At 31.7% G+C, this 60,380-nt stretch overlaps 6 protein-coding genes across 9 annotated transcripts; 2 read left to right on the forward strand and 4 right to left on the reverse strand.

Annotated features, from left to right (window-relative positions):
- Nucleotides 1-10,447: 10,447 nt before the first annotated feature.
- LOC139086516 (uncharacterized) lies at nucleotides 10,448-12,706 on the forward strand. The gene has a single exon (XM_070634981.1). The coding sequence runs from the start codon at nucleotides 10,448-10,450 to the stop codon at nucleotides 12,704-12,706; it is 2,259 nt and encodes a 752-aa protein (XP_070491082.1).
- A 1,787-nt stretch (nucleotides 12,707-14,493) lies between these two features.
- ect (ectodermal) lies at nucleotides 14,494-19,973 on the reverse strand. Of its 3 annotated transcripts, XM_070634199.1 has the most exons (11): nucleotides 19,621-19,973; nucleotides 18,179-18,407; nucleotides 18,066-18,119; nucleotides 17,922-18,005; nucleotides 17,802-17,864; nucleotides 17,447-17,743; nucleotides 17,306-17,353; nucleotides 17,177-17,194; nucleotides 17,013-17,060; nucleotides 15,361-15,544; nucleotides 14,494-15,296 (listed from the first exon to the last, which is right to left on the reverse strand). In XM_070634199.1, exons 2-11 carry the CDS (start codon nucleotides 18,375-18,377, stop codon nucleotides 14,675-14,677), a joined length of 1,617 nt encoding a protein of 538 aa, XP_070490300.1. In that variant the 5' UTR covers nucleotides 18,378-18,407; nucleotides 19,621-19,973; the 3' UTR covers nucleotides 14,494-14,674. The 3 variants fall into 3 exon arrangements, with proteins under 3 accessions (XP_070490300.1, XP_070490302.1, XP_070490301.1); XM_070634201.1 differs by lacking the exon at nucleotides 17,177-17,194 and having other exon boundaries at nucleotides 19,621-19,972; XM_070634200.1 differs by lacking the exon at nucleotides 19,621-19,973 and having other exon boundaries at nucleotides 18,179-19,134.
- Nucleotides 19,974-20,209: 236 nt separating this feature from the next.
- On the reverse strand, nucleotides 20,210-21,844 carry LOC139085963 (endoplasmic reticulum-Golgi intermediate compartment protein 2). Its single transcript, XM_070634203.1, has 5 exons — nucleotides 21,651-21,844; nucleotides 21,246-21,575; nucleotides 20,886-21,185; nucleotides 20,717-20,827; nucleotides 20,210-20,660 (listed from the first exon to the last, which is right to left on the reverse strand). Exons 1-5 carry the CDS (start codon nucleotides 21,760-21,762, stop codon nucleotides 20,266-20,268), a joined length of 1,248 nt encoding a protein of 415 aa, XP_070490304.1. The 5' UTR covers nucleotides 21,763-21,844; the 3' UTR covers nucleotides 20,210-20,265.
- A 137-nt stretch (nucleotides 21,845-21,981) lies between these two features.
- Nucleotides 21,982-23,191, reverse strand: PQBP1 (poly-glutamine tract binding protein 1). The gene is made up of 3 exons (XM_070634212.1): nucleotides 23,052-23,191; nucleotides 22,828-22,990; nucleotides 21,982-22,761 (listed from the first exon to the last, which is right to left on the reverse strand). The coding sequence occupies exons 1-3, from the start codon at nucleotides 23,116-23,118 to the stop codon at nucleotides 22,038-22,040; spliced, it is 954 nt and encodes a 317-aa protein (XP_070490313.1). The 5' UTR covers nucleotides 23,119-23,191; the 3' UTR covers nucleotides 21,982-22,037.
- Nucleotides 23,192-26,026: 2,835 nt separating this feature from the next.
- Nucleotides 26,027-28,091, forward strand: LOC139085960 (uncharacterized). The gene is made up of 2 exons (XM_070634198.1): nucleotides 26,027-26,136; nucleotides 26,205-28,091. Exons 1-2 carry the CDS (start codon nucleotides 26,123-26,125, stop codon nucleotides 27,829-27,831), a joined length of 1,641 nt encoding a protein of 546 aa, XP_070490299.1. The 5' UTR covers nucleotides 26,027-26,122; the 3' UTR covers nucleotides 27,832-28,091.
- Nucleotides 28,092-38,410: 10,319 nt separating this feature from the next.
- dmrt99B (doublesex-Mab related 99B) lies at nucleotides 38,411-43,207 on the reverse strand. Of its 2 annotated transcripts, none has more exons than XM_070634205.1 (7): nucleotides 42,858-43,207; nucleotides 42,083-42,184; nucleotides 41,825-42,017; nucleotides 41,686-41,766; nucleotides 39,478-39,817; nucleotides 38,928-39,044; nucleotides 38,411-38,863 (listed from the first exon to the last, which is right to left on the reverse strand). In XM_070634205.1, the coding sequence occupies exons 1-7, from the start codon at nucleotides 43,020-43,022 to the stop codon at nucleotides 38,662-38,664; spliced, it is 1,200 nt and encodes a 399-aa protein (XP_070490306.1). In that variant the 5' UTR covers nucleotides 43,023-43,207; the 3' UTR covers nucleotides 38,411-38,661. The 2 variants fall into 2 exon arrangements, with proteins under 2 accessions (XP_070490306.1, XP_070490307.1); XM_070634206.1 differs by having other exon boundaries at nucleotides 42,083-42,179; nucleotides 42,858-42,889.
- Between the last annotated feature and the right edge of the window lie 17,173 nt (nucleotides 43,208-60,380).

Raw genomic sequence — 60,380 nt, forward strand, 5'->3', positions numbered from 1 at the left:
CATGATATAGTGAGCTTATCGGGTTGGGTGTCTGTGATGCGAGCAGTTTGAGCGAATTAATAGATTGAGAATGAATTGTTGCTAATCAATCAACGTGGTCATCGCAATATTGATTATGATTTATTAATATTTCTCATGATTTGTTTTTTCTGCTGTCTGGATCTTTAAATTCACTTACTGGATCTTCCAACTGCAATTCTATTGATTAGTTTTGTCCTTGTGGAAGCTTAATCAATCAAATTTACAAATTTTAATGATCACAATGTTTACTATTCGAAATTCAATGCAAGACTGAAAATTTGTTCAAAAAGGGTCAGCAACTATGAATTAATAAATATTATTCAAAAATCATATGACCGTTACGAACATTCAAGTGGTTTCGACGTTATTTTCAGAATAATACACAAAAATACAGTCAAATCAATCATCTTAAGCTGCAATGACAATAATTCCACTTTAATTAACTGCAATCAATTTCCCATCACTAAAAAAGCGCCTTCATCACCTCAACAACATCATCAATCCATCTAAACGAGTTTATTATGGTAAATAGATAACACAGCACAGTGAAAGAAAAGAAAAAAATGTGCAGATTGCCATTAATAGTCAGCGACGAAAATGATGAATTGAGCTTTTCCTCGATCATCAAGTTTTTATTCGATTAATCCGTTGTTGATTTTTCCCCATTAATGCTTACACTGCTGGATGAAATTGTTTAACAATAAATTGTGCGTATAATTTCTAAAAGAATAATAAATTGAGATCGATCACTACTCAAATTTTGACTGTGGCGTTGGACAGGAATTTTCGATTTTGTTATTTTCATCTCCGCTTAATAAGATAAGTAGTAAGTTTATTTATTAAGTATGCTGAAGACAAGAGTTTGACAGCATTTCTTAAACATTTGAAAGTGTCGCGTAGATAGTTTCATTAATTATTGATTGTTCCGCGTGTGGCACGTGAGACGACAGAAAGGTATAACGAAATCAACAGGGATATAAAGGAATTATAATTGGTGCAAAAGAAAAGGTGACTTAAATTATTGAATAGACACAAAACTTGTTAGTGTCTTTCATTTTCTTAGCTGTGTAATTGTTGGATTAGTGCTGGATGTTAGTCAGTTTGGTCTGTTGACTGTCTTTATGGGAGGAGTTGATGATTCTATAGTTTATAGGTTCTGATTGTTCATGCTAGATAGATCCAGCGATAGTTAACATAGATTCGTCAACATTACAAAGATCCAGCTCAAGTTTTCTGCATTACAATCAACTGAAAGCTGTGCCAATCAGTCTACAACAAATGTGTCTAAGCAGGCAACAAAAAAAGCTTTAACAGCCACTTATCAACCAGTATAAATAGCAATTACTTATATATAATATAAAAAGTATTCGCTAAATCTGACGACAAATCTTTATCGATTAAATCACACGAGAAATGAAAGGTCTTTGTGGAAGAGAAAGATCTTTTTTTTTGGAATGCAATGTCTATAGACATTAAACATGGGAAATTTTCATCTTTTAGTTGTGGAACAAGTTGATTGTTGATTTTTTGTTGCCTTCAATTTTATATATTGCATTTTTCTTCGCATATGCAGGCTTTTGTCACTCTCTTAATAATGTTGTGTGTACACGGTAATGGACAGCAATATTCAAGGAAGTTCGAATGACAAACTTGTAAGAGTCTCTCCAAAGGAATGCACAAGCTTCAGGTTGGAGATATTTTTCCTTATTGCATGCTCATTTAAATTAATTTTTAGTGCAAGTTTCTGGTGGGTGGATGCTGATGTAGTTTGCTGGTTTGTCAGACTGTCTGTATTTAAGGATGGAAAATTGTCTTTCAAGTCTATGTGGACTTGCATTGGTGGTAAGATGTTGCTTTCTTTGTACAAGTTGGAAATTGTCGGTTGTAATCCTTACAATGCCTACTCTGATTGTAAGTGTGCCACCCTTCAGACGAGCTGGTTTGGATAGACAGATTATATCCTTTAACGTCCTTATCATGGCACATAACTCGGATGCCGACATTCGGTTAGCTTCGAAGTCAGACTTCGACTTCTCCAAGTCCTCATTGAGGGTAAGATAAGTAATTGAGATTCTTAGCTTAAATTGGGATTCGAACCTCTATCTTGACAAACATCACTGCCTATACCTTCCATATCTAAGCCCATAGCATCAAACCAACCATGCCATCGAGTGACTTCAACTCAATTGACAAGCTACCAATTTATAAAATTTGCAGATTACTCTCTATACCTAAAATGCGCTCTAACCAGTCACAAGCAACCAAGTCAACCCAAGATCTCATCATGTCCAATCTAATGTGCTATATTAATATTAAATTGAAATCAATTTTCTTTAAAATATTTAATTTTATGATAGTTAAGTATGCCAATTTATCAAAGTCTGTGTACCTCATATGCTAATTCATCATTTTTATCGATGATGATGAATCTCCTCATATACAAAACAGAAGCTCACGATTAGCATTGAATGTTGTACGAAAAATAAAATGTGCATTAATTACAATACAATCGCAGCAATCATAAACAAATGTTTTTTTAAAAAAAAAGTTCAAGGTTATTAAAATATTCAAAGATATGCAGTAGCGCCTCCTTAGTCCCGCACGTATATATAAAAATAATTTTTCAATGACATATCTCGAAAAAGTGTTGTATAACTCTCGAGAGTGAGAGAGAAAGAAGAAGAAATTCATAACGAAATGTTTTAGCAAACTTTCTTTTCATTAACGAAATATGCTGTTTTGCCATGCATGCACATGTGAGTGTGTATATGTGCGTGTCGGCAATTTTTATCAAAAAATGGTATAAGACACATGAAATATATAAGAAGAAGTAATGTTCATTGTATTATTTTCATTTTAAAGACTGCACACAAACACAATAAATGTTAAACAGATGAAAATAACTATTGTGAGCTGATCGCGAAAGCTTTTTTTTATTATATACACATATTTCGGGGAGTAGGAAAAATTATGCTGCGATTTTTTTTTCTGCTATTGAGAGCTCGCGACGTCAGTGCTTATTTGAAAGCGATTATTGCAAGACGGCTTTTTTTTCGGGTGCAGTGAATATTTTGTGTATTAGAATTGTTCAATAAAAAATGTAAAGTATTGTTATTGAGTATTAGGGGAAGTGCTCGCGATTGTGGCTTTTCTCGGAATAATCTACAGTTTATTGTTATAAAGAGATGAAGGTTATGTGATATTTTGGAATTTTTGAATGATTATTTTGGATGTTTTTAACAGTTTTGAGTGGAACTGTATGATTGCTTAGCTATTCTTGGAGCCATTACTATCTAATTGATAACATCCAGTAATTATTAAACATCCAGATAACTATTAAATGACTAAACAAATCATCATCACATTAGAGGTAGTGCATGTGTTGATTACCAATCAAAACGTGAAACAGAACGAACAAAAACGCGATAATCCAATCAAAAGAAAAAATATAAATCCAAAAATTACTATTTTTGAGAGATTTGTGCAAATAATCTTAAGCAAGCTGACAAGCAAACAGCAAACATAAAAGGTGCAAATCGCTGGCATGAAAAGAAAAAAAAATAATATAATATGAAAAAATAAAAGGTTGTACAGCAGGCACGAAAAATGAAAACGAAAAGTGACTAAGACAGTAAATACTTTTACTTTCATTCCATGATGCTAACATTCTATCCAATATAATGCAATAGTTGAGGCTGATTCAGGTTAAGATTATTCGCGGAAGTTAAGTCGTGACTTTATGTCTATTACCGCATCTAGTTACCTATTCAAGTTGAATGCTTCATATTTTTTCATGCAATTGGAAATGCTGAATATGGACAATGAAATTGAAAATAAGCAATTTAAATGCAAGAAAGAGAGATTTTTTTTACTTCTTCTTCTTCAGTTTCTTTAGTTTTAAGACAATAATTGTCTTTTGTTGCTCTTCATCTGATTCATACTGCATCAAATGCCGTGATCAACAAATAAATTTCACTGTGTTTAATTGCTGTTTAATCGTCGCATCTTAACAGAAACAACATTTAAATATCCAAGCGTAAAGAGATTTTACTATGACTTAACAGGTGTTTAATGGATGAGCTTGAGATGATCTTGCAGTTTGGGTTGTTCTGGAATGTACTTTCTGTGACTAGAAATAGAAATCTGTGTATAAATGGCTGTAGAGTAGTGTATTGAGGAAATGGGTTTAAACAAAGGAGTCTTGGTGCTTCTCAATGTTGTCCAAACTGTGAGCCGCAATCCACTAGCGTGCCATTGAACTTTTTTGGAAATTCCACTAACAGCATGTCAAGTGCTATTTCAGTCGTGGCTTGCCAACAAGGTGTGCCGTTACACAAAACAGTTTGAACAACAATTGTGTAACTGAATGGATAAATATGACAAAAACAATTGACAGTGGATTAGTATATTGGTATTATGAGAGGTGAAAAGCAGCAGATCATCCATTTTAAGGGCTCTAGCTTATTTTCGGAACTATATTGGCTAAGGTCGAGGCAGATTTCCTTTCCTAAGCTATGACAATCATACCGGCGCATATAGAAGATAGTTTCTGTTCAAACCTAAACCCGAACAGCATAAAGTGTTGTATAGGGATTCGCTACTTCGCTGTTTTAACAGTAAGACGCAAAGTTGTTCTGATGTCTGATTTTGACCGTTCGTCTTGTTGAGAATTCAATTTTAAGGCAAAAGAAAATAACGGTCATACAGAATTCAAAAAGTAACAATTGTTCAAAATTCAAAAGTGAAGTTCAAAATTGACTTACAGTTTACAACACGTCTTATTTTGTTGCTCGAGAAACCTTCAAGTCATTGTAAATTTGGAACTAATCTCATACCGGCACATATGAATACCCATCAAAAACTGCGCTCAATCCACTCACGTGACTAAACCACCTCAAAACTCATTCTTCAGAAGATGAATCATAGATATCATCTGTCTGTGTGTATAGACATTGAAATTTGAATCATTTCAGTTTTAATATTCATTAATGTATTCATGCTTTACTGTATGCGCTCAAACACGAGAAAATTATTTGATGCCGAAAAAAAAGTTTCACCATGAAAAATGTCTATCTGCATTTATTACACCACATATATTAAATTTGTTACTCACTCCTCATAATTTTCTACTTCTTCTGCTTCTTCATCCATTTTTCCATCATCCACAGACTACTTCTTGTCTATGATTTTTTTCTTATTTCGTAAAGAAAGTGAATTTTATGTTTTAAATGGCCAAGATTGTTACTTTGCTCTTTAATGAACATTTTTTTCTTTTATATAATACTTGCTTACTTACACCGGAATTGTGAAATCTCAGGCCGATTATAGAAATTTATTTTTTTTCTCTCTTTCCTTTCTTCTTCTTTACTGTCTTTTATAATATGTAATAATATAGAGACATTTTTATTATAGAAATTTGCATCAAAATGTTGTGACAACCGCATTTTTTTGTTATATCCAACAAACATTCGATACGTGTGGATAATAAAGACAGTCAATAACTGCATAATATTTTTTTGTGCATCTTTTCACTCTCACAACATAATTTCTATTCAGTTATTTTTCAATTCCGTAGGTCGGAAATATTTTATATATGGACATTTAAATGTTCATTCATAAATGTGATCTGTGGATATCAAGATCAAGTTGAATGTCAAGCATAGATGCAGTGTAGATGACTGATGCTAATGCTACATATTATACGCGCATTTACTTGATCATTAATCAACTAAGAGTGCTTTTGAAGTTCAAATCACGAAGTCAGAGGAATTTAGTGTCGTAGTTGTATGCCCTTCATGTGCATAGATTTCACAATTTTAAGATATTGCATCTTTTATAGGCTAGATTAGAGATTTTAATACAAAATCTATGACGACTTTGAGCTCAGGCCTAGATTAGTATTAGATTCATGCTTTTGCAGAGAATAGGGAATTTAATAGCTAAACTTTAGATAATTTGGTTCAAATATGCAAAGAATTAAGTAAACATCAATATGTAAACAAAGTTGACTTAGTTGCATACCCCTTGAAATTCAAAATTCAATTTCATTTCGAATAAAAACAATAGATTTCAATGCTAGCTAAGATTTTAAGATAGCAAATCAATAGATTCGGATAAGTTGTTGATCGACAATCACTTCCAGTTGCTGTATCTCAATAAGAAAGTGACAATTTCCAATATTTTTTTCAATTTTAATTAAATCTGCAAACATCAAAACAGTATATTAAGTCCATAAACTATTCAGACGGATGATCATACAGACAAACGGATGGACATCCATCCAGTTAGACAAGAGCAACTTTTACCATCAATTAAATGCATCGTCTTTTTTGTCTACATACTCTAATTTATTTATCAACGTGAAATTTTTCCATCAACACAGACTCGCATGAAATGATTGAATGTTGTGTGCCTTAAAATGCTTCAGTTTTCGTTAAACGAAAAAATTAGAAAATCAGAGCACCTACACGTGAAGGCATGCTGAATTCATCTTCTTAAAAGCATGTTGATTAAGTTTTCTAAAGTAATCAGCAATGTGGAAACAGCATATAATATTCATAGGAAGCAAACAGTGACTTTCTTATGAGACATAATGATGTCTTATGTAGGAAATGATTGTTAGGAAGTAACAATACTCATTTTTTGTTTGTAGATTAAAATCTACTTAACAGAATTGTGCATGTTAAATTGGTTGCAAAATGCTTTTTATGTAGTTTGATGAAGAATGGCATGTTTGTTCTGTCAAATCAACAAAATAAAGTCATTATACTTATTCATGACACTGTTTGATGCATGGTCGGTTCCTATTGGGAATTTTGAATTGTATTTCATGAAATTCATGATTTGTAACTTTATAATACAAGCAAATTACTATCATTGATTTAAATGGATTAATGGATCATGATTTTAAATCAGACATAAGACTATAGGCATGAAGACAACCTATTGTGCTGTATCATTATTAGTTTTTTTGCCTAAGGAGACTTTGGAATCTTAATGGAAATCAGAAGGCTTATGTAAAATTTATTATGGTTGGATATCTATGGCGCATATTAGCATGGAATGTATTTGCGATATCAGCAAAATATTCAAATTTGAGCATTAAAAATAGTGGAATTTTAAGAGATCGAAATCACGATTAGCTGAATTCTGGAATCTTGGGTCGATTTCTCCAGAGGTGGTACGGTACGGCTCGGTATACAGTCCCGTCCTAATAATGCATCGATGGTATCACGGTACCTTACCAGTAGTGTGCCTATACCTTACCGACTTAGAGAAATCAGCACCTGCCGGGTCATTTGTCAGTCGATGTAAATTCATTTATTTCTGCCTTAAACTTCCAATTGAAGTAAAAGGACATCATTTACCATTAACAGAATGATCACATCACTAACCTCCATATTTTGCCAAAAAGATGACTCAAATATTACAAAATATCTCGCCGATTACTTAATAATCTCAAGCTCACAGAGATGACTCAAAAGTAAATAATATGGAAATTTTTTCGGAAATCCTCTCGTCGTTTTACAATATTGTGCAAATCAGTCCATTTTTTTTGCGGTCTGATGTAAATTTATTTCATAAAGACATGGTTATATATGTAGATTATCTTACTTTCTTCTTCCATATTGTTATGTATGTCGAGACATCCTAAGTGGAGAGGATTAAACTTGCTAATTTGGAGTTGAAATTGAGATCATTTTGTGGTTTTGTGGGAAAAATTGAGATTTGTTGAAGTTTTCTTGATCTTGAGAACCTTAATTGGCAAAGAGCATGTATTAATGGCATACAAAGACCTCTACGGTACCTAAAAGCACTCTCTTTGCCTGTCAGGGGAATGAATCAAGAACGAGGTAGAATAGCACAAGTCGGTAAATCCGAAGAGCACAATGCCGGCGTGACTTTGGGATGATGCAGCATTTAAATCGAGTTCGGAACAAAGCCAGAGCCACGCCTGCCTTGGAAGAGACTTCTTAATTAAGATACAGATAGTCAAGATGAAGAAATTGCAATAAAACACAGTCAAAACTTCTAAAGTCCTCTTCAAAAGTCCAGTCTTTATTAAAGATAGAATTCGAAACAATCAGACAAACTCAGTCCAATAAAAGCATGTTTAGAGACTAATCAGGAAATACTCCATGCATCACTTCTCTCTAATTTTCACCAATCTAGATCCAAGATTCATAATTAATACTCGATTAATAATCCAAACAACTTGATAGTCAATCAACTGAAATATTCAGCCTGATTGTTCACAAATCATAAATTTCAGCAACAGATAGTCTCAATTTGTAGATGTATTTAGCTGCAGCAAGACAAACAACTTCAAATGCCTGATATTCATCCTGAATACTTGGCAAATTCCATAATCTGAATCTAAGCTACAAAGAGTGAATAACCTCAATTAAATGTAGGCATATCCGACATATGGATAATTTGATTACAATAGGCTCATTTTCTCTTAAAATAGAGATTCATTAAAATGTCAAAAAGTCAATATTTTTGTATCATTTTAAATCACTATGCTAACAATTCCAACATCGACTATTAATCATACATTCAAATCACATCAATTAATAAATAAAATAACCGCTGATAATTTCAAATGCGTTCGTTGAGTTCCAGGAAGATAAAAATCGAAAAAAAGTAGTTTATCATATATTCAGACTCACTCTCGTTACTGGATATACCCTTCATAATTGCTCAATTAAGCATAATAAAAGATAAGTGAATTTTGTATTTATTCAAATTTTTTTCATTGTTGCTGTTGCCTTTATTGCTCCAAAATTATGAATATCTATATATTAATTTTCGGACAGCATGTGTAGAGTGTCTGTCAGTGAGAAAGACTGCAAAGAGAAAGAAATATCCGAAAAAAAAATCGTGAAATGAATTACGCGAAAGTGTGCTGTTTGTTGAAGTCTTGCTCTTAACTTTGGATGCGTCATAAACACGAAACAGAAAAGAAGGTGATGGAAGCGATAACGAATAAAAAAAGAAAGAAATGATGCCCGAATAAATAATAAAAAAAAATCTGTTAATTAGTGAAATATAAACTAATCAAGTTTTGCACCTACCTACCTACCATCATCGAGAAGAGAAAAGCCACGAGCGTGTTGCGTGAAAATAAAATTTTGTTAGCTCTTCTGTAGATTATAACAAGCATTAAACACCCAAAGCGGAAAATAGTTGAAAATTCATTTATTTTTACTTTATTTTCTTCTCTCTTTTTCAATAATTCGGAAGAAAAGTTATCAGAGCTGAAAAGAAATAGTTTTCGTCGAGGAGAACAGCATACAGCATTATCAACAAAGAAATGAAGACAAAAACGCAATAGCAATAGTGAAATTCAAGAGAAAAATGCGATAATTGCAAGGGAAATCCAATTTTTTTAACAATAAAAATTGCAACGTGAAAAACAATTTGTTTTTGTGGTGTAATAAGCTTAAGCGTGTGCGAAAGAACTACAAGAAAAAGAAAAGATTAATACTTTATTTTGGGGTTTTGTGCCTCAAGCAACCAGAAAGGAAAATTTGAAACTTTTTAAAGCAAATTTATTGGAAGGCGGAAAAGGAACAAAATTAAAGGTTTGTAGTTATTTATTATGTTTAATGGCACCAATTCGTGTCGGGCACAATGACTTTTAAGATTGCTGTGTTAAGTGATTCGAAATTGAGTTGAATTTAAAATCGATTTGCGAATTTTACAAAAATAATTTGAATTTTCTTCATTGAATGCTTCGTAGAATGTTTCGTCAAACTTTCATTGTTTCAAAACAATCAAATTCAATATTTAGAAAGAAACAAAATTTTAACGGGCAAAAATAATTTGAATTATCTTCGTTCAATGTTTAACGAATGTTTCGTCAAAATTTCAAAACAATCAAAAGTGTGAAATAAGAAAAGTGTTTAAAAAGCTGAATTAAACTAAATTAAGATAGCAAATCAAGATATTGAAGAATTTCATAGACAATTTCAACTTTATCTTCGATCAGTGCTTCAAAGAATTCACTCAATTAGTCCAAATTAAAATTCTTTCAATAAATAATTCAAGTCAATAATCTGTGCAAAAATATCTCACGTATCCAACAATTTCATAACTTTTAATAACTTCACATCCATATACAGAGATTAAGAGTCGACACAATGTCTGAGAAAAAAATTTCTCAAAGTCTTAATGTGAAAATAAAGTAATATCTGGCAGATATTATGTGATACCTCATTTACTATAAAAGTTTACATGATTACAGACTCTCGATTTTATTTTAAAATTGCGATTTGTATGTCTGTGACGATTATTTCCACTTTCTTTATTCGCAATCTATTATATGTGTAATAAATTATATGAAAAAAAAAATATCACTATTAGGTGGAAGTAAATGGTAACTTAGCTTATAATATGATGCCTTCTCTTATTTCAGATGATGATGAATAAAAGTCATTTTACTGTCAGCCTAGTGCTATTGGCTATAGTTCAATCATATGCTGAATCAGTGAGCGGAACGGGATCATTTACAGTAATATCGCCTGAGAGTGAAACAAATACTGCCAAGCCGAAGACGATTTATAAACCGACTATAACACGAACAGAATTAAAAGTATCCAGAAGCTTAAATCCAGACAGCATGCAGACACTTAATGTCCGAACGAATGACGGAGGGATAGCAACAATTCTGGTTAAAAAGCGTGATGGTAAAACAACAACTAATAATGAACCACGACCAGCCTACTACGATGTCAGTAATCCATACTCCCGAGGCGAAATTAAACGCGGTTTCTTTGGACCCGTTCAAGTGCTTGAAAGAGTCGAAGATTCAGAGTTAAAGAAAATGCATCAACAACAAAAACAATTTGAAACTGGACAGGTTTACAACAAAGTTGTAATGCAGCCTGTCACAACATTACAACAGCAATCAAATATGAGAAGTCCGTATCGATTTGCAGCACCAAATGACGAAAAGTCAGCAAATATCATAAATTCATTTATGAAGCATGTTCAGCAAGTAGAAAGTACACGATCAGCTCGATCACCATCCGATGGCATACCAAATGATCGTGCATCAGTACATACCAAAATACCAGAACCAGTGACAATTAATTCTGATTCAGTTTATGTTAAAGATAATCAAAATTCAAAACGCGGTAGATCGCTGATGGAAATTGATTCGGATGGCATTCCATTAATTAATGGTATACGTGTTCCTGATGATGAAAATGATAAACGCCAAACATGGAGAAATGCACGTGTTATTAATGGAATATTAACACCATATGAAAATGGATATGTTCCGCCTCGTACTGTCGAATATGGTCAGTTAATTTATCCTGTAAAGAAAGAAGACAATGAGAGAATACAAAGTAGACAAAAAAGTATCGGTCCTTTCACAACAGCTGATAACTTCTCTGAAGAATCGCGTGAAAGTGAAAATGCAAGTAAAGGAATCGGACCGTTCAGTGTCAGAGATATGTTTTCATCACGTAGTAATACACAAAGTACTGGAATTGGACCTTTCTCTGTTGCTGATAATTCGAGGTCGTCAAATGCTAAACTTATTGATTACATAAAGAGAATTAATGATCAGGAACATCGGAAGGATTATTTTGCTGGTCGTGTACCAAAAGATATTGGAGGTACACAACAAATTCAAAGACGAATGTTGATTAATCCAGGCAATACATACTTCCCGCCATCATCACTTTATTCAGTTGAGAAGGGTAAGCAAGGTGAAGCTGTCTCAACAGCACCAATATTACAGTATGCTCATCCAGAATTTGGTCTACAATCTGTTGGATCATCACAAGAGGAACCAAAAAGCAACTTCAAGTCACAAATCAGATCAGAATATTATACAAATCCAAGTCCATATCAACAGAAGCAGTCATCGCCAAATGCACCAGTTTATCAAATTGAACCAGCATTAAATACTCGTGAGTATTACAGTTACCAAAAAATGCCACCTCCTCCACCACCACCAATGTATAGTAGCCAAAATCCACATTATAATCCAAATTATTCCTACATTCGTCGAGTTAAACCTGAACAGCCTTTTTGGATGAAAATATCTGAGCAATTCAGAGACACGTTTCAGAATGGCTTTCAACAAGTACAAGATATAGCCAAACCTGTTATGGATCCAATTTATGAAGCCGGTGAAAAAATTTCATATAATTTAGGATTTTCATCACAACAATCGCCAGGTCATTTACATGCACAAGAAAAAGTTGGAGTTGTGCCACATAGCGGTTCACAGTCATCATACATTATACCAGCATTAGGTGTGTTAGCTGGTGGTGCTGCATTAGGTCTCGGTGCTGCTGCCATGGGAAGAATTTTCGATATAAGTAGCTTACTACAGATGAGATCGAGTGGAGAGCAGGAACAATTAGACTTAGATCAACGAAGAGCACTCGATGCAATTCGACGATATCCAACAACAACACTTTATTTAGTAGACGATAATAAAAGTAATAATAGTGACGAAAGTCGAAATGCAAAGAGTAGCGAGGAAGTTCCTTCAACATATGCAACATCACAAGCACAACCAAAATCATCAAATTTTTATGAAGTCATTGCCATACCATACGAGAAACAACAGACAAATTCAAATGATTCAAGTATTGATCCAATATCAAGAGCATCATCAGCAGAACTAATTGGTCATCAACGTCGGAAGCGAAATAAATAAATAAAAAGGAAGCTTAGATTATTGCTTATTTAAAAATTATTTAATTTATAAGATACTTAAATGCATTAGGATCATAGATGAATTAATTTTATTTCCAAGATATTTAATTACAATGAACTGATTTTGTTGTTAGCAAAAAAATGAATTAAACTAAATGAATATTAAGGGTTATCTTAGTTTTACTTAATTAAATGATCTTAAGACAAGATAAGACGAGAAAACTTTTTGTAAAAGAGAAAAAGGAAGGAAAAATTTGAAGAAAAATAAAAGAAACTTTTGTAAAGAAAATTGTTTGGTATTTTATTGATCAGCTGGTTCCTGTTTTGATTTGGAGATCCAGGAAGATTCCAGAGCTCGAAGTCGACTCGGATATTGTATAGAGTTGAGTCTACTTGAGTCGATTTTCTAAACAAAATCCTAGTTGACTTCGAGATCTGGAAGATGAATCTCAAATCTAAGTAGAACTACCAAATGTTGTTCGGAATTGCCTCTAATAGATGACGAACAAAGCTTATTCCATCTCTGACTTCCGTCTGCCAATTTCCAATACTTTCAATTCAACAATATTTCGACTTGAAGACTAGATTACTCCAAAGGCTTCTCAGAAAAGTGTCGCCTGAAGCTGGATCTATCGCTGGCTTCCACTTGCCAATTTCCAACTTTAGATTAAGCTCAATTTAAATCCAAGCCTTCTCTGTTCAAAATTTATAATCCAACAACCTTGAAGCTTCAAAAGTTTTTCCAAGCTTTTGTTCAAAAAAGCTCCAACAAACTTTTAAATAAGCTTTCTAAAAAATTCCAATGAAGCTTAATTTAATGTTCCAAAAAAGCTTCCCAATAAAGCTTACCTTCTATCACTTGATCATCATACAATTTGATACATTAACAGCAATAGCAATATCAATTTGTTTATATGATACGATAAAACTAGTGAAAGTTGTCAAGTTTGCAATAAGAAGATTTTATACTTAAAAAAAATTTCACTATTAACAGTAAGCAATAATTTTTCTGGGAATTATAGTGATGAGACACAACTCAATATGTCATAAGCTAGAAAAATTTCTCTTTCTAAAGTGCTCAATGTACAGGCTTTATGTGTGAATGGGATTAATTTAATAGACATGGAGTCTAATAGACTCATCACTTACTAATCTGTGTAAGCATGTGATGATGAATATGCTATGACACATTTTACAACAGAGTTGCAAATAACAGGTGACTGCTGCAGGCAAAGACCGTACAATTTATTGGTAATTTGTATGGTTTTGTAAGAAAACAAAGGAATTGTACGGTTCTGGCCTGTTACAGATGCTTGTTCGCCACTCTAGTTCACAAGCTTATATACATACTTCTCTGGATGTCCAGATCAATTGTGATTCAAGGCATCACTCAGTTTTAGATCTGAAGCTGGATCTAGTGAAAAATAACCCGGAATTTGATTAGATTTTCCCTGGGATCGAACCCGGGTCGTTAGAGTCGGTTGTCCGACGCTCTAAAAACACTACGCCACTGCTGCGTTTTAATTGCTTAATTTTCATAAGCAATCAGCTGTAAAAGTCCTGGAAGGAAGCTGCCGATAAAGACAGTACTGCATTTAGAATTGGCAATTAACAGGCGGAAGCCGGCGATAGAACCAGCTTTAGTCGTCATCTGAAGGAGGCCATGGATCACAGTAAGTAAGTAATCAGCTGTAAACTTGAGAATTAAGGAACAAAAGAAGCTTTAAAATTCATCTGTTGATTTTTATTCAAAAAGAATTTTCTTAACAAAAAAGAAAAGACGTTCCAAAAAAGTAATAAATTAAATAAATAAATAAATAAATAACTTAAATTAAGTTTTTTGTAAGTTTTCTGCAATTCCTTTCAGAAGTTATTCCTTTTTCATTTGCAGGCACTTGTCACAAAAGAATGTTTTTGAGTCTAAAAATTCCAGAAAATTGAAATTTTTTAAACTTATTGAAAATACTTTTTATGCTGCATGCGCGAGTGATGTCTTGGCTGCAGATCTAAGTTTCTTTGATACAATGCGTGCAATGTTGGCGCTTCTCTTACCAACAATTTGACGTAATGATGGCTTATTTTCATCGGCATCAACTTTAAGTTGCTTTGGTTGTTGAACTTTGATTGAGTGAAGTGATGCCTGTCCATTGACTACTCGTAAATTAATTCTACCATAAATTTCATGTGTTGTTGCTGTTGCCATTTTGATATCACGTTTCTCTTCGGTTTGTTTCTCAACTTTAAGCATCAATGGACCTAAGACGAAATTACTTTTTACAGTTGTAAAATCAGCACTTGGGACAACTTTGACATTTCCGACTCTCTTTAATGATGCGAGTCCATAAAGTGTAGCTTTAGCTTGCTTTTGTTCAGTTTGCTTCTTTTGTGCAGTTTCAGTTGTTGGTTGCTTCTTTGTGCTGGATTTGCGTTTGTTGCTTTTCTTATGTGCTGGTTTTGGTGCCTTTTGTTTCTCAACTACTGGCTTTACTGGTGTTGGCACTTCTTCTTCAGCAATGGCACGAGCTTTTACTTCTGGCTTTGTTTCAACTACTGGCTTCTTCTTGTTCTTCTTTGTCTTCGGTTTGTTACTTCTGTAAAGGAATTAATTAATTAGAAATTTTGATTCCATTGTCTCATTAGTGGCTCATTAATTACTTTTTCTGTGACTTTTTGTTGGATGACGTTTTTACTTCAGCTGCTTCCATTGACAATTTAACATTAACTGGATCATAGCTCTTCTTTAAGATTGTATTAATTCTTTCATAGATTCCATCAACAAATGTATTGTATTTGGTGACAAACATGTCAGACATTTGTGCATTTCCATCATCCAAAGCGCCTGTTAAAGCAAATATTAAAAATGTTTTATTTTTATTTTTATTTTCTTTAAAATTAAGTGCAAAATGCCAATTAACATATAAACGATCTTGCGGTGACTCTCACTAACGTGCTACGTGCTAACGGTAATTTGAACTCAAAAAAAAGCAAGAAACGTACAGAAAATGCTTAATGAAATACGAAAGAAAAAAAAACGACGAGAATTTATCGTAAAACAATGTCGCAAATTCCATGTCTAATTAGTTGCATCGGAAATCCTTTAAAAGGTAAACTAGAGTAGTAGCATAAGTAATTAGCTTAAGTGGAGTGAAGTGACTTAAATGAGATGTCTTCGGCATACTAATAGACACATTTATTTGATGTGAGAAAAAGTAGAAAGATAATAAAATGTGCAATAAAGCTACGATGTGAGAAAATGTGTGATAATATGATGAACATGCTTAGTTTAATTGATTTATGATGTTTTATCTTTAAAATGGAAATTAACGGTCAAAATAAATTTGAATTTTCTTGGTTCAATTTTCAACGAATGTTTTTGTTAAATTTGGCGCAAAATCTAGTGAGTTGTGAAAAATTAATTAAAATCAAATTACAGATCAAGGAACTGAAATAAACAACTGTAATTTCATTTCCAAGAATGGATGAAACATGGGGAAAATGTCAATATTCAAAATCTGATGACAAATAAAGGTAAAATTGATTAAATAATTCTCATAGCATCTTTCACAACATCTCCAAAAGTTTACATCACTGGATCTCAATAAACGTCAATATAAATTTACAATCCAACTAAATTTATGCAGATATTCAAATCACAATCTCATGAAATTCAAATATCCAGAACTCATTCGAGTCACACCAAAAAACAACTGAGAGAAAATGAAAATCAAGCGGTCAATGGACTCATAATATAGTCACAAATAATTTATACACGAAATTATCAATCAGCAAGCAGTTGTAATTCAATATTTAAAACTCGTTTTACGCAAAAAATAACGAGTCAGAAGACATTGCGAAAAAGAAAGTTTATTTTCGTCAAAAAAAAGTTTTCCTTTCCTTTCGCCGTCAATAAAAATCTGATCTGAACTACATAGATTGAATTAAATGGTAAATGCTACATATTTTCTTTCCGTCTTTCACACAGTGATTGAGCCTCTTAAAGCCACGAGACTAATAATATCAATCACGTTTATGTTGTGTTTCAAAGGAAATCAAGAGAAGAAAGTCAATACGCCTGTTGTGCATATATGTAATTTTATATATGTTGTTCATGAACTTGAATTGGATAAATGAGAAATAAGTGTATATAGGAACATGATAAAGTGGGTCACTTAAAGTCGTATGTGCTAGTTACGTTGCGATATGTGAGAACCAGTGGAATTTCTTATAAGTTATTTCTATTTTATTGAGTTGTCACCAAGAAAGTTTTATGGGAATTAGAGGCTAGTAAGCTTAATTATTCAACTCACGTGAATTCTTGGCTTCGATCAGTTCTCCACCCAAGTCGTCATCGTCATCTGAAAGTTTAGATCAATAAAGCATTAGCATTGTTAAAATTTATCATGCATGACATGATTTAATGAATTGCATATGAAGGCATGATTGTTATTTATAAAGCAAATAAAGCTCTTACCATCGTCTTCGTCATCGTCTATATAATTTTTAATTTAGATTTTTTTGTTCAAATTGAGAAGGCAAAGCATAAATGAGTAATGAGTGAGTAACTTAATGATTCAAATGAATTGCAATGTTTTTAACTTACCGTCATCATCATCATCGATCACATCCTCAATTCCACCCTCATCGTCATCTAAATAAACAATTCAAATTAGTTCTAATTGCCATGACATTCTCAAGTTACAGCTGTCAAGCCACAGCCTTAATATATTGAATTACTACATACCGTCATCGTCCTCATCATCAACAATTGCTTCCTCACCAACTGGGTTGATGCTATTGTTAATTGTTGCAGCTTGATCTAAAGCAGCTTGTTGTGGATCTTTTGCGCCACTTTCGGCAATAATTTCATTATTTAATGTGACATCATCGACATTGTCAGCAACAGCTTCATCTGGCGTGATAATTGGTTGTGAGTCTGATGAGATTGGTGATTGGGATGGTTGTGATGGCTGAGCTGCTTGTTGAACAACTTCTTGTTGGACTGACTCTTCTTCATCATCTTCGTCGTCATCGTCATCATCTGTTGTGGGAATTTAAATGTTTATTTTAGGTATTTTGAGGATTTTTGGATAGCTTACCATCGTCATCACCCAAGAAACCATCGAAGATTGACTCAATGTAGTCGTCATCGTCATCATCATCTGAGTAAAGCTTTCAATTATTGATTTAATTAGCAAAATTAAGGATGTGGAACTTACCATCATCATCACCAGAAGCAGCTTGATTTCCAGATCCAGGAGCTTGATTTCCTGTTGCAACTGGCTCATCTTCGTCTTCGTCATCTGTTATAAATCAAAATTCACATTAATAAATGCTTCATAATGTAAATCAGTAACTCTTACCATCATCATCGTCATCGAAAGGATCACCAATGTCATCATCATCATCATCGTCGTCTGAGAATCAAAATCATTAACATCCGTAACTCAATATACAACTCAAACTCATATCCTACCATCATCATCGTCATCATCATCATCATCATCATCAGCTGATTCTCCAGGAATTGGTGGACTTACAATTGATCCACTTTGTCTAGCTACTTCCTTGTTATTTTCCGAAACATCATTCTTTTGAATAGGCGTTGAATCAACAGTTGCAAAGTAGCACAGAGCAACGACAAGTGCAAAGCACAATGTTGTTGATAGTCTCATAATTTATGTGAAAAAAAGAAGTTTTAAGCGCTTAATTTCACACAGTGTTACAATTTTATATATCCAGTCAGTCAGTCGATGAATGAATGAAAAGAAAGCAAAAAGAAAAGAAAAGATCAACAAATGATTAATCATCACTTTCGGCAGGCAGGCAAAAGTGACCAAGTGAATAAATCGTCTCAGCATGTTTATTTTCTTTTTTTTATATATATGTTCCACATGATCAACAGAGATACCATCAGAAGTAGAATTTGTAGAGATTGAAGAAAAAGTAGGTAATGCATCCCATAAAAATATCGGTTAAATACAAAACAGGTTCTGACTTTGCTTTACTTTATTTTTTTCGCTTTTCGCTCGAGTTTTATGATAAGTAAATAGGCAGTGAAATCGAAAACTGTTATAGAACGGTATTAATTATGAGATTGTCGGGATTCCTTGTTCCCCATTCATGATTTTAAGCACTTTCGTTTTAGGAATTTTGAGGTTATTCTGAAGAACTTCCAGAGATTTAGTGTAAGAATTGATCCCGCGACCCTCAAGGATTCATAAGGAAGCTACTCGAAGATCGAGATCAATTGGGACTCCGTGTAGATTGCATCATCAACTTTGAGTTGCCTGGGAATAAACAGCTTCAATTTAAAATTAAGTACGCATTGATTTATTACATTAGAAGCTGAAAATGATTGATTTTGGCTATTTCATCTAAATTATCACCACTAAATCATCCAATTATCAATCCTAAAGCTGTTAAGCGTATAAAAACTCTAAACAACTCAAAAGCAAAGCTTGCTTAGATACAAAAAACTAAAATTTCAATTTGTAAACAAAAATTTAAACTTTAAATTGAAAAATCTCTATCGAAACTCGGTAGCGAATGGTCATCCTCACACGTTATCATGTCCATTGTTCTTTAATTTTTGGACGTTTTGTATCACTTTCATTTAACTGTATAGTTCTTCATACTTTTCATTTAACCCACATTTTCATTTGCTTGTTATTTTTACTAAACTTTATTAATGAAATATGAAAATAATATTCAATTTGTATCTATTGTGTTGTTTTTTTGTGTGTGGCTATATCTAACTATAAACGTCTAACGGCAGTATATCCAAAAATTATTCGTTCACAAAAGCACTACAATATGCACTCAATAATCATAAAATTCAATTATTTTTTTATTATTTATTTATTGTGCTGCATGTCCATTGATTGATTCTTATTCGACACTATTTTTGCAACTTACATTTTGACACCAAAAAAAAAATATATTTCTAATTAATAATTCCTAATGGGAGATTCTCACTAGTTCAATGATAGATAACTTCTGAGTAGCAATGGACTCAAACTTTCCTATTTATATTATCCAACTCATTGCGGATTCAATTCAGCTGCTCCAAGAAGAAGACAAAACTGCTTTTGACTCTTTCACTCTTGTGGTAAATGGTAGACATTGGAGCGATAGTGGATGTAAACAATTCAATACTATTATACTGATACGCACGTGGTTTGAGAAATGAAATGAGACGGCATCAATTTGGGAAAAATGAGAAGTATTAAAGAAAGAAAAGAAAAGAAAGAAAAAAGTCTTTTTTTTATGCGAAGACTCTTTCGTGTGAAACTGGTTTAAGTACCATCATCAGAGTTTCATCCATTGAGTTCTATGTGTTGCATCATAAGTACTAATTAGATGTCTAATGCTGGTGCCAATTAGTTTGAGAATCATTTTCACATAAGAATAATTCTAATGAGACCATTTTCAATGATAACTGTGATTATTCACAAGATTCACAGGAAAATAATAAATAAAAAATATAAAAAAGCAAGCCATGAGATTAGTTTTGTGTAAATTTTCTTTCATTTATTAAGCTAGAAAAAAGCAATCAACAGTTTATTTGGTCGTTAAGGTAATGGGATCAGAACTGAATAAGAGATTATTTGTCAGTAGATTGATGTTGCCACCTTTTCCTTCGTTATGAGATTCTTTAGATGATTTAGTGAGAACATCATAAATGTTTGCGGTTTTTTGTGGATCAACTTTGAGTGGTAATTTTTCTTGACTCAATGCGTAAACTTGCGGTGCAAATGTTTTTAGAAAGCTTTCCCACATTTTTAATAGAATGCTGTTAACAAATGACGAGATGACAATGATTCCAGCTATTACCGAACACATTCTTATCACAAGTTTAACAATGTTCTCGCGTCCTAAAAGGACATTAATTCTTAATGCACTAACATCATATTTTATGTAAATTCCAGGCATTCCGTGCGATCCGTGATCATGATCTGTAAATTGTCAATTTATTAATAGTAACAAGCTATTAACAGTTTTTCAAACATACCAATTATACGAGTGTTCTCTTTCACACTATATTGATATGTCTTCACATGCGACACGAATGTTTCAATGTCTGTCGGAACTATTTCAATGTAATACATTATCATCGCTTTTTCTGTAAATAGATGGGAAAAAGTAACAACAGCCAGCTTAGATTATGCAACAAAACATACCATCCATAAATATTTTCTCTTCATATTCTAACGGTTGAACGATTCCAGATTGTGGATCACCAAAACTCAACTTGGTAATTCGATGTGAAAAATTAGCCTTGACATCATCAAATAGAATGTTTAAATGAAGGTGACCTTGTGGAAAGTGTAAAGACTTTCCTTGTGTCACATGAAAATTACCGGCAACTTTGTTCAGTTTCAGACTTCCATGAATTCTACAGGCATCGTATGGTTCTACTGCTTTGATACTTCTTTGTGGCATTTTTACATTAAGGAACTCATTTGTTTTGTACATAATTTCTGGATATAAATAAATTTTTTATGGCTTAATAAGCTTGATAAATCTAATCGTAAACCAACCTGCAATCGAATGATATTCCTCAGTCAAGTATCGATTCAGATGACTCATATAGTCAAAATGTTGCTTTTGTTCTGGACATAAATTCCACCAAGTATCCTCTTCCTCAATTACGCCGAATGAAAATGTATTTTGATTTGTACTATCTAATATATCAGCCCCAATATTTCGACAGGGCATCTTCACAGTCATATCGAGATTAAATTTTATGTGCTGTAGAATGTCTGTGTCAGGCTCAAATCGAAAAATCAGCGACGTGTCAAAATAATACTTAACTTCTTTATAAATTACTAGAATTATTAATAATCTAGATAGAATTGACACTGTGCCACCTAAAAATATTAATTATTAATAAGTAATTGATGGATATCCGATAAACAAATGTTTTTAATTTTTATGTCAATTACCTATATTTGATTTTTGCTCTATTTCTTCTGGAAGCTTGTTCATTTTAAATGCATCTAATTCTCGGAATGAATCCAAAGGATTTGTTGTCTTTCTTTGCCGTAATTCCGACATCTTGAGCCTTATTTCCTGCAAAAATTCACATTCAATGTTTTTAATTCAAACTGTTGACGAAGTCTTTTCAAGTGTTCCTATATGCTCAACGCACAGACAATTCATCGAAAACGATAAATTAATAAATTTCTTACTCGCGTCCCCTTCGTAGTCTGTTTATGTCTGAAACATATGATATTCTTAACATTAGACCGGCTATTAAATTATTGAAAGTTCTGATTCCATTAATTATACTCAAATCTTTATTTAGTCATATTTTCATCTTAAATACCAATTTATTCCATTTCATCGCTGAATCGTCTTTGCTTCTCGGTAGGTTCATCGTCCTCATCATCAGATTTGTCCGACGATTCATCTTTTTTCTTGCCTTGTGCCCTCAAAACATCACCTGGCGATGGATATGGACGCATTTGATAAAGTGGACCACTTGCTGTTGAGTCTGCAGACTTTTCTTCATTTGACAATCCAGCACTCCATCTGCCTTTACCACATTCACCGTAACTTGCTGGATCCATTGGATCAATGACATCAGAACTTTCATAAAATTGTCGTCGACCTTTTTTGGTTCTTAAAATTTTCTCCAAATCTCGTGATTTTGTCTTCTTTGCCGCTTGGATTGGTTTCTGATAACGATCCTCATGTTGTGGTGGTGGACTTCTGTTTGCAGGAGGTGGCATCATTTGTGCTGCTGTAAGTTCAATTTCATCTGGAGTGTCCATATCAATTCGATCCTTTTCACTTCTTATTATTGCTGCTGATTTGCTTAAAACTGCTTTCTTATGAGATGGAGGCAGCCATGAGACGAGGTTATCGTCCTTATTCCAGAAATAATATGCCTCACAACCAGGATCCCAAATGTAAACCCAATTGCCTTTCTTCGGAAGTGGATATTTCTCCAATAATCTCTGGAATCGATCTTTGTAACTCTTTGATGGCTTTTCTGTTCCTTGACCCCATCTCTCGAGACAAAAGACTGTACAAACATGGTATACATTCCACCTGTGAAATTGATTAATTAATATTTTGTTAACAATACAGTGTAATAAAGTAATAAAAGATATTTACTTATTCGGACATCCAATTACTCCTTCCTTTGTCTGTTTAAATCTCCTCTTTAATTTTTCCATCCATAAGTTGTCACCAAATCGCTTCCTTGATTGATATTCATAGTTTTCTGGATTAATTTCATCCTGATCGTCGTGACTTTCCACAAAAACTTCCTCTTGAACTGAAAAATTCACAAAAATTTAATTTTCACTGATTTATTGAATTAACTTAATGTTCATTACCTTTCGGACCATCTCCTACTAATCCTCGTTTCTGTAATTTAGCTAAAAGTGCTGGCGGAAGTGGCATTTCCAATTAATTTAATTATTTTCCAAATCAATATCAAAAATTATTGTTTTCTAATGTTTACAAACATTGTTTCATCGCAACATCATCGACATTTCATCGAATGTTTTTCTGTCATTTGAAATATCCGTTATTTTCTTAATCACCACGTGTTCTTAATGTCTCATAACTAACAAGTTTAATTAATTGATTTCTATATAATAATTTAGTCATTTTAAATGCGCTTTTTTTTCGCTGATTCATCAGAGATATTTTAATGTTATGACTCACACCTTAATCCGATTAATTCAAGTGATGAGAGTAAATAATATTTAGCACGCATTATTGCAAGGTAATTTGCTGCAAGCAAGTATTTGTGATTTGGAATTGATTATTTGTTGATTGAATTGATAAATGTTCTAGAATCTGTGATAAAATGTGTTTTAATTTCACAAAATGTCTCAATTGAATTAAATGGAATTTTATAAAGTGAAAATTAAAGATTTTCATCACGTTGCGCAGCTCAATTAAGTTCAGATTAGGTGGACTTTCTCTATTATCTATCGAATTTTCTGGAAGGATTTTGGATTTTGTCTTACGAAATCTTGGGAAATTTTTGAATTCCGAAGAATTTGAAGCAATTTACATTATTCAGCCCAAAATTAGGTCAAGATCAGCTGTCAGTGCTACCTCATGTCTTGCCGTCAACGTGATGATGTAGCGGCGACCTGTCAACTGTTTTGAGATGCTCGAGTACAGTATGCTGAGATATTACTTAATTGTTCGCATAAAAGAGCTCGAATTATGAATAAAGAAGTCGACGTCAAGCTCTGCTGCATAATTAAGAATCAAAATTTCATTAAGACTCCTACTTCTTAGATGAATCAAAAATTTCACCCCAAAACATCCTTCCTGAATAACCAAATACAGTCATCCAAACATTATGTCATAAAGCTTCTGCAACAATAATCGTAGGAGTAGAAGTACATAGTTAAATATCATATTTCGATGACTCTTCAAACTAAGTATGTGAAAAGGAGATATTTTCATCATTAGTAAGCTATCCTTGAAGGTGTAAACTAACTCTATAGAGAAATCTGTGAATAATAGTGTGTATAAAGACGTTTAAAGCGCTTTTAGCTAGTCTAAGTTAAGTACCTTGATAGTCAAATAGTTAAGGTCATTGGCTAAAATTTGATATGGCAACCCGAAAGTCTTGGGTTCAAATCCAGCCACATTCAAATTTGTCGAATTTTGAAAGTTTCTATACTTCGACTGCTTAATGTCCGAGATCAAGCCATGATTGGGCCTCTTGGCAACTTTATAATTAAGGAACGAGTCAATAATTTGAAGTGTAGCTGGAGAAATATGGACGAGATCAACAAGATTGCCTTTCGATTGGAATATTGTCAGAATAAACCTGCTTTCTCCACATCACGTCACCTTGGTGGCAATTTTTGAATATGTGCTGATCGGGAAAGAATCATAAGGAAACAAGAAAAATTCCAGAATTGAAGCTGGGTTAAGTCGGGTGCAGAAGTAGTCTGTGAAACAATACAAAAGATTGGTTAAGAAATTAAGTAGCTTTTATAATCCTTAATCTCAATAAAAGACTTCTAAACTAAAGTCTTCTAGACTAAAGGAATTTACGTCCTTACTTCCTTGATAAAGGTGCACAAGAGTACATTGTCGCATTTTAGAGTTCGTCGAAAGTTGGATCTGTCTTTAGATAACTTCTGCCAGATTCTAATTCCCAGCACTTTTGCATCGTTGCTCACACAGTACGATAGAATATAGAATCTCGCTATTCCAGCATAGAATCCCCTCTCAGGAACTTCCAGTCACCTTGAAGCATCATTTAAATAGCATCCCATAGCAATCATCGCGGAATTCATGTCATCTTTATCGAAAATTATTTTAAAATGACTTAATGATAGATTCGATTCTATTGTTTTCAACACCTTATTGTCCTACTTCATTTTATTTTCAATTATTTCTAAATTCCTCACGTGATTAGATTTCTAATTTAGTCTATAATTAATCAATTTCTATAAAATAACAAATAGCTATTGCTGTAATGCACTTTTTTGCTGATTCACAAAGGTATGTAAAAGATATGAATCAGACATTAATCTGATTTGTTCGACAGAAAGTATTTAAAAGAAGAGACAGAATAAATTGTAAAACGCATTATTGTGAGCTAATTGTTGTAAGCATTAAGCTTTAATACTAAATAAGGGCAAACTTTATAATTTTTATCAATTAATTTGTTTGATAATAACTTTTGTTATTGATGTGACTTATGAGTCATTTAAGAGAGAATATGCAGCAAGTGTATAGTCAGAAAATAAGAGATTATGCAATGTAGCTTGATGCTGCTCGTGAGAATATACATTAAAATGTAATTATACTCAACTCAGAATCAGTATTTTGATTGATTTTTTTTCATAGCGTCTCGTGTATAAGGCTTAGGAATTACTTAGCGACTATATCAATTTTCCGATCACCAACGGCTCCATCTCGAATACCAGTAGTTGATGAGATTTTAATACTTTTTTTACATATTCATTATTTATTTACATGTCCTTTCAAAACAACATTTTTCATAGTCACATGTGAGTATGCAGGGAGGGGGTCCCAGGTTTTAATAATCTGGACTTGAAGGAATTTTCAACTTTTTTAATTCAATTCTCTTCTTTTAGGTATGGAATATCCATTTTACATGCAAATTCAGTCACAATTCCCCAATTAAACTAGAATTCATCAAAATTCCCCAATTATTCAAACCATAGACCCCCTCAATATCTTGATCTTTTACAATTACCGAAGTAAACACACACACAAACATAAAACTATATTTTTTGCTGATTCAGAGACGATCTCTCCGACTATAAAAAGGCGCGCGAGCGTCGATGCCGACTTGACTTGTGAATGAAAAGTGTTAACAGTTATCATAGTAGTTGCCGTACGAAAAAATCGCAAGAAACCGGTTTTTTGAGTAAAAAAAAAAATAAATATTTGATGCATAATGAATACATTACAGTGAGTATTTCAGCATTTCATGTAAAACAAATAGACTAACTTTACATTTATTTTATTTTTTTGCATAGGACATTATTACTGCTTGTGACTACAATCACAGTCACATCATCGGGACTTAGCATTGAACCGCTAAAGGAATTAGAAGGATTGAGATTTGAGGAAATTGGAAAATTAAAATTAATAACCAGCTACGTGAAGTTGACCTTCGAAGTTGACATCAAGAGTATTGACACATTAATCCACAATCAGACTAGGAATTTGGATATAATTAAAGAATTTTATGGAAAGGATGAGAAAGCCAACGAAAATCGACTAAACGAAATCGACAGGCTGAGGACAAATTTAGCTCTGAGGAAGTTAGAGCTTCAGGATGTTCTGTATGGCCTTGAACCAGTCAACAAAATTGAAAACAAAAGAAAAAAGCGAGGATTTACATTTTTCGACAGTCTTAGTACCGAAGATGGTCGTAAGATAGAAATGGACCTAAACCTCCTTAAGAACACAATCAACAAGATGATCGATGCTCATGGTGGATTAAAAGGGCACGTCATAAATGCAACAGAACTGTTAAATGACACAATTGATGAGCTTGGTAGAAGGGCACAAATATCAACCGCATTATCGGTAAATGACGAAGTCGATAGGAAAGTCAATGCCATCATAAAGATGCTGTCAAAAGAGAGATTAAGCGGTGACATCATCACAATATCGGAATTCTATGAGAATATTAAAAATATAACGGGAATGCTTGATACAAATGAGGAATTGCCATATCTAAAGATGGCCGAATATTATTACAACCTACGTGTTAGTCATCAAGTATTTGGCACCACCCTCAAACTAGAAATGGATATACCATTTGTTGAAAAAACACCGCGGACGCTTTATAAAATTATGGAGTTTCCAGCACGTTATGGAGATAAATTAATTCTTACCGATGTTGTATGGAAATATGTAGCAATTAATTCAAATGAGTCAATGATGCTTGAAAGCTTAGATCCATGCTACAAATCATCAAATTCCGTATTTTATTGTGAAACACAAAGCCCATTGCAAAGTATTAGCAAATCAGATGACTGTGTGACGAAAGCATTAATGAGTAATACAATCGATATAGAGCTTTGTAAAATTGATACTGTACAATCTTCGTTTCTCACATTCATACGACTGAACGATGGACAGTATTTTTACTACACTCCGACAAATGAGACGCTTAATGTAACGTGTAAGGCAAAAACCACTGTTGAATTTTTAACTGCTAGTTCGTCTGGTATACTTGAATTGGATCCTGAATGTAGAGTCATAACAAGTGGATATAAATTAATAAAATCAGTAAAATATCAGCAATCGCCATATATAAAGCAAAATATATTGTGTGTATCATTTGATGTGGACGAAGTTCAAAAAAATATTAAAAAGTTCAATACAACAATTGTGGATAATTTTTACGTGGACAGTTTAAGTAAAATTAGAGAAATGTCTAAAGCAATTCCAGATCCACCAGAAAAAATTAAGGATTTACATTTTATTGCATCATTTGGAAATTTTGAAATTCTACAATATCTACTGATGATTGTCTTAGCTATATTTATAATACATGTAGTTTATAAGACATATATGTGGTGTCTGCAGAACTTTAAGTGCCTAAAAAGTCCCAGGAAGGATGAGTGTAAAAAGACTTTTTGTGATGTTTGATGTTACCTAAATAGAAATATATCAAAATTCAATTACCGAGCCAAAGATATGGAACTAAAAAATATAGTTATTACTTATACTGTGTATTATAAATCATTTCTATGTCACTATGTTATAATAATATCAGTTTGTAAGATTCAGTGCCTTAGTTTTATTAGAAAAAAAATATTATTTTTTATGGAATGCATACTTAATATTTATGTATGACTAGCTAGTTAGCCATTAAATTATCATATATCTAGTGAGTAATTATTTATTGATTTGTATTTCGAATAGCTGATGAGAAGCTTTTATTCATTCATATATTGTGAACGATCTCTAAAAGTATTTAATAAATAACTATCTGTGCTTAAAATATACACAAACAAGTGTTTTTTCAATTCCAATTCTATCAAATATTTCAGCAGAAATTTTAAAAATGTCGTGAACAAACATTACATTAATAAAACAAGTTAACAATACATATTGGATGTGAGTAAAGTAGTGAAACAGGTAAATATTTGCAGAAAGTCTATAGATTCTGTCAATTATCGTGACTTTTTGCATGCATGCATGCATATTCTACTGAATTTAGAAAAGAATAATTCAATTAGCTCATGTCGTATTATTCATGAAGCTATGAGCGATCCTATAAAGATATTGAGTCTATAACTTATAAATCACACATCCAGGTGTTGTATTGTATAGAAGAGCAAAGACTGTGTACTTCTAACTTCTGAGATGAAGAACACAATTTAGATTAAATTCTTCTTGATTGATGTCATTGTTGTGGCAATGGAGTTGTTCAAGGTTAATGTCTAGATGTTATTGTTGTGATGTTTAGATCTTCTTTGTCATAAAATGTTCTTTCCAAAGCTCGAAGTAGACTCGGATTTTGTATAAAAATGTGCAATTTAAGTCGAATCGACTTCATACAAACTTCTATGAGACTCTTTCCTCATTCGAACTCTGGTTCATACAAATTTCAAGTTCAAGTGATTTATAGATCAATCTAGATCAGCAATTTCATAAATTTTCAAGAATTTTCGTCATAATTTGCAATTATTTTGTCAAAAAAGTGAAAGTTTTCGTGGAAAAAATCTCTAAGTCTTAGTTTTGAGTAGATTAGACCAAGATTGCTTCAATCTATGATTTCTACGTTGAATGTATATTGCAATTGTAATTAAGAACTCCTTACGGATTGTAAATAATAATTAAAATGTTTATTATTGTCAAAAACAAAACAAAATATTCCAAAAATGGGGTTTGCAACTATTTAAGGGAAAAATCAACTTATTGAAGTTGCATATAGAATTTAAATATTAAATGACCGTTGATACATTATTTTCATAAAATTACAAATTCCTAATAGACAAAGAGCTTGCTTTCCTCAAATATACTAGTTAAAGATGTTCATGAGCGTTGCTCTTAGCATGTTCTGCTCTTAAGAGCACCTGCTAGTAACAGTTGAATTGCATAATTGTTATTGTATGAGAGTATTTAACCCGATCTACGTCATGACTTCATTTATTATCTCTTGATGGAAGCTGTCTTTTTTTGGCAATCATTTGTGTTCAGCTGTGTACCCTTACAGGCAAAGAATAAGCTTTCATGGTACAGAAGAACCACCATGGTACATAAAAGTAATTTTATTGCCTGTTAGGGGTAAAAGTATGTTCCTTGTGACATTACCAATGCATAATCCCCACTAAATCAAATAAAAAAATCGCACTTATTTTATTGCTCCAACTCTTTGAATCATTTTTTTATTGTCAATTCCTTCTTCTTCCAAATCAAGTATTTAATCATCCTCCTTTTGTTGATTCATAAAAAAAGACAATGACTTAATGTGCAGCTGTAAGATGAGCAAATCTTCATGCAATTATACAAAAATACACAATGTGACAAAGCTTAAAAGCGTTAATAAATTCCAACAAGCATGATAAAAACCTATACAAGGTGATAAAACCTTTAACAAGGTGATAACAAGCAAGTCAAAGATGTTAAAATTGACATCTTATTAAAATCATATTATCATGTTGTGAGTAATGTAGGTCTGTATTACTCACATATTTGTTGGCCATAAAATTATGATCCAATTAGCCAAATGTGTCACTGGAATGACTTTAATCTGAGCCTTGTTAATCAATATTCAATACAGGGGGGCAACATGTGATTAAATTTTTAATTAAAAGGTACACGAGCTAAAGAATTTTTGTATAAAATTTCAAGGTAATTAACCTGTTGCATTTCAATGTTGTCTAACTACATGCTGCATTCGTACAGAGTTGTCACAAGCGGAAATGATCAAATTATTAATTCAAGTTTGTGATGGAATTTCATAAAATTGCACTAATTTTTACGTTAAATTATGGAATTTAAATGATGATTGTTATTAATCAAAATTGCAAGGTGTGCAGCAACAGCAACTACGACAGACTTAATCGATCATAATAATTTCTATGGAAAAAATTGATTTGATCAGACGTAAATAATTCTGTGGCGACTCTATGGCTGATGAGTTCATTAAATATTCATTAGCATTGGATATTCCGGTTCTTATTTTTGCGAGATTTTTACGAGGTTGTTCACCTACTGCTGATAACTGGATGTGCCTTGTGACAATTTTTTGATAAGAAAAGTGAAAGCTTTTATGGATAAAAATGCACAAAATTCTTGGATTTTGACTGACATCATTTGGGAAATAGCCAATAATGATTATGATGATGATGTTTAGGAATAATAATAATGATGATGCATGTCTGTGAGGTGCTATATTGTATTATTCATGAGAATATCGATTCTAATACGATTTTAGACTTAACAAGCAAGCTTTTTTGCATTATTATTCAAAACAAAAGTCAAATTTGAATCTAACCTTGAAAATTACAAGGAAATTGGCACAGCTATCAATTATTGAGGTTTATACTAGTTGCTTAGCATGTATAACTTGCAATTGAATGATCCAAGTCCATAGAATTCAAAGTTTTGAATTAAATTCCCAAATAATCCAGATCCAGCTTCGTGACCTAAATTATTTGCAATTGTAGCATGTCATGAACTACATATAAATCTTCAGAATTACAATTTACATTAAGCAACACCTCTAAAGTCATCCAACATCCTCAACACCTCTCATCATCCCTCAATCAAGTCAACAAACTCCATCACTTCCTCAAAAGGTAATAAAAGCAATTTTAAAAGTTCAATTTTCACAATAATCCGCAACATATTACAAAAGACTAAATCCGCATGCAGCAATCAAGGACAAATGACATGTAACGAGCTGACAAATCATTCGATTCGAGAAAGTGCGAATCAATTCACACATTATGTCCAATGATGCTTTTCTATTCATATTCTCACGAAATTTACGTATGTTTGCAACCCCAGATTACACATCTTTATTAAGCTACATTTTTATTTTTATTTATTTTAGAGAATCCAATAATGAATTCCACGAATTTACTTCGATATTTTACGAACTTGTTATTAGTCATAACATGACACCGAAACTAGGAATCCCTCGTCGTTTCAAAACTACAGTCAGTTTGCTTTTTTCCATTGACTCACTGAATGCGTTCCACTCAATACCTTGGCGCTTACTAAATTTACATAATTTTCCACAGACGTCATCGATCAACTTGTTTGATAGGAATTATTCGGGAATAGAGGAATTGAGTTCAAGGTTAACTTGATATTTGAAAGCTTGAACATTGGTGACAATGACGTACATAATTTAGCTGCATAATGCAGGGTATATCCAAATTAAACGCTGATGGCATAGTAATGACTGTGCGGTATTCTAACGAATGCAATGGATTACTCGAATTATTTACTTATTTCGCTGGAAATTCAGCACTAAGAGGCAGAGAGATTGCCTGAAGGTACCGAAGTGGTATTTCTGCTCGATAAAAGCATAATCTTGGCCTATTAAGGTGTGGCAATGACGTATCTACTCAAGTTACACAATACTGTGTATACCCAAAATACATTCTACCGTCTAAGTGACTGGAAGTGGTCCTAGCAAATGCAATGTGCTGCTTTGGGTACTTACTTTCCTCGTTGATCTTCCAGATCAGACAGTTTGTTTCATGACTCTAACAGACAAACCACTTGTTTTGGAGATCTAACTCAACTTGAATGTTTTTAATGAGGATGATCGTGAGCATTCCTTGTACCTAATGTTACTCTTGAGTTCATGCTAGGGTCACGACCCACCTTAGATGCTTGACTGGATCTATCGCTGCCTTGCGATTACTCACAAATGTATCAACAACTCTGACATACCAACCTTTCCCATTTGTAACAGTTCATTTGACGCATTCAACAAAATCCAGTAATAACTTGATGACAATTTGTCATAAACACCTGTGGCTACATTTCTGTGGCTTGTAACAAATCTTCCTACTTTAAAGAAGATGTCATTTTTCTCTCACGAGAGTCCACGCTTCAGTTTAAAGTTGGTTTATGCTGAAACTGTAAATTTATTTTTTCTCTTTTTTATTTTTTTGTTGCTTCTTATTCCTTCTCATATTGTCGACGGCTACTCTATGTAAATAAGATATAAAATATAGTTTCGAAAGTCATTGTTTAATATTCAATTATCCATCTTTCAAAGCGTAATTCGGTGGCTAACAAAACAGAAAATTTAATGACAAATGGCTAAAGATGTCAAATAACTGCAAACATTTATGGATGATGATGATACTCAATTTAGACTTATAAGTAGATTGACATTTAATATTCAGTTGAGATATTTACAACACGTGCGTGCAATTATAAATGATATTTATATGTGGTTTGCAACATGCACATAATGTTGAGATTAATGTCATAGCTGAAAACATATAATTTTAAAATTCTATTAACTTGTGCTTCATGGCAAGTCCTCGAATGGAAATTGAGAAAAGTTAATTAAAGTGTAAAAGGAAGGAATGGAAATAATCCAAATTAAATTAAATTCCTTTTTATTGCGACCGGAAAATTGTTATTGAAAATTGTTTATTCACAATTGATATAAAAGTGTTGAGAAATGTCATCGACAGATATTCGAAGTTTAGCTGTGAATGTGTTGAGGGTTGAATTTTATTAACATTTTTATTTGTGCTCAAATTTGTGTATCAATAACAACATTTTTAAGGACTGTGGATGGAGTAACTTTTGTTAATCTTTTTTGAGATCTAGTTAGACATTGCAGAAGTGCGGGAAGGAGATTTTTGAGGTTACTGAATTATTCAGTCATGTATGAAGCATGAAAATATTTCCAAACTCCTTTTTCAAGTTCCATAAACGAGCAAAAAAAAATGAAAGTTTCTTTTCAATTCAATTCCGATATAATGGGACGTCCACTTGAACATGATTGAATACATAAAAATGGTTCATAACTGATATTTTAACTCAAGCATTTACTTCTCATTCAATTCTCATTCATGGCTACATAAAAGGCAATTGTATTCCTACTGTTCATTAATTCAGGAAGGGATTTTTCCATTTTAATTGATCGACAACAACCTCAACATATATTTCAGCATATCGGCATATAAATAATATAGTAAAGAGTCGACCTCAGGCTGTGAACAATGAATGAGTTCAACTTTAATGAATTTTTTCTGGTTCAATATCGATTTTTCAGCATACGCAAAAAAATAAAGGAAAATGGTGTCAAAATGTTGAATTTCTCTGAAGTATATCCACAAAATGTTTTTATCAAATGATGAAAATATTTCAAATTGTCTGTGATTGTGACTAGAAAAAGGAATAAAATTCATTTTAGCAACATTGAAGGCTAAAAACATTGAAAACATTCGATTAAATTTTGAAAACATTGAATAAAACATTGAAAACATTGAAGAAAAGGACGGAAAATGAATAAACATGAGCAGGACAGACAGTTGCCGTTTTGAATGTTTCAGAAACTATAAATTTTAACATTTAATCGTTTATAATGTGGTAATATAATTAAAAGAATTACAATAGAAACGAACAAATCATTTTGATAAATGGATATGAAATTTAATATTTTTATAGTTTTCATTTTCCTTTTCACGTAACTATGAAATTTAAAGACATCCGTTCTATTGTTCCAAAAAATCATAATTTACTTCATTTTGTTGTATAATTCATACAAATATCAATTAAATGTCGAGTTGCATGTTTCAAAAAAATATGAAAAGATGTCATTCAATCGCACCCTCAATATTGCGCATATTTTTCCTCCATCTGTACAATGACATGCGAGTGTCACCAGCAAATTGAATAGTCATTAACAATCTACTAAAAAATGTTTTTTTTATTCTGTTCAGCTCCATTCTTTATGTTGCGTACAATAAAAAGGACAATAGCAATTATTATGAATAGATTTTTATTCCTGGTATTAATCCAATATATTTTATATAGCTTTAAAAACTACATCCGAAGCAACATAATATCAATTATGAATCTCATTAGTAAACCCCCCAATACGACATTTAAGGGACGAATAAGAAGACACAGAATATAAATTCAAAGGGAAGGATTTGAAACAGTACAAAAAGGAAATTAACAGAATATAAAACTGAATGAACCAATCGAAAATTGCAACATTCAATGAGAAGGCGGAGTTCCAAGTTTGAAACATTAACGTTAATGTTTCCGAGTAGCTTGCAACATTTTCTCTTTTTTTCCTTCGTCTCTTATCGCAGTAAGACAGAAGGAAATGTTAACATTTTTATCGAGACTGACAGATGGAAGCCGATGCTGTGAGTTTAATGTCAATTTTTATTTTATCTGATAAAAAATTAAATTTTCAACGGTCAAAATAAATTTGAATTTGTCAAAGTATCCTTAGTTTTACACCCTTTTTATTTTGATCTGAAATTTCAGTCAAAATTTGAACTTCAAAGAATAAACATTAACAAAATCTACTTTAATTTAATTATTAGACATACTTCATTGCTACTTGACAGTGGCACAATAAACAGATTCAATAAAATCATCAAATTAAACCAGTTTATTATAAAAACTCAATCTAAAAGATAATAACTCTTACAAAAACCGAAATAAAATGTTGTGGGAATATTTTATATATATACAGTTGATCCCTTCTGCTTTTGTATTAAACTCAATCCTCATCTGTAATTGCTTAAGGTTATTTTTTAATCACACAAAATTTAATATTTTTTTGTTGAAACTTTTCCATGTTTATGGCTTCATATAGAACAGAATACAAAAAATAAAGGTATTTTTGGATATTGTTTATATTGAGTTTGAGTGGATGAATATAACTGAATAGATGTCATGTATTATGCTCAATTATGCAAAAATTTAATTGTTTCCTAGTTGTCGCCATGGTGTTAAATTCCACATCCTATACACTTCTTATTAAAAACAATTTAGAAACAATGGAAAACTTCACATGCAAAAGTTAATTCCCATTTGGAAAATTTATGCAATACAATAGGATTTATGTATGTACCGTCGTACCGATGTATGATGGAAGGTTCTTTTTTGCTATTATTTTTTGAATGTTAGTGGCATGCTGATTCTTTTGTTTCCATTCAGTAATTTTAAAATTGAAAATTGTCATGGTGATGTCTGGCTTACGGTTCAAAAGCATGCGAATATACTCAATTATTCTATATTCAACTCTTTCTAAGTCAATCAAACTTTCAAAAACTAGAATTGGGTATGATAGGTGACAGTAATGAGTTACTGTGGCGCATTTGCATTGGATGAGTGATGGATATGACTAAGAAGATCCATGAGGAAATTCATTGATCTCTCAGTTGACAGTCATCTTAAGAATATCAAAACCAAGAGCTACATAGCGACTTACCCAGCTTCAACCAGACATAACCTAAATTGCAAACCCAAACTTTCCTCAAAAACTGCTACAAACTGCTTCAAACAAATAAAAATCCGTCGATACTGAATGCAGGTATGTCTCTTTCATTTACAGATTCACAGATTGTTCAGTAAGTATTGTATATCTGTTATGATTTATGCTTGGTAAACATTCAATAGTATCCTTAAGTTTTCAGGACAAATTCGATCCTTTTTTCCCGTAAAACTAACAAAAAAACAGTAAGTAAGAGAATTTATTGATGATGTGCAATTTATATCAAATTAAATCGACATTATCCTTTTTATTAAGGAACCCCTTTTTATGCCATTTGGTACTTATTTCTTTACAAAACAGCATAAACCCTTCCTATGGCAATAAAGAGTAATTTTCATAATAAACATATTGAAAACAGATCATAAAAATTGCAGTTTCTCAAATGTCGAGTATAAGGATAGAAAAGAAGTCCATAAGATATATTAATCAAATATGAATTGAGGACAAATGGGCATGGAATAGACACAAATTTATTGCATTCAATAAATGCAAAAATATTATCACGTGCGGTAATTTAACATGAATTGCCAATGACCGAAACATACAAAAAAATATTGAGTTAATAAATACTTGCAAAAATTGTTTTATGGACACTCTTAATGGGCAATAAAATACTTAAGAATTGCCATTAAATGTGTTGAATTTTGGTGGTGTAATTAGGGATTGAGGAGGATATCGAGGTACTAATACTTACTAAAGCAGTATTAAGGCTATCACCAAAGGGAATCATAGATCATCTGACGCAATTTCCACCATCGTCCATGCGGATTGTGTCTTTAAATGTTAGCAAACCTAATCAGCGTCCGGTTTCTCTGATATACTCTAGCTCAGAGCTTCAAGTTGACACGGATTTTGAATGCAAGCATCGAATAGAGTCGACCATATTCCATAGACAATTCGAGTCAAGTTTGAGCTCTGTTGTAGCCATTCGCTTGACGTACAGATCAATTGTGTTCCATTTCCTTCCTCAGATGTCGCTTGATACTGGTGCAATCGCTGGCTACCGCTTTTCAATGTCCGATACCAAATGCAATACTCTCTTTATCAACAGCTTCGTTCCGTGAGTCCTTTGGTGTCTCTATCCACAGCTTCCTTCCATGAGTTATTTAGGACAGACATATACCGGAATATTCGACCTCAATAGCATATCCAAACCCAACAGTTCGAACACATAGTCTAAAAGACCCACTCTCTATGTCCAATTGCATTTTAATGACTCATTCCCAAAAATCTCCTTCATCCACCACTGCTTCCATCTCCATACAAGATAAAAATGTGTGCGATAACAATTTAGGACATGATTTATGTTATTGATGCATTAAATTGCAATAGGATGTTAGGCGATAGGAAAACAATTAAAATTCTAGCATGTTTTAAAAGATTTTTGTCCTTTTGTCAAAGACTATATAAATTTTCGGATCTTACATGAATGTTATTGCCATGAATAACAAAAATTTTCAACCATCTTGAATTTATGTTATAATTTTAATATACACACTTTAAAATGTTTGTGAAACCAGCTGCTCTGTTCTGTTTCTCTCTCTATTTTTTTTGTCTGTACGATAAACTGAGTGAGGATAGGCAATGAATGTAACTGAAACATGAAGTAATTTATTGTTATTATTACATACATAATTGTCAGATATCAACATCGTAATTTTTTAATAAATTCATTGTATAATATTTACTGGATTTATTAAGTTTAGGGAATTTCTTGGTTGATGAATTTAGAGCGCATTTTGGATATCAATGTGCATAACCTTAGCATGATGTTAGCAGAGCTCGGATGTAGTCGACTTGAATATTGTATGAAGTCGGTATTTGAGTCAGTAAGGTTATGTTCGGTTGGTTTATCTTCCTTAGCAGTCCAAGTCAACTTGAAGCTCTGGATGTTAGGTACATTTGAGTATCCTTAGCGAATGCTATTCGTCTGTTGGACTTAGTAATTCAATCTTTAAAGATTGAGCTTAGCTGCTGTAGAAGATTAACCATCTAAACCCAATCTTACCTGTGAATCAGACAGTTTCTAACAAAATAGACAAGCAGGACTATCCAATCGATGAACAGACGGACATTTCATCCAATTAATTCCATCAGAATCCTGGACTTTCTGCAAACTAACTCAAAATTGAAAGGCACAGTAAGTTTGTTGATCTCAAAGAAAAAGTTTAATTCCGATCAACGGATCCCGAATGGGACTCGAACTCACATCCTATGATTCCCGGTCGAATGCTCCTACCACTGAGCTATCGACGGTTACTCAACTCTATGACAAATTAGCATATATAAATTATGTAATTTTTGTATACTAATTAACCCTTGTTCTCTGTGCCAGATCAAAATCAAGCTAACTCTCCTCAAAACAATCTTAGTTCCAATTTCGCTTCCTGTTCCTTCCTAAAGACAAAATGATCACATTCTAACAACTTCCTCAAAAATCCAGCCCTCAAAATGTGTATCATCTCTCTATAACCTCCTTTCATATCCTACTTACATTCCTCCTATTAGCTTATAGCACATTATAACATAGTTGTGTAACAAGATCTACAATGGCATTAAATTTCAAATGAAGCGCCATTTGTGCGCAATGAATGTTGATGATGATGGGGAAGGATAATATAACAAATTATGTGTTACTTAGTGTCAATAAATGTCTGCAGGAATAACAACAACAAGAATAATGAATAAATCTAGGTTATGTAGAGTATTTATATCCATATTTATTACTATTTATTATCTCTATATTCTGTCCTTATGCAATCTTATAGCTTTTTATACAGTTTAATATTATTTTTTTTAATTATTTTAAAGACCACAATAATCGTATACAACGTAAATATCTTTTGTATCATTTTTTTCTTGTTTAGACTTATTGGAAATGAAGGAAAAAAGAATCTTAGACGATAAAAAGTTTCACTCCTTGACCTAACTAAGCGTCAACTCTTTGTTCATGCACATAATGTACACATTTATTAATCTTGAGCATCTGGTGCATTTGAATTCCCATTGACATCATTTTGTTCAGCTTCAAGAACTGATGACAAATATCCCGTGCCTGTATATGGTGCTGATAGAAATCTCTTTGCTTGATGCTGTAAGAATGGATAGCGATTGGCGGTAAATGCTGGAGGTATTAACGGTGAAAATGCTGATTTAAATGCAGATGTTGCTGAGCTGTTGAGGATAATTAGATGGATTAATATGCTTTATGATTGCAGGCATGTCTAGTCAAACTTACTTTAATTGAGATAATGTGTCATCACCACATAACATTGCTTCCATCGCTTGGACAACATCACCTCGGTATCTTGACAGGAGCTGCTCGATTTCGTTACGTCTTCTATTTGGAAATACCCTATTATATTAAGATACATTGAGTAATGATTCTAGATTCTAGAAGGAGTATTGAGTAGTGTAGCAAGGAAGGAATAAGTGAGGTTGAATGAAGTGCTGTGGACAGTAAAACTGTCAAATAATGAGCAGTTGAGGCAAAGTCCCCGTTTAATTGAGGATAATTTAAGAACCAGATTGAGGAACTATAGATCGGACTTCTCTGGTATTGGTACGGTATGGTTCGGCACAGTATGGTACGGTACAGAGGCACACTTGGTATGGCAATGTGGTACACTTGAGCCGAACCATTGATGTATCTATACCGTGCCATACCGTACCATACCAGTACCGGAGAAACCGGCCCCAAGTCAATGTCAAGTTCCAGAAACTCTTACCATGACACCAAACACTCTTACTTCCCTTGCTACATCACTAAAACAATTCATCATACAAACCTTGAAAGAACATCAACTGGTGACCGCTGATTTGGTGATGTTGATACATTTGGCTGATGAAATGACTGTTGATATGGCAAGAATCCAAGATTGTTATGTAAGTTATTATTAGTAACTGGCGATTTTGATCGTTCCTTCTTCTTTAAACTCAAATTTTCAGGTGCAACTTCATCGGGCGCTGAATCAACATCCAAATCACTTTCGGGTGAGCTTGGTGAATGATTATGTGTAGGCGATACTGATAATGGAAGTGAAAATGATTTATGTTTTGGACTACTCGGTGATTCGGAGCCTGTATCATGGTCTGTTTCAGCCGATAGACGTGCTCGCTTACTTCCAACTGTTAGAAATATAAATAAATTAAATTAAAATCGTTAAAATTGTCAAGCACAAGATTTTTTTTTCCGATTCCGCCCATAATTTTTTTTTTTTGCATGCTCTGGCATAGGCAGCAATTGTATCCATAAATATTCACAATTTTGATATATTTTATTAAATTAATAATGAACGTATCCTCCCATTCCATTCATGTCTTTGTTCTGGATATTATTTATACATTTTTATGCTCTTTTTGTGTGGATGTAGATAATTTCACAATGGGGGTTGAATATCATTTAATTATATTTGAATTAAAAAAAAAGTTTATAATAAAAAACACTCAAAAAAGTACTCGAATGTTAAAATATAAATTTAGGGACGGAAGGATACAAATAACAAAACTAATCTCTTTTGTGTATGCCGTATGTTAGGAACAGGGAATCAAATAACATTCATGAACGACAATTGAAACATATTATACAGTGATATTAGTAATAGAAACATATTAACTCACAAATGTTATGCACGACAGTACTTGAGCATATATATTAAAAAATTAACAATCTGCTCTCATTCGAGTGCTAATTTCGCATAAATGTTTCTTCATTAATTCTTCATGAAAGTTGAAGTGTGCTCGAGTGGAAAGATAATTAATTATCTAAAGTACTTCAGAAGCCATCAACAAGTATTTTTTGCGTTGGTTTGGGAATGCGGTTGATTCGGTTACTGTTTCAAGTGGATTTTAATTAAAAATGACATGAAACATAATTGTTATTGTCATTTTTTAACCCTTTGGAAAGGAATGAAACAATTTTAAATAGAATTCAATGTTTTAACGGTCATTTTGATTTTGAATTTTCGCATCTTTGTGAAGCAAAAACTGTTATAATTTTTTGTAAACAAAAGTCATTTGAATTGTTAAAAGATACTTTAATTTAATTATTAGACATTATTTACTGCTGATTTACAGTAGAATTCTTCAAAAGGAGTTGATCAATCAGTATTATATCCAAACAATCAAATAAAAGGACATACAAATAACTTTAATTAATATTTTCATAGAATTGAGAATTTTTCTCAAGAAATTGTTGATATTTGAAACATTTTAGTTAATTTGACAATATATGACCTTAATTTAGACACATATCTGATATCGATACATAAGATGCCATCTGATTTTTCTGAGAAAACAGTTTTCTTTCAAACAAGATAAATTTCTTCAACAATCTTGCCTTAAGAGATTCTCAGATTTCTCATAAAATACAAAATAAACAAATAACTAGAAATATCCACTTGAAATTCGAATAAACTGTTGCAACAATGAGCACAAAATGAAACATTTAATTCAATTTTCAAGGATGAGGAAACAAAAGGTACGAAAAGTGCATAACGAGAGATGAGAATCGATAGATAAACAACTTAAGCCAATGTTTGAGTAACAACATGTTATTGTGTAATGATCTGATACAATAAAAGAGGCAGTAAGTAGCTTAATCTTCCTTAAATTTCTGCTTTCTCACAATTTTTACACTCAAACATTCTCTTTTGTCGCTTACTTTTTACTGCCTTTTTTGCGTCACATTTTACAGTATTTAATTGCACTTCCAATGTATTTAAGAACAAACAGCAAAGCGAGGGAAAATTTTAATATTTTTTTGTGCAAATTGTGCGTGTCACCACTTGAGAAAAAAATTATCTTAACGAGGAAAATTAAAAAGACAAACAATAGACGATTTTTGCATTTGTGCTGCCTTAAACGCTGCACAACCCTCGTTTATGAGAGCAATTCTATGCCAAAGAGCATTGTTTTTTTATTTAAATAAGACTTGAACTTCTGATTTTTCCCCTTTTTTTCTTGTATTTTTTTTTTAAAGAATTGTGCTCACTTACCAGGACTCTCGGGTTCACTTTGATCTGGTGAATATGCGGGTGTAATTTTGTCAGCTTTTCGAGTCTTTTGAATTTCTACATCTATTTATAAAATAAATTTGTAAGAAATTGTTTGGATTAATGTTTTAAAATTCCTTACCTGACTCACTTTCCGTGTAATTTTTGCTACTTGTATGGTCCATAGAATCACTCGGTGGCGACGGGATTGTTGAACGAAAATTTGAATTTTGTGATTCTGATTGTCCATTCATTATTCCCATTGGTGTTGGATATAATATCCCTAATTCTCTTGCTTCATTCTCTTCTTGTGCTTGCTGTCTTCTCAGCGCAACCTTAATTTAATTTATTAAATTTGTTAAAAATCTGTTTTTTGAAGATTGATAATTAAATTTCATACTTGAGCAGCCATGACTCTTTGACGTTCGGCAATTAGCGTGCATTTTGCACATAGGCAGTCCCTCCATCGACAATAGCGTTTGTGTCCTTTTAATGCACTAACCTTTAATTGAATTTTAATAATTTGATTTAGTTTGATGAACTTTTATTAAATTTTAAAATGAACATTTTAAAGAATTGATTTTCAAAGGTTTTAGATTTTATTGGATAATTAATTATGATTAATTACCAGAACAATAAGAGATTTAGATTAAAAAGTTGATGACTATTTTATAAGATTTTTTTTTTTTAATTTGCAAAAAAATTTTGAGTTTTGAAATAAATTTTAAGATTTTCAATTCAAAATCTTTAGAAAATTTAGCTTTTTTGTTCAAAAGAAAAAGAATTTGGAAGGTAATTGACAAATTTGAAGTTAAAACATAAGAAATTTAATAATCTTCAAAATTTCAACAATTTTCTAAATTGGTTTAATTTAATCAATTTCATATTTCTTGCATTTTAATTACAATTTACAACTGATTCAAACTTTTGAAATTTTAAAATTACAATTCAATCGATAATTTCAATATCCTTATCCAAATTCATTTAAAACTTCTAAATGTAAGTTTAGTCTTTTCAATTCTTTTCAAACTTAATTTTTTATCAAAATTGCGACGCAAAACTTTAGAAAAATCCATTTGACATTTTTTTGTTCTTTAAAATCTTTGAATGTTTAAAATTGCTATTAAAACTAATTTAAAATTTGTAAAAAAAGATTAATAAAATTCAACACTAACAACTCCATGATTTCTGCATCTCGCACACTTGGGCGTTCGCTGATATCTCTCAGATGCAGCCCTTAAGAAAAATGCAGGCGGTATTCCTAACAAAGGATTCGGATGTTGGGACATTAAATTCGTCATATCAACACTATTCGGTAGACTCATTTCCTTTTCTTTCATTAGTTTTAAATTATTTATTTTTTTATTCCTTTTCAAAAAAAAAGTTTTATTTTTTATCACAATTTGCAACTTAATATCTTTTTTCACAAATATAATTTCCTTATAATTCACTGATATCCTTTAATTGTCAAAAAAAATTACAAACTTGTTACTATCCTGAGCAACAAAAAATCTTCACGACCATCATCAACGAGTACCAGAAGTATACTGAATCCGAAAAAATATGAAATTGTACAAAATTGATATTTTTGATTTCAACAATATCCAACCCAGAAAAAAAAACCATCATGAAGATGTATACAAAAATGTATAAGAGAATTGTTAAACAATATAAAATAAAATCCAACCAACCAAAAAGCAATATGGCTCAGAAAATAGTGAAACAGTGAAACATCAATTGATTATTATTATTGTTGATGTTATTATTCAATGCTTACAATGCTGATATGTTGATCTGCTGTATATAAAAAAAAAGTTTACTTCTCTTCATATTACCGCATCATCAAGAGAATAACTTAAATGACTGTTAAATGTTAAAAATTTCATTTTTTTCTAGTTTTTGATTTTTTTGTGAAACATTCGCAGCATTCATCGTTCGTCCTGCTCATGCTTACTCATTTTCCATCCTTTTCTACAATGTTTTCAATGTTTTCAATGTTTTACTCAATGTTTTCAGCCTTCAATGTTGCTAAAATGAATTTTATTCCTTTTTCTAGTCACAGTCACAGACAATTTGAAATATTTTCATCATTTGATAAAAGCATTTTGTGGATATACTTCAGAAAAATTCAACATTTTGACACCATTTTCCTTTATTTTTTTGCGTATGCTGAAAAATCGATATTGAACCAGAAAAAATTCATTAAAGTTGAACTCATTCATTGTTCACAGCCTGAGGTCGACTCTTTACTATATTATTTATATGCCAATATGCTGAAATATATGTTGAGGTTGTTGTCGATCAATTAAAATGGAAAAATCCCTTCCTGAATTAATGAACAGTAGGAATACAATTGCCTTTTATGTAGCCATGAATGAGAATTGAATGAGAAGTAAATGCTTGAGTTAAAATATCAGTTATGAACCATTTTTATGTATTCAATCATGTTCAAGTGGACGTCCCATTATATTGGAATTGAATTGAAAAGAAACTTTCATTTTTTTTGCTCGTTTATGGAACTTGAAAAAGGAGTTTGAAAATATTTTCATGCTTCATACATGACTGAATAATTCAGTAACCTCAAAAATCTCCTTCCCGCACTTCTGCAATGTCTAACAAGATCTCAAAAAGATTAACAAAAGTTACTCCATCCACAGTCCTTAAAAATGTTGTTATTGATACACAAATTTGAGCACAAATAAAAATGTTAATAAAATTCAACCCTCAACACATTCACAGCTCAACTCCGAATATCTGTCGATGACATTTCTCAACACTTTTATATCAATTGTGAATAAACAATTTTCAATAACAATTTTCCGGTCGCAATAAAAAGGAATTTAATTTAATTTGGATTATTTCCATTCCTTCCTTTTACACTTTAATTAACTTTTCTCAATTTCCATTCGAGGACCTGCCAAGTCGATTCTGTTAATAGAATTTAAAAATGAAAAATGTTTTTCTGTGACATTAATCTCAACATTATGTGCATGTTGCAACCACAAATGACAAACAATTTAAAGAATTTCAATTTTCATAATTTCCAGCGCGTGTCAAAGATTAAAAAATTCTACATTTTAAATGGATAGACGGAATCGCAATAATAAATTTATTTCATGACTCATTGGCAACCATAATATGCAATTAGCGAAAATGTAAAGACTAATTAGATGCTTGAAATGAAATTAATTAATTGAATTCAATGAAAAGCATAAACTTTTCATTTTACTTCATGTTAAAAAAGCCGTTCAAGTGCGGTCAGCATCAAATAGCCGCATATTCAATGGAAAAATATATTTTCTAGGGATATTTTTTGCAGTGGAAAATCATATAACTTTTGAGTTTCAATTGAGAGGAACGGAAAACGGCATAAATCAATTATTAAATTATAAAATGGTAAGGAAGTGATGGATTAAGGCGCATTTTTTACATGCATAATGCAAAACAACGGCTAAATAATTTTTGAAAAATTAACGGTCAAAAAATATTTGAAAAATAACGGTCAAAAAATATTTGAATAATTTTTTTGAACCTTACGAAGTCTGACACACTACCAGACAAACAGACAGCAACAACAACTTTCCATTTCCAAATTATCCTTTAAAATGTAAAAATTTACTTCCATAAAAGAAACCAGAAACAAATAGCATTCAAATCCACATCCCCTACATCATCCGTAATGTACTTTTCATTCCTGAATACTGAATACAGAGAGGATTAAAATTTAAAGCGTATTTTCACCCTCAACATTTAATCAGACACAGATGATTTATTTTCATTCTCATAGATTTCATAGATTGTGTGCCTGTGATAACATTATTGAAAAATTTTTAATTTCACACACAATAGATCAACAGATAAACGTGGCAGAAATAAAAAATTTGTCGCTTGTTACTTGTCACTAACAGAAGTGATGTCTAAAAGGATGAATTTTAAATTTTTCCTCTTCATTGAGTGAATCTTTGAACTGCTTTTCGGGTTCTTTGATTTTTTTGCGAACGACAATGTTGATATTGTAACGCTAATTAACTATAAAGTCCCTTTGCAAATATTATTTTCGGAAGGCATGTGTAAGCTGATTCAATAGATTTATTGATATTCTTAATTTAAGATCTATTTTGATGGTAAATATAGCAAATCAACTGGATTTGAAATGTATTTTTGTGTATTTGCCAATTAATCTATTTTAACGTTCATTTGAAATTCAAATAATATTTAATTTGCATAGTTGAAACCCCCTTTTTCATACAAAAGTTCAATTTTAGCAAAAAATATTAAAATTAGGATTTAAAATCAGTTTGGACTACTTAAAAAAAACATTCAACATACAAAAATATTCAACTTTACAAAACAATAGTTGCTTGATTCATAGCTCCACGATCAGTTTATCGTACATTCAGTTACATAAAAGGAGATAATGTCGTCTAAAACTTGAAATTTGAACAAACTTTAACTAAACGAGGTCAAATTCAGCATTAATGCACTATGTAAGTATCTGAATATGGAATTAATGTCATGCTGTATCCATAGAAGCCTGTAATATAGTCAATGAGTTCTTAAAGTAAGGAATGTAACTATTTACCATAGAAATTCCAATTTATTTCTAAAGTTGAAACTCGTGTAAATTTCCAATTACAATCCATTCTCAAATAAGTACCTATGCAAATCAAATGATAAACTCATTTAAAATCAATTCAATATAACTTGACATGAAAAAAATAAAACTAAGCGTTATTGTATCTAAAAATAAGCGTTAGTCATTTGCATAATATACCTTATTAAGTTGTTTAAATATTCATTTTAATAGCAAAAGGCAAAAGGAAGACCAGTTTGTGTATATAAAATTGTGTCCAACCATCTTGTCACGTAGATTATTAAGATTCATCTTCTAGTTGTTTTTTCATCATTTCTTCTTCTTATATTACTGAACAAAATTATTGAAATATAAGCCTTATACTACTGAATTACGCATCAAAGAAGACAATTGAAAATTAAACAATGACTTTCGAAATTTATTTTATCTCGCTAGTGTCTAAATATTTCATTTTCGTTGGATATGGAATAATGAATAGTAGTGAAATAGGAAAACGAAGAAGAAAAAGTTTTATTATTTTGTTGAAGATCTTTTATTAAAAATTGTATTCAATTGGAAGCATGAGGCCTGAAGAACTTCAAGGAAATCTTGAAAAACGTTTCTTGTTAATTCATAAGGAAAACAATTGAAAAAAAGCACTGAAAAAACGGCAAGAAAGAAATTGAAATATAATAAAATAAAAATTGGATGAATGAAGAGATCTTAACACAGCAATAGAGATGAAATAAAGGAAAGAATCATTGTGAAACAATGAGTTGAATGAAATATGAAATTGATCTAATAACAGAAAGAATTAATGTTATTGAATTGAATTGAGTGTATCCAAGGAAATGAAGATTTAAAATTTTTGTCGAAATATCAAATTAAATGTTGAATCTTTTTGGAATTGATTTCAATTTTCTTTTAGAGTTTATGAAATTATCATGAATTCATGAAGATTCATGAGTTCTGACCAAAATTCGAGACTACTTCGATCTCTTTCAAAAAATCATTTGATGTGTTTCTTATTTTCATTTAAATTTCAAAAAACCGTTAAATTGTTGTATTCATCCTTAAACAATAAGCACTCAAATCATCCATAACTTTAATAACTCTATAACTAATATCAAATTTTACAATGGCGATGAAAAGCGACAGCATTTTTCTGATTTGATCAAATGACAACTAAAATAAAAACCAGCAGAATGATGAGAAGGAGAATCGCATAAAGGGTTAAGAGACCATAAACTCAGAATGATGAGAAACAATAAAAATTAAAAAAAAAAATGAAAAAAATATAGTTTATGATTACATATTGCGATATAAAATATTGTATTCATAGCATATGAATGAAACCATGATGCGATTAAATCAACGATTCGGCTTTATTTACTCTTTTTTTTAGTGATCTCATGCCGAGTGATTCAGATGAACACAAAAAAAAAATCATATGGATATATCACAATTAAACAATTTGTTAACCAATTCATCACGTTTAATGTCTACCATACCCAATATGAAAATTAACAAATAATAAGTATACAATAAAAATGAAATAAAAGCTGCCGATCCTCCCTGATTTTTTTCACTCTCTGATGTTTTTTCGCTTTTTTTTCTTTCTTTTTTTGTTTGAATAAATAAAGTGAAATAAAATATATCTGAATACACGTTGATGAAAAAGAGTTATTGAAGGTATAAGGAGTGGATATGGCGCATTCATATTAAATAAGGATGATCATACATCAAATTTTAAAATTCAAAGTTTTAACAAAAGAGTTCAAAATTAGAGTTGAATCAAAAATTTAAAATTTGAAACAAGAAGTTCAAAGTTTTAAGCAAAAATTCAAAATTTGAATTAAAAAGTTCAAATTTTGAATCAAAAAAGTTCAAAATTTGAATCAAAAAGTTTAAAATTTGAATCAAAAGTTTAAAACTTGAAACGAAAAGTTCAAAATTTGAATCAAAAGTTTAAAACTTGGAACAAAATGTTCAAAATATGAATCAAAAAGTTCAAAATTTGAATGAAAAATTTCAAAATTTAAATCAAATATTCAAAATTGAGTCACATTTTTCAAAACTTGAATCAAAAAGTTCAAAATCTGAATCAAAAATTTCAAATTTTGAATCAAAAGTTTATAAAATGTTCATAAATCCAGACAAAGCGTCGACTCCAAACTCCTATTTCCCTTCCAACAACTCTCCAAACTATCATCATACAGGATCAATCTTCATCCATTTTTTTTTCTGTACATTCGCTTCAAAATACAGTTCATTTTAAATAATATTTTTTTATATGTACCTCAGGCATGGCTCGATGGTCAATTTAAATAAAAGATAAACAAAACATAAGCTCGTCGTCTATTATTGTGACTATTCTTTTAAAAGTTTCTCTCTATATCTATCCATTTCAGTCACTCACTCAACACAAAAAAATTACAAAAGTCCTCGTGTTATTGATCGAGGGACTTAAGCGCATTTTTGTCCCAGCGATCAGTAATTGAATTATAAGTGCCGATCCATAAAACGAGATCCAGTAGAATCAAGGTTACTTCTCGAACCACAAACGAGATCCAGGAAGATCCATTCATCATAACGGATTTTCATAATTTAAACCTCATAACGGTCAAAATTCAAATTTTGTTCAGCAAACACTGTTAAAACATCCAAAAACACTGAAGAACACTGTAAAACAAGGAAAAAACGTGTTGTTGTTTTTGTTGTTGTTGTAAATGAAAATGAAAAATTGTTAATTATAGCAATTACGAGTTGATTTGAAAGTTTTAAATGCCCGTGGCCGCAATACCTTTATAGAACTGATCTTTTAAAACCATTCCGAGCTCTCTACGATGTCTAGTTAAAAAGTTTTTAGCGTCAGCCGAACGCCCGAACGAACGCACGAACAAAGTGATTTATTAAGCTACCTTTTTGAAAAAAATTTCAAAAATGCGCTAAAAAAAGACAAACAATCTTCAGTATTTGAAAATTACTTGTCGTCATTTTCAACCTTGTCACCATATTTGCTTAACAATTAAAATGAAACAATTTTTCTTTAAGAAAGAAGAAACCATCTAGCATATGTATACATGCACAGTGTATTTCTTCAAAAGATGAACTGTTTAAGTTTCAAAAAAAATAATCATGAGATGAAAAAAAAACACAGCGAGACGTCTCTATGGATGTTTACATTCAAAAGAGTCTGATTTGAAAAATCATTTTAGCTACAATTTATATAGTCAATATAGAAAAATGATATTTTAAAAAGTCTAAAAAAATGTTAAAAAGAATAACATTCACATTTATTTATTTAAAGTCGTTCAAGACGATCACTGCGACAAAGTTAAGCTGTCCCCTCACTCCAAAATATCCATTCCAAATACGTGAATAAGCATAAAGTTGCTCATTTTAGATGATTTTTTGATTGTTTACAGCATTTAATAAGAGAAATATTTTGTAGATGAATTTGGGGACTGTTTGTGAATGATGTTCAATAAACTAGGCTCATGTGCCATCAATCTATGAAATTTTGTACATATAAATAGTTTGCTACACGCTCTCATACAAAGTATGCTCGACCATACTCAATATCGTATCCTATTGTATACACCATACTCAATATCGTATCCTATTGCATGCACCATACTCAATATAGTATACTATTGTTTGCACCATACTCAATATCGTATACCATAGTATGCATCTTCATCTTGCATCTCCATAAAGCTTCCAATTCTCTTCCCTGGCACAGTCTACGCCAGATCATCAAACCAACCTCAATTCCTACCCCACACCCAACTCATTCTCTCCCAAGAAACTGGACATCATTAACTACCGTCCCTCCTCAAAAAAGTGTCAATAAAATGTACGAGATTATTAAAATTTTATAAGACCATAAAATGCACTCGAAAATTGAATGATGCAATAAAAATTCTCAGTATTGACGCCTCCTATTTTTACCAGAGAGGGTAGCACAAAAATTGCGACATTAACAACTTTATGGCTTTTATTATTTTTGTGACTGTCAATATATGAAAAAAAATCGTTCAGTAACAGTAAAAAAAATACAATTTAAATGAAATAGAGAAAGTGGAATGGCAATGAAGTGTTTTAGATTGCTCATATGACATTCCACTTCTGCGCGAATAGAATTGATTGTTGAGCATGTCACAGTATAATTTTCATATTTCTTTATGTCATATAATGAGATGACTTGTTATTAATGTAAAAAATGTGAGGTGCTTTAGCTTATGGTAATGGTAATGAATATTAACTTTCTGTATGATTAATAATAACGGCTCATTAGGTATATCAATTTCCGCAAATGATCTAATAAATGAGTTATTTTTCTGCAAATCATAGTTAATTAAAACATCCGTGTATGAATATTGCATCTTTAGATGTTGTTTTCGTGATGTGGATTGCATGCTTCTAACTGAAATCCCAAACAGCAATTACTACCTTACTTCGCTGGCCACAGACTGGCACATACAGATCAATTGTGATTCGTGGCCTCCCTCAGATGCCGCCTGAAACTGGTCTTATTACTGACTTCCGCTTGCTAATTCCCAATACCCAATGCAATATTGTCTCTGTCAACAGCTTCCTTGTCTTAATTTTTTGAACAGTACAATGTCATTAATTCCATTATTTGTGACGTAGCAGGCAACGATTTAGTGCTTTCAATGTGCTACGGGGACTATCAGCTAGTCTGTCTTGGTTTAGTGTCTGAGTCCAGGGATACCGAAAGGTCAGCATATGTGTCACAGTTTGGAATCTAAAGTACTTGAGCATCCCTAGCCAGGTTCTGAGCAATTCCCAAGTTCTTCGACACCTAATGGATTCTGAGATACTGTCGGATAGCTTCTAAATGAAACGTTGATTCGTCCCTGGTAAAATATGTAAATTCGTTTACTTTTAAGATAGTTTCAGTTCCTTCATCATCATTAAATAACCCCAAAAACCACTCAAACTTCCGATCAATACCATACAAAGGAAGTACATAGCAACAGATATATAAAAAGAGGTAATATCGCAAGTGGTTTATGAAGACATCAATTTACTATTGTCAATTCAATCAAAAGTATCACGTAATTGCAATGAAATCAATATATGTTAGGTTAGGTCCTTTAAAATAGAACCGAATTTATCCCTTTTTTAAAATTTCCCACAAGAATGCTTATTATCATTTTTAAAAAATCACAGTATATTATTCACAGAAGTAAGAACTCCTTCAAAATAAACTGATATCAAAAACTCTTTAGTTTCATTGCTCGAAATAGAAAAAAAATGTGGGATTCACAGAAGTAAATAAGTATGTTGAATGATTCAAAAGAATAAAGGGCAAAAAAAGGAAAGAAAAATCTCAAGTGGGTGGTTATCAAGCATAAATAAACTGTTTCACAAAGAAACATCAGACAAGACATCATCGCTGTGGCAGTTAAAATTACAAAGAATGGAATTTCTCCAAGATAATGATATTATACATACAAAATATACACACAAACATCCAGCACAGCAACAAAAGGAAGAAATGAAAGGAAATTAAAAAAGCAAAAGTAATTCAATTGAAATGAATGAAATAAAAAAAGGATCATTTATGTATGTGCATCCTCTCTTAACTCTATTTAACAATAATGAATCAATTTCAAGGAATATCACATCGAAGAAATCATGTACAGAAAAGAACACTTGTAACATTTTTGGGGTTTAGTGGGTTTTTTGCATCAATGAGCAGCAAATTGATTGAAATGTTTTGGGATCTTTTATATATTTTCGTGAGTTACTGAGAAATGTATCGATTTCAGTATTTCTATTGAATTTTCGCTGCTGGATCTATACATTCTCAATTAGTGGAATAGTTTGAATGTCTGTAGTTGCAAGGTTGAGAATCCTACGATGGAATAGCAATGTTACTTACCTATTTACTTGATTCGCTGACCGAACAGATAAATTTTGATTCTTTCAAGAGTTCTTTGATCTGATTTGGTCGTCCATGAGCTCTTTTAACATCTACAAAGTCAGATTTGATAGAGCTTCTACAAGGTCTTCTAATAATTTAGCAAATAAATCTATGACAATGTTTAATTCAGTGTTAACAAATTAATATTCAAGAAAAGCAAAACAAGGGAAAATCAACTGTTAAAGGGGAAATCAACTGAAATTTCTTAATTAATTCAAATTAAAAATGACTGTTAACCAATTTCTAATGAAATTTGAAATTTTACATTAGTCATTTAATCAAATTCTAATACTGCACAGTCAGTTACAGCATCATACATATTTCATAAGCTGTATCTCATTACCTAATAAACTAAAAAGAATCAATCATTCATAAATTAAAGTAAAATTCCCATTAAGTCATCAAATTAATGGAAATAAATGTTGAATCATTACATCAAATAATAACAGAACATCAGCAATAAAGATCAAACATGATCATTAAGCATTCAGTCGATAACTAATTAATGTAGCACAGTTGAATGCAATTTAAAAAAAGAAGAAACAATTTATGATGATGAAGTTTAGTTGACTGAAGTGAGACCTCAAGCTAATATATTAAAATAAAAAAAAACTTTATCATTGGAATGTGTGTCACAAAAACCAACTGAAGATCCACTTCAATTTAAAGTGTATCTTTGTTTGTTTCCACCAATCGACCAACAAAAAAATGTTGAAGAAACGAAGACGTTTTTAGCTAATTCAGTGTGGTAGGTTTCAACAAAAAATATCAATTCGATAGACAAACATTGTTCAATCACGACTATAAGAAATAGAAAAAGAAGATTTCTTCTGTTAAAATGCTTTAAAAGAGTAAAAAATCCGGGTAATTTTGTATAAATATTTGTTGAATCTTTTTTTGGATATTAATTTTTTTTTTTTGAAGAAATATGGAAAAATATGTTTTAACTTCGTCAATTTCTGATGTAATTGTTTAATTGAACATTGTTATATGATAATGGAATTGGATATTTTGGTGTGTGACAATGTTTTACTTTGATTTATTTGATTTTACTTTTTAACGGTTAAATTAGATTTAAATTGAAACTGTTATAATTTTTTGAAACTGTTATAATTTTTGGAAATTGTCAAAATATTTAGAAATTTAGAAATTCTATTTAAATTAAAATTTCACAGTAAGTAATCAGCTTAGTGCCTCTACATTGTATCAGATTATTGTACAATAGCAAGTTGCTATACAAACATTAGTTAAATTCACTGTTTACTCATCATTTCTCATATTTTACAGTAAATCTTCCCTTAAGTCCTCAAAATCAAACTGTATTTATCTTCTTCTGCTACAGTTTCATCAAATTTCAAGTGAATTTCTACCTTCTGTTTGTTATTTTATGAGATATTCGAGATACACTTGAGAAAAAGGACTAAAACGTATCGAACTTTATCGAATGTTTCAAGTTCTCAAGGTAGGTAGAAAGAAAGAAAGTAAATCAGAATCAGGTCATATCGATTACAAAGAAAAACAAAATTGCAAAACTTCAAGTGACTTGACAATACTTTTATATAAACTGTAGGAAGTTCTTATTTCTCATTTTAAGATTCCAACAGACACTTGACGGGATCATAAACAAAGTTATTTCGGTCGGAATTCAACGCCGTGCGATGGGTTGGGTATGAAATGATCTTGTTGGGTCAATCGCTTATGATGTCTGGGATTTTGGGTAGGAAAATGTTCTGAAGATGTATAGTTACTTACTTTGTTGGTTGTTTAGATCAATTGTGATCCATGGAGTCCTATGGATGTCGCCTGATGTTGACTTCCACTAGCCAATTGCCATACTGCGTAGGAATGATATTGATAGACGTCATTAGTGGACGACGCCATTTAGTGCCGGTCAATATCTGAAATTTATTGCAGAGAATTTTTTATGGCACATTGTATGGCATTTGAAATTGAGGGATTAATATGATAATAAGATAGATATCGAAGGAAAAAGGGTTGTGCCGTCAAATATCCGAAAAAAAGGAAAAGAAAAAAAAGTCTGAATTAATAAGAAATAAATTTTCTTTTATTTCATCTTTTCGTGACAGCGCAAAATACATATTCAGATCTAGTTCCTATACATCTTTCTTCATCCTCCGTCCTTGACTCGTGTTTTTAAGGTGAAAAGGAAAGCAAAAAGAAATGAAATTAAAATTTCTCATCTTGTTTCCCTTTTGTTCTGATATTTCAAAAGGAAATAAAAAAATAAAGGAAAAATCGGAGGAAGGAAAACAAAGATTTTCTTTTATTTCAATTTTTCTTCAATTTTATCATCTCGCTGGAAACAGAAACAATTTTACGCATCGCTAGATTTTATTCAGAGATATTGTCAACATTTTCATGAAACATTTACATACACACAGATATGGAATTAAATAAAGATATCTTTATGGAAAATTCTGGAAAATTTTCCAACTTAGCGGAGGAAAATAAAAAGTTTTTCGTCTTCAACGACTGAAGAAATAATTAAAAATTATCATTTTCAATCTCATCCCTCTCGACTTCGGAGCTGACTTTCAACAATATCAAAATATTTTATCTCATGGCATACTAGATGAAGCCACACAAAAAGACAAGGAGGGAAAGTCTTATCGGGGAAAATCGACAAATGCTGTTCTCAAGTACTGGTACGTACCAGTTAGTAAAGGTTTGTTAATGTTGGTAAATTAGGTTGACTTACTTGCTAGTCCTGTGATAAGTAACCTTTCATTTTTCCTCGACCAAAACCTTACACGGTATACGGTTCAGGGCATCTCAAACATTTCTGACGGGTTGCAGATTGCCCATCACTGAGTTAGACATCAATTGTGATCCTTGGTCATCCTTGGATCCAGATAACTTAATTTGTAAATAACTGAAATTGAGAATTTGAAAATTTAAATTTAAAATTGCTAAGTTTGCTGAGTTTCTAAAAAACCAAGTCAAATTTGTTCAGAATTCTCAAATCCTCACCAAAATGCACATCCACAACATCCATTCCCTCCGCAAAACATGCTCATCTTTAACAAAAAATGCTCAGAAATTAAATTTTGTGTGATTAAAAAATAACCTTAAGCAATTAAGGATGAATAATGAGTGGGTTACAAAAGAGAATTAAAAAGGGATCAACTGTAAATAAAAATAAACTTTGTAATAATCTCATCGAACCCACAGATTGTTTTGTATCTCATACTCAGTGGATTATCCTCAATTTACAGTTTAGTAAATAAAAATGGGAAATTTTATTGAAAAGGGAGAAATAAAAGTTTTAGATCGTAAATCAGAGGCTGAATGTGTGGCATTTGCTTACTGCGACTGAATGTTTCGTGACAATTTGCAGTGACTGTGTTTGTAGATGAATTTAGGATGCAATGTTGCTTTTAAATGACTTTTTATAATAATTCAACGGTCATTTTGGATTTGAATTGTTTGAATGCAGTTGATATTAACTTTTATGGTTGTTGTTCCCCTTAAATACAATTTTCAGTATTTTTTGACATTTTAAAGTGTTTAAATCTTATTGGAACCATAAACCAGGTAAATACCACTTATTTACATTGAATTAAGCATTGTGACTATCATCTGAACAAGGACATTCCAAGTAAAAACCGAAAATGTTGCAAACTTCATGGAAACATTAAATTTAATGTTTCAATCTTAAGACTCCGCCTTCTAGTTCAATGTTGCAATTCTCGATTGGTTCATACGATTCTCATTTTTACTGTTTCAATCCTTTTTCCTTCGTTCCTTACATTTCCACTCTCTGGATATTTTGTTGTTGCTGCGTGGAATGACAATTCTGAATGATACTAATTAAAATTCAATTAAGTATGTATTTATTCCATTTTCATACCCAAAACTCATCAAATTTCATTTCATCCCTAACGAATAATTTTGACACTCACTTATCGTCTCGTCATCCTCCTGGATAAAAAGTAATTCTTTCGATGGAGTGGGAAATGGAAGAAAATATTCTCGATGATACAAAATTCAATTTTCATTGTATACTGGATGTCTTCTTATTGATCTCTGTGACGGAGAAAAAAAAAAGTAAGTAAATGTAAGAAGAAGGCAAGAAACGAGAAGAAAGAAAAATTCTTTTGCACATTGTAATGATTGTACTTTTTTTTACATTCAATATCGCGTCTCTTTGGAATGTCATTATTTGAGCATAAATAAAAATAAAATGAAAAACTGGATAGGCAAGTATGGTGTGATGTTGCGGTGGATGTTTGGAGCGCTGATGTAAAGTGAGGTTACGTGTGGTTTCTTGGTAAGATGTGGTTGCTGCTTTGTTATTCAAAATTATTCAGACCGAATTTTGGATGTTCTTTGTATAGAACTTGCAATCTTGAGTTAGGATTGCTTAGATTCAAGCTAAATTTATTGAAAAATCATAAATATTGTTCAAAACACAATTAAATAACTAAATTCTTGAAACTAAGATCCAAATTTAGATGTAAAGAATGTAATTTACGGTTTAACTGCTTATAAGGAACCTTTCTGTCTATTAAAACATCTTCAACTTCTAAATTTTATTCTACTGGATGTTTGTTAACAAAATTCCAAATTTAAAGCTATTTCAAATCAGAGCGGGATTTATTGATCTTAAACATTATAAACAGTCAGTCATGTCCTTAATTAACATAAAACTAACTGAAAGAACAAACCCCATCAGTTAAAACATCCCAAAAAGCCACCAAATTCAACTCAATTCACAAAAATATTTTGCATCAGAAAATATGAAGACACTTTTTATCGCCTCCGATTTTCAATTCCATTGTTGTTCAATACATGCGGTGAGGTCGCAAAGCGTGAATAAGAAATGTAAATAAGTGATAAAGCATAGAAGAGAAATAAAAAAAAATGAAAAGAAATCCAAGCTGAATTTTGCTTGAGAAGAATAAGGAAAAGAAATACTTTATTTTGGAACGAATTGCTTTACTTTCAATGGCTTGTTTTCGCTCCTCAGGCATTGATCCATTAAATTGTTAACAACATTATTATTACTATTATATGATAGTTCTCATTCTTTATTATTTTGCTTGATCCAATTGAAAGAAAAGGAGATTGTGTATAAAAAAACATAAAAAATATTCCACAAAAGACTCACTCAAGGATGAAAACGTCTTTAAGCATCAGCCACAAAAATTCAAACATTTCAATTGAAAAAAAAAGGAATTCACAAAAGAAATGAATTAAAAAACTGAATATTGTTGGATATAGAAATTGGATATGTTTATGCAATTGTGTGTTTTATGATTGCTATGTTGAAACTGATAACTATAATATAAAGCCATTGATTATGAAATCATTTAACCGAATGATATTGAATTTCTTCTATCTACTTCTATCATTCATGTGTCACAATCTCGTGCATCATCTGCTAAATGTAAAGGATTCTTTTTTTGCCATCCATAATGTCCTCATAAATTTGTCCTTTTGTGTACTTAATGATGGTAACATTATCTATTGGCAATGTCATTATAGGGGTCATTCGTTGGTGACGTTGACCTTCTATGAATTTTTGAGATATTGGAACTAATATTAAGTGAACTTTTGTGAGACATCATTGAATATTTTGATTTAATGTCAAATTCTAGAGCTTCTTGCTCACTATCCTTAACTTACCTGGACAGACAGAATACTCCTCCTACCCTAAATCTACGCCAGTCCAAGTGTACCTTGAAAATGGTGGATTTCGGAAACCTTGGTCAGCTTGGATAGAATAGATGGAATATGCTAGGTTAAGAAACCAAGAATGAGTAGGAACAGATTAAGAATCTGAATGTAGTTTCATACTTCATATAGGTAAACCTACTAATTCTAGAGAATGACCTCTTTGACCAAGTGGTTAGTCTACAATTGCCTTTTTGCAAGTTTCCCACTTATGAAAATATGAGTTCGATTCCCATCAGAAGCCAAATTTCCTAGTGAAGTGCGATTTCCTCTGAATAATAATCACTAGACTAATGGTGGTATTTGAACTCTGGAACAGCTCTCGAATATTCTGATCCGGACTTCCCAACTGAGCTATCTAAGGCAATTCAGTTTCTTATAAATACCGAACATCATTTACAATCCGACCCCCAATAATTGCTGTCATCTTTTGACCACAATTATGGACCACAACTAAAGGTTGACAATAAAATGTCTCAATTTACAGATCATTTTCAAAATTAAATCTCAATCCAATAACTCCATTGACCATCATTCATAGACCTCATACCAAAATAATAAATTTTAATTCCACGAAGTAAGCATTCAGGCTGTTTGAAAAATACACTTCCGTCTTTTGTGATTTTTGCAACCATGTGTAATTTAATTGACTTCCCTTTTTTACTCTCGTACGTATCGTATATCGTTGTTTTTACTCAATGCATTGTTGCATGCGAGACCTATTCAATAGCGACTTGAGACATATAATTTACTTTTCTAGCGAATTGTACGAGAACTTTATTATCGATTTATGTTGAATGTCTGGATATATTGATTCAGGAAGTGTAGAGTTGATGGATTTTGGTATTAATTGATAGCTTTTGCATTGATTGTTTATTTAATGGATGTGAAATTTTTTTTTGAATTTTGAGGTTAGAATGTATTTTATGAAAATTTTTAGTCTCTATATACAAGTTGTGCCTTCGAGTTTTCCATAAATTATGTCATATGGATACAACGTCATTCGGGTACAACGTCACATGGGTACAGCATCACAAGATGATTCATCATTTATGAATGTCCCCAAGAGGTGAATTGCCCTTCCCCAAACTCAATGCCTACTCATTCCATCACATAACAACCAGAAACTTATTTTTAAGTAATTTTATTGACTCAGTTGCCTCAAATAATTCACATTAATAAGTATAATTATCCATTCATTGCCGCAGGACCCACAAATACTCGATTCAAAACCCCCGATCAGTGATTCATAATCAATTGATTTAGTTCTTTATTCATTGACTAAATAGCATATGCTGGAAAAATCCAGGTGTCATACCCAGTCACTCAATAAACAAATTCAACTTTTGAGAAAAATCAAAGCTTTTAATGAGCTTTTATGAAAGCTTTAATTCAAAATTCAAAAGTCCGTTACATCATCAATCGATCGAAAATCCAGTCATAACATGAAATATGAAATGGAAATAAAATTTCTTAAGAAGATAAGCACGTGATGTGAATATATGAATGTGTAAAAATGAAATATGGGCAGACTATTCGGCAACATTTGAAGCTTGTAAAGCAAAAAAAAATCACTTTTACAACCGAGAAGAATTTTGATTCTTCTTATTTTGCGCGAAAAATAAGAGTATGTAAGGTATTAAGCAATGCAAATTGGAGTGCATTGAATGGCTGAAGAAACCGCTACACGAAAATATATAAATCATACTTTTTTTTATAAATTAAACCACATAAAAAATATATAAATTACGACTTATGTTAAGGACAAAAGAAGTATGAAAGGTGAAAAGAAGGCAAATGAAAGAAAGAAGGCAGAGACATATCACGACGATAAATTTCTTTGAGTACTCATAATAATTTGGAGAAAGTGTAATTCTATTGTGTATTTTTTTTACTAGCATTTGAAAGTGAAATTTTAATTTAAGAATCTCGAATCGATTTATATGAATGACTTTTAATGAAAATATATATACTTACTTACCTTTTTTTCTATTCCCTCAAGACTGTCTAATATATTGTAGGAGTCTAATGAACTTTCGTGCTCAGCATGAGAGATTAAAATGTTGAGTTAATTTTATGAGCGATTGAAATGTGAGCATTGTTTATGCTTTGCGTTGACATTTTTCAATGATTCTCTTGATTTATGATTGGGTTGGAATTGAATTATGATTTTAGGATGGAAATAATTCAAAAGAATTTAAAATTCTAACAAATTTTTGAGATTTATGTTTTAACGAACTTTTGAAATTCAAATTTTCGCATCATTTTGTGAGTGCAACTTAATTTTTCAAATTCTAAAAATTTAATTTTTAAAATATTTAATTTTATTCCTTAATTAAAGTCATTTCAAGCACAATTAGGATTACATTCAGCATCTACAGAACATTCATCAGCACAAGTTGTCAAGTCACCATAGAAAAACGATGTGAAAAGTCAACAAATTCAAGAGAAAAGAGAACTCAAATTTTCATC

The sequence above is a fragment of the Chironomus tepperi genome, unplaced genomic scaffold, assembly GCF_022539635.2.
Source record: "Chironomus tepperi strain 1889 unplaced genomic scaffold, CSIRO-AGI_Ctep_v1 contig_85, whole genome shotgun sequence".
NCBI lineage: Eukaryota > Metazoa > Arthropoda > Insecta > Diptera > Chironomidae > Chironomus > Chironomus tepperi.

Excerpts from the sequence above, each read along its gene's own strand:
- dmrt99B (XM_070634205.1), bottom strand. The coding sequence starts at position 43,022 with ATGAAAGAAAAGGAAATGAGTCTACCGAATAGTGTTGATATGACGAAT. Across the intron at positions 42,185-42,857 it reads GATGCAGAAATCATGGAGTT|GTTAGTGCATTAAAAGGACA; the intron begins GTTAGTGTTGAA and ends ATTCAATTAAAG. Across the intron at positions 39,818-41,685 it reads AAGTGAACCCGAGAGTCCTG|TTGGAAGTAAGCGAGCACGT; the intron begins GTAAGTGAGCAC and ends TATTTCTAACAG.
- PQBP1 (XM_070634212.1), bottom strand. The coding sequence starts at position 23,118 with ATGCCACTTCCGCCAGCACTTTTAGCTAAATTACAGAAACGAGGATTA. Across the intron at positions 22,991-23,051 it reads AGTAGGAGATGGTCCGAAAG|TTCAAGAGGAAGTTTTTGTG; the intron begins GTAATGAACATT and ends TGAATTTTTCAG. Across the intron at positions 22,762-22,827 it reads GTAATTGGATGTCCGAATAA|GTGGAATGTATACCATGTTT; the intron begins GTAAATATCTTT and ends TCAATTTCACAG.
- LOC139085963 (XM_070634203.1), bottom strand. The coding sequence starts at position 21,762 with ATGTCGGAATTACGGCAAAGAAAGACAACAAATCCTTTGGATTCATTC. Across the intron at positions 21,186-21,245 it reads GGAATATCATTCGATTGCAG|AAATTATGTACAAAACAAAT; the intron begins GTTGGTTTACGA and ends ATTTATATCCAG. Across the intron at positions 20,661-20,716 it reads AGAGAACACTCGTATAATTG|ATCATGATCACGGATCGCAC; the intron begins GTATGTTTGAAA and ends GACAATTTACAG.
- ect (XM_070634199.1), bottom strand. The coding sequence starts at position 18,377 with ATGAGACTATCAACAACATTGTGCTTTGCACTTGTCGTTGCTCTGTGC. Across the intron at positions 17,865-17,921 it reads TGCTTCTGGTGATGATGATG|ATGATGATGACGATGACGAC; the intron begins GTAAGTTCCACA and ends AGCTTTACTCAG. Across the intron at positions 17,744-17,801 it reads TTTCTTGGGTGATGACGATG|ATGATGACGATGACGACGAA; the intron begins GTAAGCTATCCA and ends TTCCCACAACAG.
- LOC139086516 (XM_070634981.1), top strand. The coding sequence starts at position 10,448 with ATGAATAAAAGTCATTTTACTGTCAGCCTAGTGCTATTGGCTATAGTT.